This window comes from Amphiura filiformis, unplaced genomic scaffold (assembly GCF_039555335.1).
Source record: "Amphiura filiformis unplaced genomic scaffold, Afil_fr2py scaffold_22, whole genome shotgun sequence".
NCBI classification, from domain to species: domain Eukaryota; kingdom Metazoa; phylum Echinodermata; class Ophiuroidea; order Amphilepidida; family Amphiuridae; genus Amphiura; species Amphiura filiformis.
In genome coordinates, this window is record NW_027305486.1 from 1,426,860 (window position 1) to 1,498,948 (window position 72,089).

Genomic DNA, 72,089 nt, shown 5'->3' on the forward strand with positions numbered 1-72,089 from the left:
CCACAATTAATTTGGAAAGTGGTCAAATAAGTAAAGTCAACAAATTTGAGATATATTTTGACATTTTTAGATAATCATTTCACATTTTACAATTGGACTGGACTCGGACCGGACTCGGCTTCGAGTCCGAGTCCTTTTGTATCCGAGTCCGAGCCGAGCCGAGTCTTTTTGTGTCCGAGTCCGAGCCAAGTCCGAGTCCAACAAAAGTGGACTCGAGTCTGACTCGAGTCCGAGTCCGACTCGAACGATACATCACTGGTATCTTGTGTACATTTCAGTGTTTTGCCAATACATTTCTAAATTGTCTAAACCACCACCACAATAATAATTGAGATTTATGATCCCGCAATAAGTGTGAATACCAGAGACTACAATCCGAAAAATTACTCACCCAACGATAAGTAAATATTTTCCTTGGTTCGATTGATACCAAATGCGTTGAGTTGTTTATAATTGAACAACAATCAACAAGTTAATGCAACCAAGTTATTTACGGTTTATCGAAATGGCAAAGGGCAAGATACGGTATAGACTACTATTCCCAGTTAGCTCAAGTTAGCTCAATCGATAAGGCGTTCGACTATGGTGCGAGAGGTTGCGGGTTCGAACCCCCTGGCCGTGCCTAGTATGCTCTCGTGGAAAACTGAGTTAGCTTGAAATTCCCCTGGACAAGGAACTAACTGCTAATTGTCTCGTTGTAACCCGTACGAAACTCGGGGAGCTGATCCTGGTTGCGATGGTTATTTGGGGAATGTCTAGGGTGTGCGCTCGAGTGAAGCAGCAAAGTCCCTGATTTGTTGTTAAAATGGTTTATGGAATTATGTGGGCCGTAGTGGTCAGCGACAACCTGTAAAGTGTGCTGAGGCTTGTGGCTCAACGTCTAGGCGTTGTGCCTGTGCGTAGCGCACTATAAATCACTTCGCTTTTTTTATTATTTATTTATTTCGACGTTGAATCAACGTTGATACAACGTCGAAGTTTCAACCTAACCTGATTTCAACCTGATTTCAACCAAGAGGTTAGTTGAAATCAGGTTTAAATTTCAACGTTGATTTGCAAATACAACGAGGTTTCAACCTGATTTCAACGTCGAAATTGATTTTGATGTCGAAATTTCAACATGATGTAAGCCTACCCAGAGTTAGGACCGCCTCCGAGTATTCGACGTAGAATATGCGATGTAACATGTCTTCGTTATTTAATCTATTCCCATTCTATTATATCTCCAGTAATATTTGAATTCTAACGAATGTTTGATGACGTAAACTCGATAATATGTTATGTAGAAATTTCTGGTGGAAATATATTACTGAACTTTTTCATTAAATAGATTATTCTCCTTAGATGATTTGGTTCATTAAATCATTTAATATAATTCTTTTAAATAGCTCTAAACAGAACAAAACGCGTAATTTGTAATACATATTCTGTGCCTGAAAAATCCCAATACCAGAATTTTAACACCACAGAATGTATGTTCGTACTTTTTTGATGGTAGGCTATATATATCGAACTCAGACAAGTTATTAGTTATGTGAAAGTAGTATTTCTAGTATTTGAGCGTATATTTACTACTGCCCCCCCCTTCGATTCTCCCGTGCGAGCATTATCTAAAATCTATTGTTGAGCGTGCATATTTCAGATAATGCATTGTTTAGTGTGCATGTTTATATGATGTGCTATGAAGGGTAGTTGCAAAATATAACACACGGGAGAAGAATACATAACGGTGAATAGAAATGGGCAATCCTCAAGATTGGAAGTTTCAACGGGTTCACCGTTGACCAAATAATACTGTCAAGCTTTCGTCAGGATTAGATCTGACTTCTTCAGGACAAAATTAATAGGAGTGCTGCATGTAGACTAGATATGTAAGTAAAAATATCTACTTCAGAGATAGCGACTCTGTAAAGAGCTTTTCCTCTTTCCATTTGGTGGTTCTGAAAAGAGCCGTTCAAGCTGATTTTCCCCTAGCCTATGATTCTACGAAAGTTGTTGATATTTGATGCCCTTTCATACTGAAGATTTGGTAGGATTTTATCATGTTCATCAGTCGATAATCAAAAGTGATAAACCCTCAATCAAATATGTGCCCGTACACCACGAATCAGTCGTTATTGTTTTATTTCGTATCAAACAGTCATAAGTGGCGGTCATTTCAAATCAATCCCCAAGTTAACGAGGTTCAGGAATGACCTCTTATTGTTCTTTGTTAGTTATACATACCTAGACAAAATACAATGCTTTGTAACCCGCCACTTGAACTGTAAGATTTAGCCAAAGCAAACATAGACTAGAGCTTTTTAAGGATTATATAGAAATAGGTAGAAGACTATTATCCTCTTCAGCAATAGAATTATGTATTGGTTTAAACGGTGTTTGACTCGCGCTATCAAATGAGAAACATGTCGGACCAAATTGAGGTACCTATAAATACGACCTTCACGCACATTTTACACTGTAACTCAGAATACAATAATTTGCCGACTTTACGGCTCATTCATAGTGTACTACCACATATCAGGTCTGTCCAATGGAAGTAATGTCGTTGCATATCGTCACCCTGCTACGATAATTTCCCAAGTCATTTTTTTTGTAATTTTGGGAACAATGAACAAAATATGGTTTAAGCATGCATTTAAACATATTTATTCACTAATCTTTACACCAGAACATATGATAGTGAGACAAACTAAAGAGAAAAATCCGAAGTAATTAGTGTGATTACGATGCATGCTTGAACCATATTTTGTACTTTGTTCTCAAAATTAAAAAAAAATGACTTAGGCAATTATCGAAACAAGGTGACGATACGGATATGAAAGTTTTATCCATAAACCACTGAAATTTCATCTAAACACATTATTTCGTGGGCATAACCTCAATTGATATATTATGACGAATACAGCGCACTCATCAGTAGATTCAACAATGTTCAATAACACTAATGGTGTCTAATCCTGTGTTCACGGTGTTCGTCACACATGACTGTCTTTGGGTTCAAAAGTTACTAACATAACATATTGTCAATACCAACACGAAGTTGGAATTAATATTTTTCATACAATTAAAAATAGTACAAATCCTTTTCAAAACATTGTGTCCAACACTGTAAAAGAATCCGCAGGCTTCGTAATATTGCTTAATGCCGCCTTCAAGGAAGTAACTATAATATTTAGTGCCTGCGTCGGTTTTCAAGTACATGTACATACACGAAGTTAAGGACAAGATTGCCAGTTTGGAGAAGAAACGATTCTCATTTGCGGGAATGTATCGCGGCGACGAACCTCATTATTGGATACCTTAATTATTGGATACCTAGAGCATTTACTGTAGACCGGCTAGATACATTTATATGTACCTTCCTCATATTAACCAGAACACTTGCCTCGTATTTTACATCGGACTATTAAAGTAAGCATATTGGATACCTTAATACCTTAAACCTGGAGCATTTACTGTAGACCGACTAGATATATTTATATGTACCTTCCTCATATTAACGAGAACACTTGCCAGACTTTTCTATTTTACATCGGATTAAGTAAACATGGAGTTCAAGTTGTTTCTTGTTCTTTTCTTTGTTGCAATCATGAGAATGACCGACGCGTCTAAAAACATCTTGATTGAAGTGAAGATTAACGATATAAAAGGAACTGCTACCATTGCATGTACTGTAACACCCTTTGTTAAAGACATTGACAATCTGGTGATCACTAAACGTCATGCATACTGTCCTAATATGCAGGACTATTATCCAAGTGGATATGTTTGTAGTATTGACAATGAGAAGAATATCCACCCTTTGAAATTTACAGAATTAATGGTTTGGGATGCGAAACTGACACACCCGTATTTGACGGAAAGATCTGCTGGTTTAGACACGCAACCATTACTTGATGGCGATAAACTTGTATTAGAGGTGACAATTCGTGATGTCAAAATATTTGATGCCGGACTTTATACTTGTCTCGTTATTCCCAATCGCGATAATAGTACTGCTGTCATATCCGCATATGAAGGGGAATCTACAGTGCTGCCGATAGAAGCGATTAATCGTACTCTACCACGATGTTCGACAAATATGACGCGTCTGCACGGTAATGCGGGGATGAAAGTGCAAATAGGATGCTCTCAGTTTGGAATGTCGAACCTGAAGTTCCAGTGGCTTCGGAGTGACCAGGTACCGGTTACTGAAAATCAACAGTTTTATCTGGGAGAAGATGTGAATAATTTGGTTTATTCGAGCTTTGTTCACACTCTCAGCGAAACAGATGACAATGTTACATTTACTTGCATCACAGGTGAGAACATTGGTATAAACACCACTGGATATGGATCGGCACCAACGTGCTCCATTGGTCCTTTCAAAATTACCGCCATAGAAAATGGCATATTAGGCTTGAGTGTAACGGTATGGATGAGTATTCAAATATCAACAGGGGTTATACTGATTATCTCAATTGTCATCAACATTTTGTTTATCGCACAAAGATGCCGCAAGAAGACTCCCAGCCCACATGTGACATATGAAGTCAATGGTGGTAGGGTGAGCTTTCCTACTTCTGATCCGCCGAAAGGTACTCATCCAGAGGAAAACTATGATAATCCAGCACCAGACGATGACCCGTCAACTGGAGAGCCTTACTATGATAATACGGCGGGAATGAACGTTGCCAAAAATGCTGGATACCGTCCGCATGGCGCTATACCAATATTTCGTTAAAATCAATGCTGAGACTATTGATTGGGGCAGATGAAGGGTGGCATGCAGTCCATCTTCAGATCACCGATAGGCTGCTTAATTTGTGTTAGGGTTGCATGCAGAGTAATGGATATCCAGAAGCCCCAGATAAGAATGAACCGCTTACCGATCAAATGCAGAGCAGCAATCTTGATAAATTAAGAAGCGACAGTTCAAAGGGTACGTACGGTCGCACATACGACTCAATATTGCAAGATTTTGGGATCGAACATTCACTCTTGCTACTCTCCGTTCAGAAGGTGTGGGGCGCCGTCCAGATCTTCAGATACACTGAGAGTCGAAAGAGACAATTCCTGCTCCGACCTAAATGAGAACACAGGCATGATAAACTGGTACCGAGAATTAAAAATCGTATTCTATGCATGTCAATTTGACGTAGAATAACAGCGACCGTTTTTGAAACATTAAAGGATCCCGTGACGTGCCTTACGCAATTCGCCGAGCGCGAATAACCATTTATGTCGAAAGAGGCTTTACATGAAGTTTGCACTGCAAACAAATCGATAACCTCGCCCTCTATAGTCGTTGAAATAAAAAAAAAACGGTTTATAATTATTAGGGGTTCGTCAGTATGCGTGACTCATGACGAATTATTCTGGTAGCCAAACAGTTAAAGGTGAGGGTGATTCCTTCATTATTGTACATCTCTTAAAAATATGTGGTCAAATATACACCGAATAAAAAACGGGGTCAAACGATGCCCCGTTTTTTCAGTCGGTGCATTTCAAGTGACCACGTATTTTTATAGAATGTAATAATGCGTGTATGTACAAGAATACTCATTTCTTATTATATTCAGATTAAGCAAGGGGCATAAATACTCATGAAACGTTCACCCACGAATTTCGGGAACCGAACTTTCATCAAGTGATTTCATATACTTTCTATCTTAGAGACATTGTTTTAAGATTTTCTAATTCAAAAATGGGTCTGTCATTTTCAAGTATCATGAAAAAAACCCATCATTTTATCTGAAGAGAAAACAAATCTTATAATGGGTTCATAATGCCATGCCACTTGCCGCTCTGTGGTAAAGATTTTTACGCAAACAGCCTATAGTAACGCCAGCGGTGACCAGCGGCAAGCCGATATTGATCACTCCACCGCTTTGCCCAAATCGACAGATCCCTATAGGGGTTGAATTCAAGTCAACTCAGGGGCGATGCCGCTCTGATGTATGAGAACAGGGTACAATTTTGGCCAATGAGCACAGAGCGGCAACGTTGGCTTTCAGAGTCATGCCGCAACCGCTCCGCGCGGCGTGCTGCTCGGTGGTTACCGCTTGCAGAAACGTGCAAGCGGCACGATGAAGTGTTAAGCTGGTTTCATACTACCCTGCCGCTTGCCGCTGAGCGGCGTGGCGCACGCGCATTGCAGACAAACGGGCACAATCAAGGCTTGTCATTGGTGGAAACGCCCTGCCGCTTGCCGCAGCGGCAAGCGGCAGGAAAGTATGCTGGCGGCATTACGCAGCTCAGGGGCAAAGCGGCATGCAGTATGAAACCAGCATTATAGGCCTAGTCTGAGGCTATATGGGCTGCTCTTGTACGGTGATCTTGATGAAAGTGCAAGGGCTGGTAACTTCTTCTCTCTGGGTTAATACCTTTTAATGTGCTGGTATATTGCTTTTATTATATTTTATATTCAGTTGTACTATTTTGGAAAAGTATCATCATCATGCATATTTTGGAAGAAATGTATTTGATATTCAGTTGTGTTATTTGATTTTGATAAATTTGATAAATGTATATTTCTTATAATAATATTGTTAATTTAGGTTGTGTACAAGTTGTAACAAAAAATTATATAATCACATTGTTATTTCAAAGTAAGGAACAAAAATAGTTCCTCTATTTGATAAGTAATTATTGCTTTCAATAATACTCAAGTTCAAATATTATGTACGAGCCGATTTCTAAGCTTATTTCCCTGTGAAACAGTATATAATGTTTGCTCTCGAGATTACAAAAGAATAGACACTGGAGTGATTTATTATACAACATCTATTCATGTGCTTATCTCATGTAGGAGGATTGATAGAAAGCTATTATATAAGCTACCAGAGGGTTTTAGTTGGTTGCATTATAGACCACTTGACATGTGACGTCATTGCCCGGCAGTATGCGCACGCATTATGGTACTTTCCATTGTTATTTGCCCTGCAGTGTGCGTGCGCATCGTAGTCTGCTCAGGGCATGTGTATTTTAAATCTCCCACCACATTTCATATAGTACAAGAAAGCCATGGAACAGTGAAGCGGTTCGTTCGGGCATATCGACAGACCAATCCCTCGCCTTTGTTGATAAACAATGATGTAAAGTGGTCTATACTTTGATCAGCTCGTAGTCGGCAGGCCTTATAACATCGCGGATTAATATCAAAATATTTTATTTTGAGAATTGTCTTGTGACATTTTCAAAGAATTGGCATACGTGAAGACCTGGATCGTAATTCTATGTAATTTTCACATTATGCAGAGTCAATGTACGTTTCACTCGGACCTGTACTGTCTTTGAAAAGACCGGTATAGTGTATTCAATCTATGATTGCACACAGACATGACAGGTGATGAGTGCAGCCTATTTCTAGTGCAGGGCAATAAATTCAAAATTGTTTCACTTATCGCCACATTAATTAACCCTGTTACATCGAGGATATCAAGCTTCTTCTTCTTGTACCGTGTAAAATCGTGTGATATTGGTATATCGTGCAGTGCGCATCAAGGAAAACAAAAGAAAAACAATTACACCGTTTCTTATGCGCATTTGAGCGGGTAACAACTCTCTATAAGAAATCCGAAGATTCCCTAGTCCGAAGGCTCCTTAGTCCGAAGGTTCGCTAGTCCGGACACGTAATTTACCATTCGCTAAGTCTGAATATCGGGTTCTCTAGTACGAAGGTTCGCTAGTCCGAATAACAAAAATAAGGTTCTCTAGTCCGAATATAGAATAAGGCTCGCTAACCCTAACCCTAAACCCTAACCCTAAACCTAAAGCCTAAACCCTAACACTAACCCGTATTCTATATTTGGACTAGAGAACCTTCGGATTAACGAACTTAATTTGGTTTTCGGACTGGCGACCCTTCGGACTAGAGAACCTTCGGACGAGCGACCCTTCGGACCAGAGAGAAGTCACGTTTGAGCGCACCTATTTTGTTAATACTGTTAAAACGGTTGTGTAAAACACTACACAGCAAAATTTACACATTAACCAATATCAACTATTGTTTACAAAATACAAAACTTGTGCAAACGTTTACCTAACCTTTTCATGGCTCAGAAAAAGTTGGATAACATTTTACACAACAGAAACTAAGCCGTGCAAGTAAACAATGTTGTTTATTTTTTACATAACCCCTTGAATGTATAATTAAAATAATGTATGGTAAATTGCGTGGATGTCTGTAAACATATTTATTTCCGTGTCAATGAACTTTGCGAATTAAAAAGTATTGTTGTGCTGGGTGGTTTGAGAATCTGTCTAATATGACCGCGCTGTTGACTATTATAAATCTAAATGACACTCAAGATTCACCACTAAATTACAGAAATCTCTTATCGTCGAGTGCAATCATATTTTTTGCCGGTTCGCGCGAGGTATTGGTGTTTACTTTTGAATCGAACATGGGGAAATGGAGAAAAGCCTGAATAAAGTAAAATATATTTATTTTAATTTAACTATAGGTTTTCCCAGAGTATTTCGCACTTGTGTCATTGATTTTCGTACATAAGACATTTTAATTTCGTCCCAAAAAATCTTCAAGCCAGTAACTCCAGTTCAATTTCACTATTGTGCCATTCGATTTCAATATTGTAGCATTATATTTCGTGTTTGTGTCATTGATTTTCGTCAAACTGCAGGTCAAATTCGTCTGAAAATACGTAGCGACCCCTTTCGCAAAAGCAAATTCGTCATTTGTCATTGAAATTCATTATCGTTTCATTCAATTTCGTCTCATATAGACCTATAAGCAATATTAATCGTGCGTTCATTCTTGGGGTTTCTTTTTGATCTGTTTTTGTTTTAAATGTTTTTGTTTTTGTTTTAAATCTTTTACTTATGCTTATGAGCTCATATGTAGGCTTAAATTTGTTTTTACTTTTTTAATCCAATATTTTTTTACAAAAATTAAACATGTTAAAGATTATTCTTGAAATTGATATAGGCCCTAAGTCCAAAACATTTTTGAGCAACCTCATTTTTGTTGCGGTATTATTCTGGATTGCATTATCATGTAAGTCTGTTTTGTCGTTCTTTCTTTCTTTAGTACACTGTAAATCCAAGTGTTTAGGGTTTCTGTGACACTTTTTAAACACTGCAAGGTGTTTAATTTTTCATTTACACAGTAAAGGTATAGGACACATAAACAACTAAACACCAAAGTAAACACAAAAGTAAACACATAAACACAAAGAGAGTATTTAGATTCTAAACATTCAACGCGTTTACTTTCCGAACGATATGAAAGTAAAAATGTTGAATGTTTAGAATCTAAATACTCTCATGTGTTTACTCTATTCTTTATATACTTCTTATAATCTTAAATGCCAAGAAGACTAAAGTAATGGTTATTGATAGAAATGGAACTGGAGAGGACTTTGTGATAGATGGTCAAAAGATCGAGGAGGTTAAACAATTTGAATACCTGGGTTCAATGATAGACAACAAAGGTGATAGCACATCTGAGATCAAAAGAAGATTAGCTATGGCAAGGACAACAACTCAGAGTATGTCAAAGATCTGGAAGAGTCGTGGTTTATCAATCAACCTCAAGGTACGGTTACAGTCGGGTTACTCCGCGGCCCTGATTTGGTAAAACGATCTAACTTGAAATTGGAACATTTTGAGATAAATCCATATCATGGGTAATGTGAGGGCGCTCTTTCCATTGGTGACATCCTATAATCACCACCATGTCACCAAATAATGAGATTTTTATATTTTCTAAGACATTAGATCTGTTTAATAATTTATTTTATTCAAAAAGAAAAACGTCAAGTGTTCAAACTTTAAAGCTCTTTTTCTCGAAAGAGTGATTTTAATTTCAAGTTAGATCATTTTACCAAATCAGGGCCGTCCGTGTAACAGTCTTCTCAATTGCTACATACGGGTGCGAATCCTGGGCAATGACAAAGAATGACAGGAAGAAGATAGATGCATTTGAGATGTGGTGCTATATAGGAGGCTGTTGGGAGTATCTTGGAAAGACAAGAAGACAATCTGGGTCCTGAATAAGATTGGCACAGACTTAATCATCAGAAAGTCCATCATTGAGAGGAAATTGCGCTACTTTGGCCACATTGTAAGAAAGGATGGTGGAGTTGAGAAGCAGATTCTTCAGGGAGCTGTGGAAGGCCATCGTGGAAGGGGACGTCCATCAACATCTTGGGCAAATGATGTGAAGAATGTTTCATCACACGGAATGTATGGTGCAACACGTTTGGCTTTTGATAGAAGTAGATGGCGTACTCTTGTGAAGACCACAGCAGCGCAATCCTGCGCCATCTGACCCAGAGAGAGAGAGAGAGAGAGATAATCTTTATGTGTTTTCTTTCATTTTTATATATGGCCTATATATAATTTTATGAGTTTTCGCCAGCCCATTCGGGGCTGGTACCTGTTTCAGGTTTGGGGTCAGTTTACTCAAGAGATTATATTTTAGTGGTATTGGAATGATTTTTTTTTTTACTTTTTGTGGTTAAATTTTAAAAAAAATATTTTAATTCGATTTGTTAGGAAAAGTAAGTATGTTTTGCCGTTTCAACGAACGAAGACGAGTGAGTATTACCAAAGTTATGTTTGAACTAATTAATTATGACTTTAAAAGTTTAAAGGCCTAAATGTAACAATAATAGTTAATATATATAGCATCATATGGTCAGCAGAAGAAAATCTGACATCACCTATGATGTCATATCAGTGTCCTTGACCGGGGGTCCTTACTCCTTGACCACTGAACAGCGTGATATCATGTTGATAACAGATCTATAGAATCAAAATCTTCATCATATCCTCGGATCATATCACAGATTCTCAACAATCTGTGATCATATGGACCATATTGATGTGAAAGTAGTTATCTATCATATCCTGTGTCGTTTTATGGATAAAAATGACTCAACTCAAAATGTTATTGATGAAATGGTTGCTATCATAAACATCAGTTTTGTCTTTTCAACGGAAAAATCCGATGCAAAATAAAGTTTTTAGGGCCTAGCTATAATATGGGCATAATTTATGCATATAGTATTGAACAATGTACCCCATTTGACATGCACTTATAGATAAATAAATTGTCTTACTTTATTAATTTAATAACTTCTTTATTATAAATAAAATGACACATAACTATTTGATTCATAAAATTACATTCAACAAAATGATTGAAGAGAAAACACACAAGGCACTAGGCAGACTGTTATAGAATGGAGTATGTAAGATGCCATGTCCATAGCTTCGCAGGAGTTTCCGACTAGCAATCAACATGATCAGCACATTCAGAAAAACACAGTTTAAGAGTGAAGATTGTAGTGAGTAACCAGTCCTTTATAAATGTGCTGGCCACTATGTATTATAATATAGTAGGCTTAAACTATACATTGCGAATTAATTAAGTTATTTTAAAATAAAATGTACATGTAAGTTAACTCAAACCGGCAGTGTATATATCGAAAGCAGTGAAATCGGACATTCCTAAGCGAAGATATTGAGTTCGTAAGTTCTGGTATTACAAAATTGGAAATTGAGATATCGTGGGTAAAAAGCTGAAAAGACAAAAAAACCAACGACAACAACAACAACAACAACAACAAAACAAACAGACCAGAACAATTTGGAGTACATGTAATGAATTAAAAGAGTTGACATGAGATTAGGAATTAATGTTTTCTGCTGTTTCAGTGTGCATGTTCTCATCGTTGATGGTTTGGTGGACTGTCATGTAGATGTAAGCGTGATCCTAAAAATGCCTTTCACATTGACCAAAACTAATTACAAGACCTCTTCTACATTGAGGCTGGCTTTCCCTTTTAAAGGGAATTTTTATTAAGGTTTTCCTTTGAATAAGAACTTCAAAATAAACTAAAACGAACGAACACTGATCTAGGCATATTATACATCCATTAAGCACATCATGACGAATATAAATGGCATAATGAATGACACAAGACGAAATTGCTTTTACGATTCACTAAACCATCGCCATGCTAGACGAAATTGACCACAGATTTGACGAATATCAATGATACAAACATGAAATATACTGATATAAATATGAAATTCAATGACCGAATAAAGAAATTGCTGTTCAGTTTGTTCGACTTTGATTTTTTAGGACGAATTTAAACTGTCCTTTTTTTAAAAAAAAAACACTCGCCCTCATTTTGGTATGAGTCAGTTAACAAAATCTGGGGGCGCAAGAGACAATCAAACTTTCAATCAATGGTATTATCTAGAGAACGTGTTAAATACAGGTATAGGATTATCAAAAGTAAAAAGGTTTTTCTTCATTTAGGCTTTCTTGTTCTTGAAAAGGCCTGGCGTACTAACCTCGAAATTTACCAAACCAGATCAGTGCCTGTTTCTATCTTTCTCACGGTCTGTTTTCATGCTTTCGGACTAGCGAACATATTTTCGGACTAGCGAACATATTTTCGGACTAACGAATATATTTTCGGACTAACGAATATATTTTCGGACTAACGAATATATTTTCGGACTAGCGAACAAATTTTCGGACTAGCGAACAAATTTTCGGACTAGCGAACATATTTTTGGACAAGCGAACATATTTTCGGACTAGCGAACATATTTTCGGACTAGCGAACATTTTCGGATAGCGAACATATTTTCGGACTAGCGAACAAATTTTCGGACTAGCGAACATATTTTCGGACTAGCGAACATATTTTCGGACTAGCGAATATATTTTCGGACTAGCAAAAATTTGACTTTTTTTTTGCTCGCTACGCTCGCAAATTCTGAAATTTTGGGACTTTTTGTATACTTTTACAAATTGGGAGAGGTGCGGCCGCACCCCTCGCATGGATAAACATCTTTTTAGGGGATACGCAATAATTATGAGCCCTAGCGGGAGGGTAGAATTGGGGCTAGAAATTTTGGCGAGCCGGAGGGGGTGAGCAATTTTTGGCAAACCGAGAGGGGAATCACTCATTCATGGGGTGCCTTAAATAAAACGCTCTGAGGGAGTGTTCATAAATACTTTGGTGGGGGTGGAAAATATTGGGGGGGTCAAAAAAATTTGGGTCCTAAAAAGGGGGATCAAAAAAAAATTCAGTCCTTAATAGGGGGGATCAAAAAAAATTTGAGGGTAAAATGTACAAGAAGGTATGTACATTCCAAAATTTTTGCTCGCTCCGCGCGCATGAATGTTAAGTATTCAATTTTGTAATCTCAAGCTACAAATCAACGCACGTAACACTATGAATCCAATGATTAATAACTCCAAACGGTAATTTTTAGCTAATGAGTTATTAATGATCATAGGGGTAGATCCTGGGGGATGCGGATAAATCCTCCAATGTTTTGATAGGGGATGGTCCATACAATCACCCCCCCAATGTTGACGCCTGTATATGGGTTTCTAACCAAAATTAACCCCATATTTAGTCATTTTAAACTAAAAAGTGCCATTTTGTTGGCGCTTCGCGCAAATTAGTTTCAGTTTTGTACTATATTTCACCAGTTTAGCTTCAATATGGCAAATTTCTTTTGCGCGCTTCGCGCGCATTTGTACCATTGACTTATTTTGTTGGCAAAAGGTGCTGGATTCACTCGACTTCCAAGAAATTGTCTCCAATCCCAATGTCAAAAAGAAATCTATGCCACTGTTAATGATGTATATTTTTGGATTCTTTTTTAGGACATGAAGGGGGGGATCAAAAAAATTTTAGACCATAAAAAGGGGGGATCGAAAAAAATCCACCATAGGGGGGATCAAAATATTTTTGACGTCCGAGGTTCCAACTTTTCCACCCCCACCAATGAACACTCCCTAAAAAGGTTTAGGAAAACAGTACGGAAACACTTAAATATGCAAATTTCCCTGCTCGCTACACTTGCAACATGTATTAAGGGGAGGGGAAAATGATTTATGGCAGGTCGAGAGGGGTAATCAATTTTAGGCACGCCATTTGGATTTTGGGGGGGGGGGGCTCAGCCCCTTAGTCAAAGAATGAATTAATTCAACAATACTAATGGGAAAGTAATTATTGTGTTCAATATTTAAAAACAGTGGCCCAGAGATTTTCATTAACATGGGGGGGGCTGACAAACCAAAATTTGTCGGTGACCTGTTCTGGGGGTGCCCGAGAGGACAGTGTCCCTGGGAGTCAGAAAATTGGGCAAAATGGATCAAACAAGGTCATGTTCCGGTATCTGATAATAGTTTACTTCACTTGGAATAATTGGGGCCTGACTAGCCCCCGCACCTACTGGTTCCGGAGCCTATGAAAAATATGATAAAAACAAAATTATGTTATGCGGGTAGTTGAGACGAATTGTTTCATTTGTTAAGGCTACACATAAACAGTAAAAGATAATTTTAATTAAAAAATATGGGTGGTAAAACCTTTTCATGGCACCAGAAATTTGTATTTTAACATAATAAATGTTGTCTTTGAAGGGCCGACAGCAAAAAGTAGACAGTTCATCAATTTCACTTCGTTAAAGTTTGCATTTCTTTCAATGTCTCTCTTCTTCATTCTTTAAGTTCTTTTTTCTTGCTTTCTGAAGATATCATTTTCTTTTTCCTGTCATTTATTTTTCGTTCTCTTCAATCTTCCTTTCCCAATTTTTGTTCCAATTTCCACTTTCGTTTTCTCTTTCTTTTTCTGCGTTTTTATTAAATTATTCATCGCAGCTATAGGAAGTCCGTTTATAATAGCTCGTTTCGTGTAATAAATTCTAATCAGCTCTAATTCTAATCCTAACTCTAAATTTCGTATAATTACAATGACTAATTTAAAAGTCTAGTACATTATACATGTAGGCCACAAAATTTACAAAAATTTTACAAAAAAAAACGTTGTCGCAATAAAGCCCTTTTCATCTAGATCATGGGCAAAAATAGCAAAAATAGTATAAAATACATCGTCCATCAGTAGAGCCTTTTTGGAAGCTCAAAGACATGTGTATGGTCTCTTTAAGAAACAAAACCAGTATAATGTTAATCAACTGCAATTGTTTTTCGTCTGTACCCCCGAAATTTTATTTTGCCCCCATGACCAAGAAAGCTGGCTACGCCCCTGATACATCCCTGAAATAACTTGTTACAAGACCTGGATTGAAAGCAATTCTATGATGTCATGAACTTTTGGACAATTTAAAAAAAGGCCTATTATAGACATAAGGCCTGTAAGAGTGACACTGATAAATGATAAGTGTATTGCAGATCTTTTAAATTTATAACAAGGTTGAAACTGCTTCTGTATTAAAGTAAGTTTAATCCACTAGTAAAATAAAGCATTACCTATATAGTGGAAACAAGAGCAGAGCATTTTAAGTATACCTTCATTATGTGTGCAGGGTGTGGGGGTGTGGGGTACATAAGTTTGGGTGTATATACTAAAGGGGGGTCAAAAAAGTTTTGAGTCCATAAAGAGTGGGGGGTCAAAAAGTTTTGACATACCAAAATCAAAATTTTCCCGCCCCCCCCCCTATCCCTAACAAAGTATTTGATGCATTTTGGTGCGGGGGCTGGAATACCTTTCAGCCCCCCATATTCCCTTGAGCACCCCAGCCTACCAAAATCTTTTCAACTTTTCAAGTTTCAGCCCCCCCCCATGTGAAAATCTTCCTATCTAATGTAGGCTACATCCGATGGATCTTAATTTTTCTCTGGATTAACTCTCGAATGACGTAGGCTAAGCTTAAGACCTCCTCAATCAATTTGTTCAAAAAAACCAAAACATGACTGATTTTTTACTTCCTGTTACATTTATTTGGCAGCATTTTGGTGCGGAGGCTGGAATACCTTTCAGCCCCCCATAATCCCTTGGGCACCCCCAGCCTACCAAAATCTTTTCAACTTTTCAAGTTTCAGCCCCCCCCCCGGGACGTAGGCTAAGCTTAAGACTCCTGGACTTCCTCAATCAATTTGTTCAAAAAAACAAACAAAAAAACATGTTACATTTATTTGGCAGCATAGATTATTTTTCATAAATTTTGTCATGCATGATGTTATTTATTCCACGGTTCAATTGAACTGTTCAATGCAAAAACAGCGATCGCATAAATTATTGCACTTATACCTAAGAATACTTTTCAACAAATCGCTCTTTTGACCTTTCCATACGAATGAATAAATTCCACATAACAAAGCTATACACATGTACAAGTCAGTATTATTTAGCTATCAGACGACTTCACCATCACAATTTCAGTAATTTTTGTTCCGGATTTCATGGACTAGACAAGAAGTAGGTACATTTTGCAGAAGCAATGACAGCGCTGTGTAGCACCTGCAATCTAATCGTGGTTATTTTGCTTTAATTTCTCCACTTTCTGTCACCAAAACGTTATATAATGTTTGCAGGTTGTTCCAGAAGTTGACAGAACGAACGGCGTGGTGAAAAAACACCGCGTTTTATAGTTTCACCCACGTACTTGAACTACACGTATTTGTTTTTATATGGGCTAGTGTTCTTATTCAGCTTGGTGGCCCACCTGACTTCATATATTTCAACATGGCGAGTGGAGTTAAATACAACGAACTGAATTATACTACCACCGAAAGCTCGGAAATAATTCAAGAACAGCAAGAACCATCAGATGGTTCTACATCTTGGATCGTCCTCTTCGTTCTTGCTTTTATCGCATTCTTAATATCACTAGCTATAAACATCTATTTTTGCCGTGGAAGATGTCTGCAAGTTTTCCAGGATATCTGGTCGTTTTGTCGTGAACATTGTCATCTCAGAAAAAGTACTTCGGATCCGATATATAAAGCTGTACCCGGTCGTGTTCCTTCGGAAAAGTTGCCTTCTGTACCACAGAGTGACTATGAGTCACCAATGAGGCTAAACGCACAGATTGCTAAAGCAAACACCTTCCCTCTCCCTAAAACAGGTGATGAAGAAAAAGATGCAGATGTGGATGGCGATGATGATGAGACAAAAAGACCATCTGTGAAAACGAAGCGGGAAATCTTTGAAGAAGGAAACGGGAGTGGGAAGAGGCCTGTATCAGGTACTTATGCTAAACCATCGCCTCGAAGCAAGAGAGGCATAGCTCTTAAAAATGTATCGAGTGACTTCAATGAATCTCTAGATCGTTTTTCAAATTACACGATCATTCCAAAAGAAATAGAAGCTGTTTCTACTAACTCTGTTGCTGATACAGATTCGGCACCGGAAGATCTTGCCCCAGATGCTCCAGCAGATCCGTATGAGAAAGTTAGTTTTGGAAGAAAAAAGAGCCGAAAACGATCAGCTGATCAACAAAAAGCGCATTCACTCGCGTCTTCAAAACCATCTTCACAACCCGATAAAGTGACTGTTATTATTCAAAAAGACGGTGCCATGGAGATAGCTGATGAGGATGGTGATAATAAAAGTCACACTTCGATGCCAGATGATCTGCCACCCGCAGCACCTTATGAACGGATCACTTATGACAAAAAGGGTGACAAGAATGGGGGAAAACAATGCAGCATTATGTAATTGTGTGGGAGACGGTGAATTGACTAATTGAAACGGTTGATTAATGAATCGTGTAATTTGCTGTGTTTTAATGGATGGTTAGGCCAAGTAAAAATAAAAATATGTTTCTCGTCCGGGTTTTTATTTTCTATCTTTTTATTGGGAAAACGACGCTAAATACCTGTATTTGGCACCATATTTTGGGTATTTGACATACAGATTGTTATCTGAGAAAAAGGAGGAGGCCCTTTTTATTTCATTGTTTTGAGAGGTTGGCCCCTCTAGTGATCACAAAACTCTTCTGAAATGATGTATTATGCATTAACAAAGCCGTAAAATAAGTTTCAACTTCTGAAACATCTTTTTCAACAAGTTATAACTGAAAGTTTAGGCCTACAAAATAAAAAGAAATAAAAAGAAAATCTTCAAATAAGGAGGAGGGCGCGGACGAGAAACATGTATTTTTTTAACCCGGCCTTATAATTTCAGTTTAGCCTATATGTGGCAATATAGCTTCGAAGCAAAGCAGTTAATGGAGTATTCAACAAAAGAAGTACACACCCCTAGCTTATAAGAAGTAAAAGAAATGTCTGGATTTCGAGATTCTTTCTTAAAACAACTGCAAAATTTTCCATGGCCATGCAATGTTACTGGAAAAAGCTTGGAAATGCAATTAAACGAATGATACATCACGGATTTGTCCAAAATGAGGCTCTCAAATTGAGGATTTCTGATTTTGAACTATTTTTTGCTGTTTATCAGTGTGAGCTGCAGGTGGCCTAATGGATAAGGCGTCGTCTAGTGATCGGAAGGTCGTGGGTTCGAACCCCATGCCGGCAATTTTTTTTTCAAGTTGGGTTGTGTGCCGGGCGGGTTTTGTGTTTATTTGTTGTCTTTGTTTAATTGTAACACTTTGGGTTGGTAAACTGTTCTTTCTTTCTTACTTTTTGCTGGTATTTTGGACACTTTAAAAGTCTGGATTTTCAACAATCATGATTGGACAAAAAGTAAGGAAATCCGAACTCATCAATATCATTGAGGTGTGCATCTATTTTCTAAATAGCCCAATATTTGAAGCTTTTGACAAGGAAGAAGATCACCTGCTTATATATATAGTAACCCTGCAAACACACAACGTTTTACAGAAAAATTTAATGTCGGTTGTCGGGTTATATAAAGAGTATAAAAACGGTTTAATAACATTTCATAAAACATTTTTGAAAGCGTGACGCAAAACATTCTAGCAGAATGTTACCGGACTATTGACAAAATATTTAGCAAAAATGTTTGCCTAAAATATTTTACAATAACGTTCTAAAAACGTATTCATGATCTTTATATAACCCGACAGTTAAACGTTATTAAAAATGTTTGAATTATAAACGTTCCACGAACATTTTGTGTTTGCTGGGAAACCACTTCCTGGGACATCAAGCATGACAAGAGAAACGCTCTTAAAAATGGAGAGAATGAGTTCAACGCCTATTATTAGATCATTTTTCAAACTTATTATCATTCCTATAAATTTCTAAATCTGAGAAAGTTAGTTTGTTTGTTCTTTTGTTTGTTTGGTTTTTTTTTTGGGGGGCGAAAGCACTATGCTGGTCAGCGAAGGGGCGCTCACTGGCGTCTTTAAAACCATCTTCACATAATAACAAAGTTACTGTGGTCATACATAATGATAAGGGTGGTGCCCAGAGGATGATTTAAGCACTTCCCAGCAAGTCTTGCGGTTAGCACAGCTGTGTGAGTGAACATGACACCACTGCCCGCCCACTGCATACACACGTGCATGGTTAAATTTGAATTTGGACTGATATATTTACAATAAATACACATTCAAAATGCCAGTCGATTTCACATTTTATGTTATCTACAGAAGGTGTGAATTATCCTTCATGCATACATCACTTTAGATCTGAAATCGACCAAGTAATAATGACACACGGGCAATTCTTAAACAACATCTTTTGCACAGAGTTCAATGGGATTTGAAAAGTAAAGTGGCAGTTGAAACTCTAGTGATAACACTTTTACAGTGCATGATGGGGCTTCCTTAAATCATCCTCTGGGTGGTGCCCTGGACATGCTGGAGAAAGATGGGAAATATGCCGCAGATTGGGGATGGTGATCAAAATACCGGATGATCTTGCCCCCCCCCCCGGGGGGGAGGGCGGGGCACTCAACACAAATGACCATACGGGGTATTCTCCCCCAGAAAGACCCCCCCTTTTTGGATTTCGCAGCTCCGGAAGACCCCCTATATTTGACCAAAATAGAACCCTTGATTTTGATCATTTCAGCTCTGAAAGGTTTTTTCAGGCGATTTTCAACCAGAAAGCCTAGCAAGACCCTTGATTTGGACTGTTCGCAGCTCCAAAAGTCCCCATTTTACTTGTTCGCAGCTCCAAAAGACCCCCTTTTATCGATACGCCGTCAGCTCCCAAAGACCCACCCCTCAAAATTCCGGGGGAGCATACCCACCAAAATTTGTCGATGTGCCCCCCGGGATCTTGCACCACAGCACCTTATGATGTTATGAAAGGACAAAGGAGAAAATGGAAAACAATGCAGCATTATATAATTGTGTGGGAGACGATGAATTGACTAATTGAAACGGTTGATTAATGAATCGTGTGTTTTGCTATCCTTAATTGGGGTTTTAAGGAAACACTTAAAATTGTGCTATTTATTTATAACAATTGCGGTCAGGACCGGGCAGTATCAACGTCAATTGGTGCATAAAATTGAAAACATAGTTCTTAAAAACAAATCACAAACAAGTCACAATTTTTTTCATTACACGTTTAAAAAGGCTTGAAGTTTTGAACTCAATTTGAAATATTTCATAAATTATAAGTTTTTAAATTTTCCTCTATAATACTAGTTCCACGCTAAAAGATCTTTGTGTCGCCAATTGACATGAAAACTGTATTTAGAAATTACACAATTTTTCTTACACTTACAAAATGGGCCGTTCCATTTAAAATCCACACTACCCCTGTGGAAGATTTTGGAAATATCTTCCACAGGGGGAGTATGTTTTTGAAATATAATTAGACAGGGCTAATCATTTTGAAACCCATACTCCCTCTGTATTATGACTTTACCTCTATCTTCCACAACTGGAGTGAGTATTTCAAATGGGAGTTATTCAACTGTCTATTCTTTTTGAAACTCATACTCCCTCTGTGGAAAGTATTTCCAAAATCTTCCACAGGGGTAGTGTGGATTTTAAATGGAACAGCCCAATGTGTCTCTGAAAGAACTGATCCAAGCAAGATTGAATAATACCGTAAAACACCGTCTACAAGCATATATAGTGTTTTTTTTATAAAAGCTTAATTAATTCAAAGCAAGCGTTAATATACCAATACAATAGATCGGTCTTAAAATAATACTTGTTTGTATATGCTTGGATCCGTAATTTATTTGCTCAAACTCCATAATGGCGACTGGATTAATGTATAGCTTTCATCAGAAGCACACTATATGCTTGTAGACGGGGTTTTACGGTACACTCTAAATTACAAGGATTTAAAAATAAATCCTTAAGACTGTAGTTAGGGACCAATAAATTTTAGATTTAAAATTAATCTTATAGATTTGAATTTTAAATCTTAAAGATTTAATTCTAAATCTTAAAGATTTAATTTTAAATCTAACACTTGATTGGTCCCTAACTACAGTCCCTTGGGATTTACTTTAAATCCTTGAAATTTAGAGTGTATATGCAATTGTATAATAAGTCAGCTTTCATCCCTTTTTACATTTTGAAAATTGACTATACGTCGTTCTTGAAATAACCTTCTGCATGACAGTTCCTTTTGAATCCTCGGCCATCAATGACAATGAGCTACACCCGGGGAGCTACAATGAGCTTTATTTTTTATTTATACCCAGCAAGCACAAAAATTTTCTTATCTAAATGTCGAGTTATAAGATCATGATTACGTATTTAAGATCATGCACATTCGCATGAATGTGTCAATGCACATTACTCATGGTGAACTGGATTGCATTAAAGGGGCATTTCGTGATCCACAGCCTCATCTCCCCACTTTTCTCAAAAAAAGTTGAGATTTTTATATCACTGGAAACCTCTGGCTACATAATGTTTATGTACAAAATATTTCTTGCAGATTATTTCGTTTTGCAAAGATATCGTGAAATTTGAATTTCGTTCTGGTGCACCAGATATGTACTGAATGGATATGTACTGAAAAATGTCATAAAAAGACGATGCTAGGATCACGAAATACTCCTTTAAGAATGAGGTGTGGTTTTCAAACTGCTAATTCAAGAACGAAGGGGTCAATTTTCAAAATAAATTTTAAAAAAAATGTGGTGTATAGTTGCCTCATGTCACCGTCGTCACGCAATATTATAAACATTCACTATGGCCGTTCCCACAAATGTGAGACTACTTTCAGCGATTTTTGTTTATCGATTGGTTGGTTTTCAGTGGAGATCAATGCGCGGTTATTGGACAAAAGTGCCTTTAAAAGGGCTCAATTAGGGCACATGGGTGCTTTTTGTTTAAAATTGGTATACTGATGGGTTGCGACAACAGCAAAAAGTTGGTATGTAGAGAAAGTCACAGCATCCAAAAGTCTGTGTGGCACATTCCCGTACAAATGTGTTCGAAGATCCCCCCCCCCCTCGCGGATTCCGTTCTGTTTCGTTGTGGTATTAAAATACTCAAACTTTAAATTAACTTTTCTGACGGTACAGTTTTTTCAGGGACACTCTGTATCTTAATCTTTGTATGTATATGTACGTTTTGTAACAGTGCCTTTTAGCATGTTTAGAAATATATGCTTAGGCCTACACTGCTAAATAATTTTCAGACGAAGACGTCATTCGCTGTCCGCGCAGCTTTTCCTTTCATTTTCGAGCAAGGACGCTAATAAATTTGAATTTTGAAGCATTACAAACAAGTTAAACTTGGGTTGAAGTGAAAGTGATAATAATGCTTAAACACGGGTACCTGTGAAATATACTTCATTTTTCACAGGCCCTATGTCGTAAATGTCGACATAACCATAAATTTTACTTTTTAATATTATCAGCTGATTAGGCCAAGTAAAAGATAAAACATGTTTCACGTCCGGGTTTTCAAAAAAAGGAGGAAGAGGGGCTTTTTATTTTCTATTTTTATCGCAAAATTGGTGTAAATACCCATACTTAGAGCTGTTTTAGCGTATACAATAATGCCTGGAAAAAGGAGGAGGCCCTTTTTTATTTGTTGTTCTGAGAGTTACACCCCCTCTTATGATCACAAAACCTTCCTAAAGTGTTTCTTGTATCTTAACAAGGCAATAGAATGCATCCCAACTTCCTAAACATATTTTTTGAAAAGTTATAACTGAATTTCAAAAAATAAATATATATTTTAGGAAACCTCAAAAAATGAAGCGGGAGGGACGTGAAACATGTTTATTTTTTTATTTGGCCAGTATATGTGTATTGCATTTTCATGAGAAAGGAGGTATAATTATTATATAGATATTGATATTTTTTGACTTTGAGTAGTTTCTTTCAAGCCCTTTCCTGTTTAACTGTTAATTCCAAATGAAATATACTAACATGGTTTACCAAAGATTTACAAAAGTACTATATCTTTTAAGATAAGATATATATATACCATGTTCTTTAAAACTATACGCGCTGTTTTATTGTTTATGTATTTTTATCAGAACTTTTTTCATATACTCGCAAAGGGTGATATTGGATATTGATATTTTTTGACACGGAGTGTACATCTTTCACAAGATTTATGAAAGTTATTAGTTTTTAGAGTTTAAATAAACAATAATCATAATTTTATTGTTAGAACTACTACAATCAGCATTAATATCTTTGTATTCGTGTTTATTTGTTTGCTTGTTTATGTTTATTTGTTTGTTTCAAACCCTGGTCTGTTTATGCCATATGAAATACGGTATATACTGACATGGTAGGCCTATTTGCCGAAAAAAACAAAGGAAAAAAAAACAATTTTTACCTAGGCCTTTAGCATATGTCAAAGCATGTTTCAAATAGATGTAAGGAATATACTACAGCAAAGCATATTTCAATATTTAAACTGATAATTAACCCAAGTTTAATGATAAGCAGAAAAGATTACCGATAGACACGATTTTTGGCCCTAATATCTGTGTATAATACCAGGAATACGCTGAAGTCTTTTTGACCACTTTATATGCGAACTATTTAGATGTATTATGTAAGTATAATATAGCAATATTTTATCCGTGACTTTCAAAATCAATAAAGTTAAAATAAGTAAGTCTTTCTCAATGCTATAATAATGCATGTGATTCTCATTCAGTAAAACGTAATTAAAACTTAAAATATAAAAGAACAAACAAAAGTTTTCTTGTTTCTTTTTGTAAGTTCGAGTCATTTCCCATAACTTCACAAAACGTTATTGAGAAAACGTTTAAACATGTTAAATGTCGGGTTATATATGTTAATATCATTCAAACAAACATTTTTCAAACTTGCTGGAAAACATTCTCACATAATGTTTTTTAAGTGTTGACAAAATATTTTGAAAAATGTTTGCAAAATAATATTTACGATAGCATTTTTACAGTTTTAATATGTTGTTGTAGTGTTTTTATACACGTTGACCTTTATATAACCCGACATTTCAATGTTATTTTTAAAACGTTTTGACCCAAACTAAAACATGTTGTAAGACTCAATGTTTTTTACAGATACAGACTTGACATTGAGTATGGAATATTTCTTCGCGAAGTGCCAAGACTACAATGTAGTCTAAAAGGGGTCTGCATGAACCGCACGGGCTAAATATTGATTGGGGTGTGTCGGGATGTCAATTACTTTTGACATGATGTGCTTTCCATGAGTTCACATTATCATGATTAGGGGCCTATGGTGCTTATAATGTAGTGAATTAGCCTAAAATGGTGGATTTAAGGAGACAGAATTTGAGTTTTGTGGGGGGTTAAATTTCTGAATTTCTGAACATTGTTCTGATATTATCAAATTTATTAAAGTTTGAGGTGATATGTACTGAACCTAAATACCAATAGGTGTTGATCAGAAATGAAATGCACTTGTAATGTATACCAGTTTTGAATGTCCGAGGAGATTTTGAAAAAAAAGGATCTTAAAAGTGATTGTTTTTGTATAGGTAGTTTATATCATTTGACCCCAACATTCAAACTTTCTGAGTAGGCCTACTTACCACTTTTAAGAGCCATATTTTAAACTCCTCCCATTTTCAAAAAATTGGTACATGCATTTCAGCTCTGACGAATACCTGTTTCTGACGAAGTTTTACCTCAAACCCCAATAAATTTGATAATAACAGAACAATGTTGCATAAAGTCCGAAACTGTGTCCCCCACAAAGCTCAAATTCAACCTCCTTAAATCTGCCATTTTAAGCAAATACACAACATTATGAGCACCATAATGTAAACTCACGGAAAGCACATTTTCTATCAAACAATTATTTTACACCATGCATCTCCCGACACACCCCAATTAATATTTAGCCCGTGCTGTTGATGCAGACCCCTTCTAGATTACTCTTGGCACTTCATGAAGAAACACTCCATATTAAATGGCAAGTCTGTACAACAGGTATTTTATTTTCTATATAGTCAGTCTATAGCACCACTCTGTTCAGTTATTGTGGGAAGTGTTTTTGTCATGTTATATTATGTAAATTATGTAAATCAAGTTACACCGCTCAGTGCACAAGCATGACGAAAAAGGCAAATTTACAGACCGTTTTCTTAACATGATTACTGAACTTGAAAAATTAACCCTCTCAACAAAAGGTATACAATTATCATTAATTTACACGGTTCATTGAGGTATTTAAATAGTCAACTTGACCCGAACTTGAAGGCTAATGTATTTTGGTGACTTTCATGCTTTCAGTTAATATCGAAATCTGTGGCGACTGTCATATCAGGAAGTATACCGAAAACTATAATATTGGGAAAATAAATGATTTGTCATCAAAATATCTCAGTTGCTCGGTAATACGAACCGAGTTTCTCTCTTGGACTATCCTGTTTCAGGTTTGCAATATGGTACTTTTGCTTTAATATTTGCCAATTGACACTGGTGTGTTTAGTATCCTCTAATGCGTCGATGTCTTAAGAGTAAATTTAAGACATACACCGACTACCATGCACTCATTGCGGGCAGAGCTATACGGCGAGTAACAGTGACTGATTGAGAAATGTACTATTATATTGGAATTTTGTCTACCAGTTAGCTAAGAACGGTTGAGAATGGCGAACAGCAAGTTTATTACCACTTGCATTATTTTGCCGATTTTATTAAACTTCAACATCAACTATGCAAACGCTCAAACACCGGACACACCCACATGTTCTCCACCAACAACATGGATCATCCTGTTCGCAATTGCTGTTGTGGCTTTCTTAATTTCACTAGCTGCGCACATTGTCTTATGCTACCAACGGAGAAAACTTGCAAGAGAAAAAGACATGGGTGATTATGTTATTCAGAATATCAATCCAACCCAGCCACAAGTTATTGGAAGTCCTCCGACTGATGATTATGAAAAACCAATGCCGAGTGCAACCCTTAAACAAGCTGCATCATCGGCAGCTAGTCAGTCTGCTGCAAGTGCCTCTGCGGGATCGTCCAATACATATAAAGAGATGACCGTAATTGGGGGGTCTGTTACTGTTTCAGATCGAAGGAGTATGTTTGAAGATCCCAATGCAGCCGCAACGATGAACAGCCGAACTGAATCCAACTATGAAGTTGAAACGGATATCGATAGCACTCGGGTGCAACTCAATTCAAGGAATGAAGGTACAGGGACCCAAGATGGTCGGACTGAATTTAACAGTCCTACTCTTCAAGGATCTGCAGCGGGCACATTCAATCCATCTGTAGACAACACCAACAGACTTAGAAGGTTGAATTCGTTACCAGATGGCGATGCACCAACGCCGTATGAGAAAGTTAACTATAAAGGTCACATGTGCACCATTTTGTGAATACACTTTATTTTATAAAACAATCATGAATATGCATTATGCAATGTAAGCGCCATTACCAAAGACCAAATGTCGGAAGATGATAATGGACACATGAAGATTGCAGTATACAGAAAAGGCAGGACGATAATCTGTTAATCTAAACTTCGAAACTCTGCATACCGAGTTGACAGAATCTGAAATCTGAAGACAAAACCCGAGGAAGTTTGCAGAAAAAGGGAGACTTCGTGATCCGCAGCCTCATCCATTCTCCCATTTACTCCCAAGACGAGATTTTTGTACCATCAGAAACCTAGGGCTATAATGTTTGTGTATAATAACCTTTCATTCAAATTTGGTCGTTTAACAAAGACCAACAATGTCCGAATTAACAGAAATTCTGGAATTTAGCTTTTTTCGTGGCTTTCTAGATTCATACCCGTAGGGGTAGCCTGTATTCTTCGTTGGGGATATTTTAATACGACACAAATACAAATGTTCAATTATAATGCTTACTTGTTTTACTAGGCATGGCAAATAAAATGTTAAGTCATTTCCACGAAGTTTTAATTTTGTTATTCTTTACTCTATCTGGCTATCTTGGTCAAAGTGTTTTCAATCTGTTCTAATGTATTTGTCTAACCGCCCTCTAATTTACATAATTGCATAATTAATGAGTTAATTTGCATTAATGTTAATTAATTATGCAAATTCGCGGGCTGCTAGACTAGACCCCCAATTCCTGGGGGTGATTACTGTCATTTGAAGGGCTTGTGCAGGGTCGCGATATCAAAAGTACACTCTTTGGGCCTAAGGGTTGATTTAGTCAGTGCTGTTTTTAATTAATAATTCTTGTTTTTGAAAGCTAGGGCATTAACATGCAGGCATGCATGTAAACAAACTACGCCTACACACTTGTAGGCCTATAGTGGTGTTCAACAAATAAAATTTCAGACATAAATTACCAATTGACATTTAACATGTTTAGCCTACACAGAAGCGATGAAGGAAAACTGAATGTAGCACTGAAAAGGGCAAAAATATTGCGTTCAGATCAGTTTCATAAAAACCGCACTGTCTATTATTTTGCAAACACAATAACACGTTAATATTTCGTTGAAATTCAGAAATACATGACCTCTGCTATACAGGGACCAAACAAAGATTTTTTAACTTTAACAGAACTTGATAAGCAACACGGAAGCTTGCATGTTTAACAAAATTCAAAATGTAACAAAAGGTATCCAGATGCATTATCACAGCAAACAAAAACATTTTTAATACGTTTTATACGGGTTATATTTTTGGATTTTGGTTTCGGTAAAAACTTTTTAATAACTTTAAAATGTCGCGTTATATAAAGGTCATGAAAACGTTTTTTAAACGTTTTTAAACGTTTTTAATGAAAACACACTACAATAACATTTTTAAAATGTTGTCCGAATGTTATTGCAAAATATTTTTTGCAAACATTTATTGCCAAATATTTTGTCAACGTCATGTTAGAATGTTTTGCTGTAAGTGTAAGTGTTCAAAACTGTTTTTGATTGTTATGAAAACGTTTTATACCCGGACACGACATTTAAACGTTTTCTCGCAACCTTTTCCAGCCTTTTGTAAATGTCGAAAACGTTTTGTGTTTGCTGGGATATTGAGCGTATTAAACCAGGCGACTATATAAATCGGAAAATGAACGAAGTCAAATGCTTCATAGACCTAATGCCCGTTTCACTTTTTCGAATGTTTCTTGTTTTCAAGATACGCTCACGTATCAATTGATCAGGGACATGACTTATTCTACTTTCTTGATCCTATTTCTTAATCGAGCTGAACACAAATTTTTACGAACAACTATTCAGTTGTGAGTTGTTTGTATAATTTCATAAAATAGAGATAGGCCTATTAATGAAGTTTTAATGTTCACATTTTGGTAAAAAGAGCATATGTTTTGTCCAATTCACACATAGGTATTTATGGCCTACAAGCGACATAATTAGATTGCAAGCAAGGCATTATTGGTGATTTTTGTGAAAGCATGTACATATTACATAGTTTAGCCAAAGAGCATAAAATTCTGAACGTGTATATTTTTAATATGAAAAATATACAAGGCAGAAAACATCAACGTTGCAATAGATGTGATGCTCCTTTCAAGTGTCTCGAACGTAGTATGGTCTTTGTAAAATGGGGGGGCACATACGTGTTTCATAGGGTACCAGCATTTTATACATTAGGTGATATTTTGTGTTTACGGGCCAATTTACAATTTTACACTATTTGGTAGGTGGTGAAATTTTCTTTGGTGGAGACTGATTTTATGAGGGATGTGAAGTTTTTAATTTGGGGTTGAGTTAGCAAACAAAATTATTTGAGGTTTACCCCCCCTCTCAAATTCTCCAATCCCCTAACCCTCTGCCCATACGGACAGTAATCTCCAGTTTCAACAAAATATCATATCTTAAACTTGTTAGGTTGCTTTTGGTCGAATTCGAGTCTACTTCAAAATTATTGTAGGGTTACTCAGGGTATCAATTTCACATTGCAAGTCCAAATCACAAGTTAAGCTAACCCTAAGTGCTATGAAATTAGGCTACCTTCTTTAATTAAACAGTAATATTGATATCGCTTGGAAATCACAAGACATAGAACATATTATACAAAACATACAGGTCCGTATGCACAAACAAGTTAGACTGGGTCTAAAGTTAGACCTGGTCTAAGTGGAATTTAGTCCCAGGAGAAAGGATATTTTCCTTTACATTGGTTATTTTGTATTATTTTTGAGCATTGCATTTTAATGCAAGATTTTCAAAAAATCTTTAGAATTTGCTAGCTACTCTTGGAAGGAAATAACAGTTCCAGTTAGACCAGGTCTAACTCTTTTGTGCATACGGACCATAGGAGTTAAAAAAACATTCGAATGCTTTGATCTCGAAGTTTCTTCCATGTTCATAGTCATCTATAAAATCAAATTAAATACTTTTGACAACTGTTCACTTTGTATATAGCGTTTCTTTTTAATATGACTTTCATACATGGAAAGCTATGTTCAATTAACATTTTAGCATTATATTGTAATAAAATGCAATATCTCTTTATTTACCAATTTTACATTATTTAAGTTATTGATGCAAACTTTGCAACAAAGATATCAGTGAACACATTCACATCACAATTATTGTATACTCATAGAAAAAGAATTTAATTGACATAATTCAAGATTCTATTAACCATAAAAGTGCGGCAAAAAATAAAGAAGGAAAAAAAAGAAGTTTTTTCAGGAGCCTGCACGTATAGCTTTTAAAATTTTGACGCATTTTTTTTTTATGTATTGGGTTTTTCTTTGTTTAGTCTTCAGCAGTCCTATATTCCTTATTTATAAATAGCAATAAATAAATTCTCCATGGGGGTACCTGGGCGCAGCCATTACACAACATCGTATCAGCAAATAGTACCTAGATAAGCATTCATTCCATACAAATGAATAGGAAAACAAGATGTCAGTATTCATGAATTTTCACAACAATGACTACTGCAAAAAATCTGAAGATTGGGGATCCTGTAACTTACATATGTTATGACAAACTGATTTTAGAGAAATGTTACCGAAAGCGTTCAAAAAGTTACCGAGCGCCATTCATTTTATGTTTTTTTCCGGCAAAACACACCAATTTTGACTGCCTTACCATTGAAAAGTACAGGAAGACCACCCACTGTGCTAGAGGTCAACTCTCCAGACATACTGGCACCCAGCCATAATGGCAACCTCCAGTTCTGCCTATCAAGAATTTATAAATAGGGAATACAGGACTGTTCAGAGAAAAATAAAGAAATTGAACCAAAAAAGTGGCCCAAAAAAGGAACTGAAAAAATATGCATTTCGCATAATAGCCCTAAAACTTTTAAAAAAATTTACCTTTTAGTTAATTTTCTCCTGAAACAACCCCTTTCCCCCTTCAGCTGACAAACCCTTAATTCCCTTCATACGAAACAGCATGCAATCGACAGCATATCGCCATAAACTAAATATTGCCATCCACAGGGCTGTATAATGTGCATGCAGTAAACCTCAGAGGAACCAGCAAAGAACAATACATAGAATGTTTTAGCCCTAACACCCCTGAATCCCATAAAACCCACCACCCTGTATATGTTCTCTGGAGTGGGGGTAGGGAGCAGGTACCACATACCTGCATACAGCACCTCCACCCAAACAACTTAATGTTAGGTGAAGGGTTATATATATATTATAGTACTTCTGTTGGAAAATTCATAGAGATATTTAATACACTCTATTTGAGCATCTGCATATCGTCAGCCTGCTACGCTAATGGCCTAAGTAATTTTTACACGTTTCTCATTTGCAATTTTGATTTTCTGAGTTTCCAGCCGCATTTTTCATTAACTTGTGGAATACATCTCTTTTTGTAATTATTGGTTTATTACTCAGAAAATCAAAATTTCAAATGAGAAACATGTAAAAATTACTTAGGCAATTAGTGTAGCAGGCTGACGATATCAATTTTTATTCACCCCAAAGTCACGAAAGTCCGGGCCCAAAGTAGTATGTTTTTACCAACAATTAATGATCATCTAATTCTCTATAAACTCTTCTCAGCTTTTCTTTGCTCTTCTTGTTATTGTGTTTCTTCCACGGCTTTTGACCTCCTACCATACTGATCTCAGAAGGCATGCCATATGCATGATGTGCTGTGTAGTTGTGGACACGACTAAAGCCTTTGACACCTTGGACTCCTTTGGTGTGAGGCAGGTGCGACTGCTCCCGAAAAAAGGATTCGTCAAGCTTCTTGCCGGCATTAGCTTTTACCTGAAATTGAAATGAGTGAAGTATTAAAAATCATTTAGCAGAAGAATCTTTATGCTGGTTCATACTTTCTGCCGCTTGCCGCTGAGCGGCGTGACACTTCATCATGCCGCTTTCACTTGTCGGCAAGCAGAGCGGCACACCACTGAGCAGCAGCGGCACGATTCTGAAAGCTACTCTTGCCGCTCAGCACGGCTCCAAAATCGTAGTTTGTTCTCATACGTCAGAGCAGCACCGCTCGGAGTTGACTTGAATTCAACTCCCAGCGGTGCTGCCGTCGTGGCAAGGGGTGGAGTGATCGATATATCGGCTTGCCGCTGGTCACCGCTAGCGTTTCTGGTGCAACTACGCAGTGAAGCAAAATCATCTTTAGAGCGGCAAAGCGACAGGCGGTAGGAAAGTATGAAACCAGCATTAGACTTCAATTAAGGTATTTGTCCATTGTGTTTTCTATCTTATACGGGCCGTATCAAAATGATTGGTACCAATCAGCTTACATGTTTATTGACAAGCCTGCTGCTTCCAAATGCAGCATTGGATCATATTGAAATGGCCATAATTTATTATAGTTTACAACCTTTCACAACATTTATATACAAATTAGGTGCATGGTATGTTGCATTTTAATGTGGCAGTCCTGTCCATAATCACTGGAAACTGATAGGTATCAATCATTTTGATTCAGCCTGTATTGAGGCCTATAATAACAACACTTTTTTCAATTTTTATGGGATATTCGTCAGGCTGTTTTATATTTTTTTTATAGAAGCAAATACATGTAACAACCTTATGCCCGATAGAAGAGTACATTGAAATTTGAATTGAATTTTGAATTGAATTGAAATTAATTTTGGGTGACTTTTATTTCAATGCATTGGAATTTTTTTGGAATAAAAATGAATGGGCTTGGGCATGAATTTTTTTGGATTGGAATTGAAATAATTGTGAGCATTGAAGAAATTAAGGTTACACGAAGAAACGTATAAAAAACGTATAAAGTTGTTCTCTAAAACCGCGTTTTCTCAGCAATCAAATATCGCAGTGAGTCAAATGTTGGTGCATGGATGTATCTTAACATTATTTTTGTGTGTTTATACAAATTTTTAGAATCTGTTTGAAAATCCTTCGTTTAAATCATTTTTACGCACCATGTTCACAAGATCAAAAACTCGTTCCATGCAGTTTTTTTCAAATATTCGCTCCGTATAAAACTACGCCGAGTGATTGTTTTCTCCTTTTTTGTATTGCACTACAAATCGACCAAAGAAATAATGTTGCCATGGGGAAGAACCAAAAACAGTACCGATTAAATTTTATTAGCCCGTTTTTGGGAACAATTTTTGAGAATCTTGTACCACAAAACACTGTTATGTTACGATATCTGGATTGTGGAACATTAATTTTGATTTCTAACTGCCTACATTATTTCTCAAAAGTATGTCGATTCCTTTACCATTTGAATTTCACTCCAAATTTAAGCTACTTTTGCAAAAATCGAGGTTTTTCGCCATCGATACCTCCGACATTTACAGCGGTGATGAGATTGTTTATCATAAGAGCCTGGTATACACTATTCCATATAATAGTCAGTTTGAGATCAATCGATTTCACAGGTCACTCAGTAGCTCAATCGGTTAGCGCGCTGGACTTACGTTCGACTATATAATACTATAGTTTTGAGCTGGAAAAATTTGGTACGTGTTCGAGTCCCTATGTGGTCCATTCCATTCCATCTATTTTATTTTATTTTCTCTCACTTTTTTTCTTTTTTTTCTTGTTCGCTTTTTCTTTCTGACTGCAGCGATTGATTGTTTTTACCCGCTTTTTTTCATTATATAATTCAGGAATTTTTAGGCTATACAAGTCTAATAGGCGCGGCCTATGAATATATTTTTACAAATTAGATTAACAAAATATTGGTTGTTGGTTTTGTTACTGTTGTTGTAGTTATTGTTGCAGGCCTATATATTGCATAATCAGGGTATAAATAGGCATACTAGGCCTATTATAGCCTATAGAAGCATTGATTTATTTCACGACAGATATCATCCAGGATAATTTTAAAAATTGAAACTTTAGAAAATCCAAAGGAAAATTGCCGAAAACGGCTGCCCACAATCACCCCCCATCAGCCCATATGGTCCTATCATGGTCACCCCTTCCTATCCCTGCAACATATAGGATGACTCACGAGCCAAGCGGTTGCCCTAGTTCAGATTGATACACTATTGTACGCGTGAGTTCATTCTTTTCTGCATGGCTGTTTCCATTATTAACTTACGCCCCTCTGGAATCAAGCCTTGAAAATCAATTGTATTTAACCTTAATTGGTTTGGAATTGAAATCATTTGAGTAATGCTAATTTAATGCATTGAAATTTGAAATCTAAACGAAACATATCTAAGGTGTTATATTTCATTCTCCTGATATTAAAACTTCGATGAGGTTACCTAAGTGTGGGGGGATGAGGCTGATGATCTGGTCACACACCTTTAATATTTCCTGACTATTTTCTTAGATTACCTTCTCTGAAGAAATAAGCCAGCCAGCCAGCCACCTTAATTCAGTAATGAAAATAAGTGTTCTATCAGAAAATACCTAAGGCAGCAATACATAATTTTGTTTTGTGTTTGTGTCAAAATGTTAAATTTGAATCACAATTGAACCAAGACAGCTTTACTTATACCCATTTGCAAAGACCTTTCGCAGTGCTTCATTTGGCGCAATTTACGGCATAAATATAAAGTCGGGTTCTAATTGGCTAATTGAATGTCATCATCACCTCATTTGCAGATCTATCTGCAAAGCATTGCATGACACAGGCATGCCCCAGCTCTTTTTGCGTGATCGGTAGCTATCGGTCAGCAGCTGTGTGAAGGGTCTTTGCAAAACCCTGTAATCATGAACCAAAATGAACCAAACCTCACCTTAGTGCCTTCAGCTGTTATCAGCGGTCTGGATGCGTATTTCCTGTCGTCTCCAGTAGCGTGAGGTTTGCTTTCTTCCGGTGTCTGAACTGGCATGAAAACGTCTGCATCTACACCAGGTGGGCAATTGCAGTACAATAGTTTTCCCTGAAAAATTGAAATCAGTTATCATGTTAACCCCAATGGCACTACCAGCTGAGTTATCGATTAAGATTGGTTACAAAGAGAGCCTTATCATGTATTGAGCGGGTGTTTATATCCAACTGCTACTGTTTTGACCTTGTGTTCATTTGGGAGCAATGTGGCATACTGATTAAGGTCTTTGCCTTTGGTGCGAGAGGTCCTGGATTCAATTCCCATAGAACCCCCCTCCAAAAAAAAATATCTAATTCCGCTCTCCCTGTGGCTCATATGGTAAAGGTGGGGCAGATGACCCATGATAAAAGACCTCATTATAGTAAGTTCCGATCAGGATAATAAGCCCAATTGTTGGCTACACTTGCCTGTCCTCTAAAAATACCCCGACCAGCTTTCTATGGCGACCCCTTCACCAGGTCGATTGTGCCTGGCGTTCCATCAGCGTTATAATGCCTAAATATGCTCGACATTAAAAAAAATTGCAGATAGTCATCACTCAAAGTTTTCTGTTTTCTATTCAAATTTGCAATGATCACATCCACTAGTAAAACACAATTTTCCACCAAAAAATTGCTATATTGTACTGACTTTGCACAATTGTTAAGTTGGCACTATAGGTGTGACAAACTTTTGCTTCACACACTGATTTAGTGGTATAAACTCTAAAGCAGCATAGTGTACGTGCTTCTGCCATGCATAAATAATCATGTATGGACCTACCTTGACATAGTCTTTCAACACTACCCTAGCTGACTTTGGGCCATCTGGCAAACCCTTGTGTGTCATGTATCCTCGCATGTCTGTAATTTAAAAAAAACACAATTAAATACATGTAAGAACATATATTTGAGCGGAACATCAAAGAACACCGCCAACCCGATATATTTTCATATCTAGTTAGTGAGTCAGTTAGAGCGTATTACACGCATACGGCAAGATAAGTGTATAAAGGCGATTCATGCATACCGGGCCTCATCCAATTTTTGTAATGTTTTTCCTTTTTTTAACAATGAGAATGCTTAAAAAACCTAGTTATTTCAAATTTTATAATGACTTGGTGCTATGATAAATTAATTATTTATTTAGGTTCAGCGTCAGTATGGTCAGGCAATCAGAGTCATACTGGGTTCAGCCTTCGCTTCACCCAGTATGACACTTCATGCCGATAATTTCCCATACCATACCTCTGGTTTGCCTAATAACTAATAATACAAGTGCTGCAGATTCAAAGAAAAAAAATAAACAAAACAAAGAACAAAACAAACCCAAATAACACTTAAGTAAACTAAAAACAAAACAGCCGAGGAATTAAGATTTTACTACTTTCAAATATTTATTTTGAAAAAAAAAACATGAATGGTTTCTAGCTGCATGTTTACGTGTATTTCAATACTTTTTAAGGCCTTGAGTTTAGCAGTGATATCATTAATACCTAAATCATGCCAACAAGCCGCCCTTGTATGTGTTTGTATATGTGTTTGTGATACTTACACCAGCGAAATTTACACCAACATCTCTACCAACTAGGTACATATCATAATGTACCTAATAATTTGCTATTCCCACTATACTTACATCCATATGCATTGATGAACTCCATAGCTGTTGGGGATCTGTTGGGGTCTTCACCCTCCTTGGGTTTCACTATGTTGATGCCATAGATGGTCTCTAACACCTGCCTTGGTATACGATGACATATGTAAACATGTTAGTTAAGGATAAATACTTAAGGCTATCATAAAAGTTCACTTTTTGCCCACTTTTGTCAAATCTCCTCCCCCTTTGCAAGTTGCCCCCCCCCCCTTTCCCCTCCTCTAGCAAAACCCTAGTTATGCACAGCACCATTTTGACTCTGCTGATAATTATTCAACAGCTTTCTAAATCCATAATCAATCATCTAATTGGGCTCTGATAACAGTTGAAATCCATTACACCCTATGTGACCTGTTCTCACAAAACCAAGAACAAGTCGCATTTTTGATATTTCATGATTTGAATAAAAATGTAAGCACAGGACAATAAGCTTCAAAATGATACCAAGATTATATACATAGCATCAATACTTTGCAAGATATGGATAATTTTGTAAATGATACCTTGATATTTTTGCCAAACGGCTGTTCTGAGTAAATGGGCTAATTAGTTTCCTGCTTTACACAGGATTGAATACATGTAGGGTTTATCATAGTTTAACTGTCAATTATTGAATAAATAATCCTCTGTTTAATAAGTACTTTCAATGATTTGAAAGTCCACTCAGTCCCAAGGTCAAATACCATGAAATTAAGAATTCCAAAATTAGATTTTTTTATGGGAATGTCATCTTTAAAAGCCTATAACTAAAAAACATGCCTGGCGACTTGTTCCGGGTTTTGTCGGAGCTGGTCACATATGGAAGACACAACCTTAATCTTCCACACAGGGTGTGTGGATTTCCAATGCGGGTTACCTGAATGGGTGAAAATCTACACTCCTGTGAGGAAGATAAAGGTCATGTTTTCCATAGGGGGTGTATGGATATCAACAGGAATAGCCAAATGAATCAAAACATTGCACTTGTTCTTGTACCTTGAACAATAGCAGCCCTTCAAAATTGATCACAGCAAAATTGATTGTTCACCATAATTCCGTACTAATGCATTAAGGGCTCGGATCGCAATGTTTGCACAGTATTTTTTCTGGGACATGAGAGCACATCAGACATATCAAATTGCATTCTCAAATAATTTTGATTTTTTTGAAATTTGTGATATAGTACAAATTTTATGGCAAATTTTTAAAATTTGATATATTTTTATATTTTTTATATTTAACAGTCCTCAAAGTAAACTTAATTAATCTAATGATATGTACTCAAAGTGTATGTATATAGCTGGGAGGAAAACAAAAACGATCATATGAAAATTTTGACCTTCAGTATTGAAGATCTATATGAAATTTCCCAAAAGATCTAAATTTTTAGGTCTTTTATGAAACTTAATGTATATCTTCAATACTTTAATATCAGAAGGACATTCCTCATATTCAGAACGCAATTTGGTGTGTCTAATGTACTCTCAGGTCCACAATAAATACTGTTCAAAGGTGAGTGACCGAGCCCTTGAAAAAGCAGATGTATCTATCCTTTAAAAGTAGATAAGATTTCAAAAAGGATATGAGAGATATCGGCGGAATAAAGTCCCTCAACTGGTCAATTGGCAAGATTCCATTGACGACCATCTCAGCCTTAGTGGACACAAATGATGGCATGGTCAGACCTGGGCAATCACATAGGCACATCGTAGGCTCTACAAATAATGTCTGCAATGAGAACAAAAATGAAGAAATAATTATATATATTTGTGTATATTCTCAGTCACCCAGGTATATAAAATATCAAGTTTGATAATTAAAATCTAGACCAATTGCCGCCGAGAAATGCAGTTTTCTCAGCTATTACGTGAATTGTTGCTTTAAATCTGCAGTTTTGTGGAAAATTAAGTTGCAAGTTTTCCATTAAAAAAATCATGGCATTGGGAGTAGAAAATGGAGAAAATGGAAAATGCAATTTCCTTCCACCTAAAATACTGGCTATTTTGAATGTACATTCAACAAAAGGCCAAACAATACCTTTATTTACTTGCCCATAGAGCCAATTAGTGGCTGTTATATTTTTTTAATTTGTAGGCCTTAGCTTACTGACCTGGAAATGTTTGGTCCTTCCTGGAGTAGCTGATACTGGTACTTTTTTCTGCTGTAGTAACGCATTGATGGTAGAACTTTTACCTACGTTAGGATAGCCAACCTGCATCAAAAATAAATTATGCAATACCATGAGTTACACATACATTCTGCTGTCAGACTTGTGTCAGCAAAAGTACAACAACCAAAGCACATATTCACAGCCTCTATGTGCCTCTTGCAGCAATTGAGCTGTAGGTTCTCATTGAAATCTACACAGAATGAGATACTTGCTGCATCAGATGTGGACGTGTTCTCACATGTAAACGTGGTGCGGGTATGTACGACAGTCAAGGGTCCCCTTCTAACTTCTCAGGCTCTCTGGTAGTTCCTTAAGACCCACATTTGGATCATGCTCCAGTTCTTTAGCCTCAAACTTTGACAAATGTAGCTCTTTAGCTCAAATTTGGAAAAAAATGGAATATTTTAGGTCTACAGCCTATAATTTGGCCCAATTTTAGTTCACCAGACCCCCAAAATTGTTGTAATTTCAGTTCGCACACCCTACCAATTTAAGTTGAGTACCCGCAACCTGCTGCTTCATCAATGATGAAATTCTTTAAAACTTGATTGTGTTTGCTTATATTCAAAAACCAACAAGCTCCAACTGTTTTAGTCAAAATCAGATCATGAAAGTTGGTATAAAATGGGAACCAGCCATGTTTTTCTCTGTATACTTTCATACAGTAAACCATAGAGTGAACATTGCCCCCTCTGAGTAAACTATATAGCAACTGGGTAACCTGAGGTGTTCACTCAGACTGATAATGGTCACATTGGATAATTTGCTATGTGCAGTCCGTAATGTATGGTGGGATGTTGTAACAATCTTCTTTGCTCCTTACCATTCCAACAGTTGTAATTCCTTCTTGAACTTTCTCCTTCCCATCATGCATTGCATAAAACAGCGCTATCAGTTCCTCACCATTCACCAATCTCGGATCATTATAAACTTTTCTAGCCCCACAAGAATCAACATCTTCTGATTCATTACGATCACAATCTCCTCCACGCTCATCTAATTCTTCAGGATTGACTAAATCTGTTCTTTCATTATCATTTGCACTTTCACCATGAGTTCTTTGTGACTCTGATTCTTCTGTAGATTGTGCAATTGGCTCAGTATTTCTAGAATCAGTATCTTCAGCATTACTAGTTCTTTGTACTTCATCAGATTGTTTTTCATGACTGGCATGTCCTTGATGGGGATGACCACCAGATGCTACAGCAGCATATGCACTGCCTTCTGGTGTTGAAAGTTGATCAGTTTGTGTACTGGAGGACTCTTGGAGGGAGAGTTGTTGAGTTTGAGCTGCTAGGTCATCTCCTGCCAATTCATCTGGATTCACTTCATCACTCGGTAACTCATCTGGAATAAAATAAAGTGAACACAGAAATTAGCTGAAGGAAAATCCCAAAACAGTGCCAAATCAGTCCAATTAATTATGCACACCTTACAAAACTAAAAACTAACAGAAGCACATTACAATATGTCCCAAGACCTGAGTTGGAAGTTTGGAGGACACTCAGACGGAAGTTGGAAGTGTTGAAACTCAGGGTATACTATTACCCTCACTAAGTTGCTCAGTACCTACTCAGTAGCAATTTTCTTATGTTATTTTAACATTTTTTGATCCATATTATCACCTTTTTCAATTTTTTATTGCTGACTTTAGTCTGACTGGTATTACTCTCTATTCCAGTAAAATACAGCACTATTTATTTGTCAAATGAAACATAGCTAAATCCTAATCCTTTATTTAGTTCTAACTAGCAATAAAAGTCAAATTGTAATAATTGGTCAATTGGAAATAAGGGCCAAAATCATAAGTTTTTAAGGTGTTTTTATATTCTGTGACAATCAAGTCCAAAGACTTGAACAAAGACTAATTTCAAGTTATGCATTCAGCATTCTAATTTTTGGAAAACACATTTTCTAATCTTTTTTTCATAACCAATCATCGAAAATAACATTTAATATTATGAGCTGACTCTTTGCCTATACCTATACTCAAGATTTTGATTCCTTACGACTTGTGGCAAGTCTTAGAATATTGTGACTGCAATTGCAAGAAAACATGCAAAAATGCATGTTTTTGGCCTATTTTCCCTCAAATTGCAAAAATATTAAAATTTGACTTTTATTGCCAGTTAGAACTAGCTAAAGGATTAGGATTTAACTTTTTCACTTGGAAAAACAGGATACTATTTTATAATCCCAAAATATTAGTGCTGTATTTTTCTGACATCATGAAGCCTATTACGTGCGGGAAAAGGGAGCATGCAGGACATCTTGGGCAATTCCAGTTCAAATCAATACACCCCCTATGGAAGACATGACCTTAATCGTCTACAGTGAATTTCAAATGCGGGTTACCTGAATGGGTGACTCCATTAGAAATATATGTACACCTTTTTTGTGAGAGATTAAGGATACGTCTTCCATAGGGTGTATTTTAAATGGAATAACCCAATTACATGATCAGATGGACCACATGACGATAAAAAGATAACTATACCTTGTAATACAGCAGCTGGATTAGACACCTCTACCTCACTATCCTTCAAATCCTCTTCTCCCTCATCTTGTCCTCCCTCTTCCTCCTCCTCCTCTTCTTCCTCTGATCCTTCTTCCTGGAGGCTTTTTATTCGTTCCATTTCCAACACAGCTGACCAGAAAGCAACTTTCACGCCACGTTGGGAGAAATAATCAGCCCACAGCTTCCTTTGTGTTGGTGTGAGTAGATCTGCCTTACTGATCAATATCATATTCTCCTTAATCTTATTCACCTCTTTAACATATCTTTCCTGAAAATCAAATGAAATTACAAAAGCGTGAAAATGTGTTAATTAATTCACTCTGGACTACGAAATGTTGTATGCCATCTGTATTTCTAACAGTAGAATTCATTTGATCTGCATAGTTCGGCCTGCAATGCCTGTGGTTGCAGCCTGCATGTCATGGGTTCACTATGTTGAAGGTCCACTATGTCAAATATGAAATATGGTTCACTATATCGAAGGTCTGTATCTCCAATATGAATGAGGTTCGCTATGTCAAAGATCTGGTATGTCAAATATGAAATAGGGATCGCTATGTCAAATATGAAGTATGATTCACTACCATAACCTTATCCCTTGCCCTAATGCTAGCCCTAGTCCTAATCCTAAACCCAGCCCTATCCTAGATGACCCTATTCTTAGTCAGTGGGAGTGGTCTAGTTCGTAGACACATTTTTGATTGGACAATCGCAAGATTTCGGTGCCGCTTATCAGGCCGTAGACGCGACCCCACGCCATCATGCGCCTTGATAATGCCTTACACGCTTGTAGAGGTGCGCGTATGTATGGCGCTGTAATGCGTAGAATAGTGCGGAATACGCGACGCGCTAGCAGTACGCGCAACAGAATACGTGAAGTTGTAAACAAGTTTAGTTCATTTTATAATGAGGGGAGTTTTTATGACGGTAACTTAGTTTTTGCTTTAAAAAAATTGTTTACAGTTATTAAAATAATATTTAACTGATTAAGAATGAGAATAAGCGATAGGAATTTTTTTTGCTTATCCTCTACCTATGATAGATTTGTTAGGCAGGTCCAATATTTTTATCGTAGTGGATACCGCTGCGCCGGCATCCACTACTCAAAATATTGGACCTGCCTGTCGCCTATCACACGGTAGAGGATAGGCAAAATAAAAATTCCTATCGCTTATTCTCTAATTATAGCAAACCATGTTTCACATTAAAGTGAACCATATTTAATTATTCACCATAGCAAACCTTACTTTTTGACATAGCGAACCTTACTTCATATCCGACATAGCAAGCCTTTAACATAGCCAACCTTAGGCATGCTTACAGTGGTATGACCAGAAATATAGGGAACTTCAGCAACTCCTCCATGAACTTTTAATAAATCAGTCTCCTATAGCCCTATACCACAGCTTTATTGACTTCTGCTGCCCCACATTTATAAAAGTTTAGTAACACCACTGAAAGCTTACCAGGTCTTCACATCTGAATAGCAATGGATTCCTTGAATCCACTATCTGAATGATGATGTCACTCCTCTCTATCACTCTCCAGAGCTGACGCCAAAACTCAAGATTTCTTTCAAATGGGGTGATGACCAGATGCTCCTTCTCCTGGAGACTGAAACAAAGATTACATCATATTTCTATATTTAGCTTATCAGTAAATAGGCTTTGAGGGCCACTTACTTTAAATAGCGGACTGGCAAAAATCAAGTTGTTTATAGCCAGATTTATACTTTTCTTTATTATTCTTTCAGTTATGTGCATTTAAAGCTTCAGTACTTAAAGACCCATTCAGCCTCCCAGCGCAAGTGTAAAAAAATTAAAATTGTTTATAAATTGCTTAAAAGTGAAGGATAAGTCATTCAAATTGTCATTTAGTATTTTTGAAATGACAAATTTGGCAAAAAAACGAAGAAAACAGCAGTACTGACGAAGTTGAAGCCCCATTCAATTACATGTTGCTAATTTAGATATACTGTCAGTATCTAAATTACAGATTTTTGTAAAATGTCTTATTTTGTCTTAAATACACGGCTTTCGGCTGAACCATTCGCAGGCTATGTTAGCACATCTATGACAATGACAAAGGTACCAAAAGCGGAATTTTGATGATTTTTATGATCGTCCAGATGAGCAAATCACTGAAATGGCCTTTAAACAAACCTCGTACTACCTGTAATGGGATGCCATATGCAGGAGAGAGTTAAATTAGCTTTCCATCTGCACTATCATTACTTCATGTGCGGGCAACTTGTAAGGGATTTTAGTTGCTTGTAAGATGGATTAAAATTTTAATTCTTTTTTTCTTTTTAAAGCAATATTGGCTTGTCATGTATACTTACTGTATAGTTATGCATATACTGTAAAGGTTCTCCTAATGGCGCTGTGGGCTCCCTTGACATTGGTGGAATTTTAGGCACAACCTGAAAGTGCCCTACCATAAAATTCCCACCAACAAATATGGGCACGGAACCTTAATTCTTGTTGGGATTTCAGAGAAGGGAGCTCTCTCTATTTGCACAGGAAATTTACCCCAAGGCAAGGGAGCCCAAGTGTGCTATTAGGCGAATCTTAATGGTATGTAACAACTTTAATGGCGTTAAAAATATTGGAGTTATATGCACACCCGCTAAAATACATGTATACTTTGAATCCAATTATGTGTGATTTATCATGATGAATGATTGATATTGGACCTGAAAAGTCCTTGGCTAACACCCTGCCAAACAATGCATGTAAAGCGGCATTTAAAAGGTTTGAATATGTAGCGTCATGTAGGCACTTTTGAGCTATTATTTTGTCTTGACAGATACCAACCAGTATGGTTTTACTTACAGTGCCAGTTGTCTTCGCCATTCCAAGAATGAATCTCTCTCACTTTGGTCAAGCTCTTCTGCTGTAGTGTCTGCATCCCACTTGGGTCTGTTAACAGAAGGCAAAACATATAATCAAACAATGGAATCATCTAGATGTAATCTTTGTTTCCTACTCAGGCAAACATTACAAGCTCGGCTTCCAAACAATGTCACAGATCATACATATACGTACAAGGTGTGTCTACACCAGAATCTGTGCATACACCAAGATAGTCTTGATTCAAGCCTATCCATCCGAAGCAACATATGTTACTGCCCCAGTTATTGTGGTGCTGTGCTGAGCATAAGTTATTGTGTGGAAGTAACATCCATCAACGGTGACAGATTCTTTAGCAATGGTCATGCTCTGTAAAACTAACAGTGCCAATGGCCTTGTGTGCTCGCTTCACTCGCACTATACTAGTTACGTGAAAGTGCTCGCTTTGCTCGTGCTAACGTTGGCAGTATAAGAAGCTGGCGCTGGGGGCTATGGAGATCAGCTAGCCATTTATAAGAGATCAGCTTAATTGAACAAGACTAACACAAAGACTTTTAAATCCTGCCATTTCATGCAGACCAAATTGGAGTGATGACACAAACTCAATAAGCAAATTGTAATATTTATAAAGATCTATTTTTTTACCTTCTTGGTATTTTCAGCAAGTCTTTGTTGAGTTCTTGTGCTTCCTCTATGGCTCTCACATCCTCTGCTGATGGTAGGCCAGTGTGCTGCTGTGGGTCTATCACTTTGATATTCAACTTCTCTGTCAACCAAAATAAAACCATACAAACTTGTAATTAATGTAAAACCCAAACTACACAGTGCACTACAAAATACTACAGCTGAAAGTCACTGCGCATGCATGCATCTGACGTGATAAATGCAATCATCTCAAGTCAAATACCAACCGATTCATTGGCCGGGCCAGGGCCAGCGAAACACCAATAGCAACTGGTGGGTGACCTAGTGTGTGGCATACGAGGGGTCTTGGGTTCAAATGCCACTCCAAACAAACAACTTCTTTGATCATCTTCTCTTTATTCACCCCATATTTCCTTCCATTTGCACAGCACTTGAGATTTCACTTTTCCTCCATCCTCTTCAGGGTCTTAGCTAGAAATTGTGGTTTTCCTGTCATTTGAATAAAATTTGACCTTTAAAACATTTAAAAGACTTCTACAGCCCATTGGGGGTCCAAAGAGTTCAAAATAATATGTTAACTTACAATGGCCTTGTTTTGCAAATCTGGTCTACTACCGTACTAAAAAGGTCAAAAGTTTTTATCAACACCTACAATTATGTAGCATCTGTCAAAGGCAGTAGGCCTAATTTTGCCCGTCCCATGAGCAAACTCCTTGTCTAAAATGACAGGGCAGACAGGTGACTAGCTAAGACACTGACCCCCCCCACACACACACACAAACCAAATTCCTGTTGCTGCCACTGGGCTTACTTACCTGCCGTGAATTCTGTGCCAGCAAGCTGGGCAGTAGTAAGGAACTCATCTAGAGCACTCTGTTCTGTGATTGATGTCAAGTTGAGTCTCCCCCAGTCGTAGCCATCATTTAATTCACTTGTGTGCCTCTGAAATCAATAATAAAACAATCAGAATTAAGCCAAATAAAAATACTCCCACCTCAAATTCTGCGATTAATACCTGTACTCTTTTTTTTAGGTTTTTTTTTCCTTAGCTAAATACTGCAGAATACTGGCAGTGAAAGCCAGTATTCCAATGCTAATCAAACATGGTGGATAATCATGGCCAATTGGCCATGTTTCACTTCAAGATCGTGAACTGCGAGCAAAGTCACTGGTCATCAAATTCCATGGTCAGATGGCTGAAACCACAACCACAGACCATTAACAGTCAAAGTCCATACATGTGCATTGTATGCTGTGAATTCTTGCATTATTCATGAGGGCCGATTGTTCCATTGGCCATTGTGCTGTGTCTAGCAATCACGCCAGCACTGTGTGCCTTCGCGTACATGTATACGCGATAGAGCGTTACGTCAACTTTATTATTATTCAAGGTTTATTACAACAATGCATATATATGGCAGCCAAAAGGCTGAATTACATACATGCTACAAAGAAATTGGCAACAACAAAGTTACACAAAATATATATCTTACATCAGCATGAAATCCAAAACAAAATCACATACAAACTAAATATAACTGCAAACAAGCTAGCAAGAAATTATTGACCTGCTCCTGAAGCATCCTTGTTCCACAGCTGAACCATGTATGGGATGGGACTACGCGCGTATCTTTGAGTGCGCACCTTGGGTAAAGACAGGTGGTTAGCGTTTAGCAGGTTCCTACCAGTCTCCTTCCTGTAACCTGGAAGCCAGCTACGAAGTCAGGATGCTCCAGAAGTTTGTTGGCAAACTTAAGACAGATTTGATCGCGACGTGATCTCAGCTCAGTCAATTTGCAACGTTCTAGAGCATCTTGATAAGATGTGTATTTGTAGCCTAGCATGATTTTGCATGCCCGCTTTTGGACGCGCCCAGGGCGTAATGCTGCTGCTCGGTCAAACCTGGATGCCACGCTGGAACAGCATACTCAACAAGCGGTCTTATAAAGCCTATGTAGATGGTTTTAAGGTCATCCAGATCTAGACCGAACCGTTTCAGTGTGGTGAGCATGAACAAACGCCCTGTAGCTCGTTTGATGACATCTGTAGTGTGTACATCCCATTTAAGATCATGAGTTATCTTCACACCCAAAATTTTGACACAATCAGTATTGCAATTCGACACCAGCAAGTGTCAGTGGTTGATGATCTGATTGAGTATGACAAAAATTAATATCCATGAACATGCACTTACATGTATGTGCCTTCGCGTAGTCTGTAAAAATATGCGGCAGGTGTGTAGCAATTTTGCCTGTTGAATTTCACGGAACAATCATCCCTCATCAGGTGATACTCAGACTTGTACGCGGTCTGTTACATTCAATGGTTATCTTTTTGTTCATGGTTGAAACACACTTTTATTTTAGCTATGGTGGCAGTGCGTTTGCATTACAAATACTTCCGAGGACACGGACATATAAACAACACACCGACACACCGTGGACTTTTTTTTACCGAGGACCTACATTGTAAACACGCGTCCTCGCTACACAAACCTTGTTAAACGATGAAAAATGAGGTTTTATACCCTACTACCCCCGGGTACTACCCCCTCTATAGCTTTATAATGTCCTCTCAGCGACAGCGTTAACCGGAATTGAATTTATTTGGTATTACCGACCTCTTGAGCACTTGACATACATTGTAACAACCCACCGCCACACCGAGGACACACACACGTTTGGACTTGTAAAAATTTGGTCTTTTTTTTCAGGTCCTCGGAAGTATATGTAATGCACGGGGACCGTGCGTGTAAACTGTGCAGTGTGCATAAATTTGTCAATTTCTATTTTAAACAAAAATGCAAATTTACTCTGAAATTAACATATCAATGGGACAACTTACAAATGCACGAGTCTCGGGATATGAGTTCCTCATACCGTCAAAAATCATATCTTATCATGAAAATACATGTCATGAAAGTTGAAACATGAAATAAGCTTACATGACACATGGACAAGATTTAATACATTTTGATTAATTCATGAATTTAAGCTTACTCACCCATGAATCGCCATCAATGGCAAGACGATTTGTATTGCCACGAGCACGACGAGTTTTGATGATACTCTTCCCTAAACTGGCATTGCTGTTCTTCTTCTTCCCCATATTACAGTTTAAAGAACGTTTTCATAAAGTTTCAACAATATTTTGGACAGTCAGTGCGTAAAATGTAAACACGATCTGATGCGTGGTCAGTCACGTTGTGCAATATTGTTGTTACATGAAAACTATTTTGGAAACGTTAAATGGTTAAATTACCTTTGGAGCTTTAATAGACTTGACCAAAGTCTGCAACCTGAGCTCGCACTTCAAACAAAAATAAAATGTAAGGGTGAGATGGGGTAAGTGGGTATATAAAACTCATGTAAGTGAATCAAGATTGTTTTTATAATTCAAGTATAATCCTAGGACAATGTCTGGTGTTAGTTTTGGGGCGATTCAGTACAGAAGAGCGGGGCCAATTATTATGTAATGACTCAACTGTACCACTTTGGGGTATTTTAAAAAAGTGGGACACATTCTGGGGTAGGGGTAACTTTGACACATATATTTTATTTTAAAAAGTGGGACACATTCTGGGGTAGGGGTAACTTTGACACATATATTTATGATATTTTACAGCAATGCATTTTTATTGGAACATTTGGGTATTATTAACACAATTATACAAAAATAGTAATACTATACTATCATTAAGACCCATCCAGTGATCCCAGTGCAAGACTAGTGTAAAAAAAAAAAAAAAAATTGTTTATAAATTGCTTAAAAATGAAGGATAAGTCATTCTAATTGTCATTTGATATTTTTGAAATAAAATATTTGGCAAAAAATTAAGAAAACAGCAATATTGACGAAGGTGAAGCCCCATTCAAATACATGTAGCTAATTTACATACCGACAGTATATAAATTACAGATTCATGTAAAATTTCTTATTTTGTCTTAAATACACATGCACCTTTTGGCTGAACCACTTTTTAGAACATTTATGCGGGCATCTATGACAATGACGAAGGTACCAAAATCTGAATTTTGATGATTTTTACGATCACCCGGATGTGCAAATCACTGAATGGGCCTTTATGTTTATTAATTATTTCATCTGAATACATGAGGCAGATTTATTTCTTGGTTTTTAGTGACAAAACCCCAAAAAACCCACGATTTGCGATTTTCAGCCACAAAATCAATAATCAAGTCATTCAATAGGAGTGTTTAGTATTAATTTATTTTTTGAGCTTGTTGGCGACATTAGGCCTATATGCAATTAACTTAGTAATTTTGTTATTTTTGGTATCAGAAATTAATTTCAAGAATCACTGTCCCACCTACCCCAAGTGGATGGGGTAAGTGGGACACCATACTAAATAGCTTACACTAATTTCATCATGATTGTCTGCTATCGGGCTTGTTAAAAGCATTCTTTTTTATGGTAAACGAAATATACTATCTCTCAATTTGCCCATAATTCTCAGCAAGATATTTGATAATAAATAAGTGTAATTCCTCAAAGTTGGCCGCCACATTAAGGTACTGGTGTTGGTCTCAAGCATCTCCCGCAGCTCAAATACCAAATAAACTCCAATATTTGCAATGGGGTAACCCAGCAAACTCAAAAACGTTTTTAAAACGTTTTAAATAAGTTATATTTTGGGTTTTGGTTTAGGTAAAAACGTTTTAATAACATTAAAATGTAGGGTTAGGCCTATATAAAGGTCATGAAATCGTTTTAAAACGTTTTGTATGAAAACACACTACAACAATATTTTAAAAATGTTTTCGAAATGTCATTGTAAACTATTTTTGCAAACATTTTTAGCCAAATATTTTGTCAACACTAAAATAACATTATGTTAAAATATTTGCACCCAGCAACACAAAAATGTTCTTAATTTTTTTTTTTACAAAACGTTTTAATAACATTTCAATGTCGGGTTATATAAAGGTCGTGAAAACATTTTAAAAATGTTATTGTAAATATTTTGGGCAAACATTTTTTGCAAAATATATTTTCAACCCCAAAATAACATTCTGTTTAGAATGATTTGTACCAAGTTTTCAAAAATGTTTTTGGAATGTTATTAAAACGTTTTTATAGGGGTAACTTGGGGCAAATTGGGACACAGGGTAATTTGGGACAGTGATTTCGGAAATACTTTTATACCTTAAAATGAGTCACATTTTGCCCATTTTTGCAACAAAATAACTTTGATATAATGTCTATTTATATTTCAAACCGTTTAAAAGTACCATTCTTCATTAAACAGGAACTTCTGAGGGCCGTAAGCTTAACACATCAAAATAAGTATTCCATTTTTTTTGTCATGTCTAAGCAGAGGTCACGACTTGTGGCTCAATATCTGAATCAATGGTCCGGATTAGTGTTTCTCAAATTAAAAAATAACTTCTAAGCTACCCTTTCAATTAAATAAGACAAAAATTGTAACTTTTTTCTTCGAAAATTATAAGAAAAGCTTTCTTTTAGAAATATGCCAAATTTGGCTAAAATGGGACCCCATTGATTTACTGTGTGCTAACTCAAACTGTCCCATTTTGCCCCAACAAAAAAGTCCCATAGTAAATCAATGGCGTCCCATTTTACCCCAGCTGTCCCATTTTACCCCAGCCTCTGTTACAGAAAAATCTTGCAGTGGGGTAAAATGGGACGCCTTAAAGACACCTTAATAAAATAATGAAGCCGGAAGCCGACCGGCACCAATTTTTGTGAAACGTAAGTCTACTAGACTCTTGGCGATGTACATTTTGTTTTGTAGTGGTCACTTGTCGCAAGTTGCCGGGTATTAGTATTATAGCCGAGTAAAATCTGGTGGGGCAAAATGGGACATTAGGTGGACCAATTTGCCCCACTTCCCCCTACCCTTTATTTAATACCCGACATTTAAATGTTTTCTGTAAAACATTTGTGTTTGCTGTGCAGTAAATTACCAACAAATGTTATTTAATGTTATGAAAAGGTGTTATACCATTACTGAACCCTTTATATAACCCGACATTTAAACGTTTTCTGACAACCTTTTATAACCTTTTGCGAATGATGTCGAAACGTTTTGTGTTTGCTGGGAAGTCACCATTCGGTATATCGTATTGGTGGAATTAATGCTGCAATAGGACTTGCAATGATCATGATGATGATGTAGTATAGTAGGACCTAAGTGTCCAACTTACCCAACTGCACTGAAAACAAAAGCTTGTTTTTCGTTGTGTTCTACTAATTTAAATTAGTAAAATAAACTGCTTGAGCGCATTCTACCAATTTTTACGATGTCTTACGATATATGTAACTAAGCGGACGTATGCAAGACTCGTAAATGAAGGAATAATAGTTGTTGAGTGGGTCCTACCAATTGGATTTGGAAGTTCTACGACAATGCAACATTTAGTACAGCATCGATAATTCGTAAACCCTGTCATCGCAGCATTTACGAACTCGTTGTACCATTTGGTTTTACAAAGCTCTGGTGGTTTTACGATGTTTTAAACATTCCCGCTGTTTCGATCATGTGTTCTGCACTCGACCACGCTTGCAGACGACTGACCGAGTAGCGGTTGTGCAGCGATAAACTTGAAGGTGAAAAACTATGCTAACAGGTAATATTTCAAGGTATTTCTTTCAAAATGAGCACTAGATATTGTATTGATGGTGTAAGCTTCTTTTCTGTATGATCAGGAATGCTGTGCCACATGTACATTGTGGTCGTAAAGACTAAAAGTCACGATGCTGTGTCACATCGCATGTAAGCTTAAAGCTAGGCCTACATGTATAAGCTTAAACATGCGATGTGACGCAGTTATGACTTTTAGTCTCTACGACCACAATGTACATGTGCACAGCATTTCTGATCATACAGAAAAGAAGCTTACACCATCAATACAATATCTAGTGCTCATTTTGAGAGAAATAACTTGAAATATTACCTGTATGCATACTTTTCCACCTTCACAACCATCGTACATCACATTTGTACAACTGATTCGTTCCGCCAGTCAAACGAGTTCTAATCTTTGTTGAGCCTGTCCAACTAACCAATATTAGTTAGTTGAGCCTGTCCAACTAACCAATATTAGTAGGATGAGACATCGTTTTTACGATCCTATAGGTTAGTACGGCAGGTTTGAAATTCGTAAAACCCATGCCGTACTAATCATTTCGTTGGTAAGGCACGTTAGTTAAGCATGCCTAACCAATATATAGCATCGCTTGTCATGCCGTACAAATCATTGATTAGTAGAACGAGACATCGTTTTTACTAACTTTTACTTAGTAGAACTTACGACATTATGTTTTCAGTGTGTCCCACTTACCCCATCATACTAAATAGGCCCTAATTGGCTCATTTGCATAATTCCATCATGAAATATATACCGTACTATCTCAATGCATGGTATTTTCTTCTATACTTTTCATTTTTCATATTTAACCTATTCTGCATTAATTTGACAATAAATAATGTGATTTGAGGCACAATGATACCTACACTCTGGAAAATATTTTTTTTAAACCTCATTTTGCATTAAGGTTTTTAAGCCTGGCCTGTTTTTATGCCTATTTTTATACAGCATCAGCAGAAAAGATGAGAAGAAATGTGTTATTTTGCTTTTTTAAATCTTTCACTGAACTTGATTGTGCAGAAGTACATTCTAGGCACAGTCCGGGGGCACATTAGGCGTATTATGCAAGAGCAATATTAACCTGTTGCAACTAGGCCTAGCCTTCAAACCAAATAAGATTTCTAAAGAAATATCCGGAGAAATATCACTTATCGTATTCAATTATAGGCCTACCATGCAGATAAGGCCTTGATAAGATGCTTAGTATTATAGACTCTTAGTCATGGACACTTATTTTAGTAGGCATATTTCACAAACCCGCCTCCGAGAGTAACTTGCCCAAACGTGTCAGGGCTCCAGTAATGACAGAAAATATGAGCAAGTATTTGTAGGCCTATATAAATAGTTAATGAAGAATGACGGTTAGGCCGTATAAAATTAATATTTTGGTTCTCGTCCAGAGGATTTTCATGAATTGATGAGGAGGGAGGTGTTTTTTTTTTTCAGTGTAAAATCAGCATTGTCTGTAGTTTTCGGTCTTTTCCAACAGTGCTCGAGGAAACGATGAGGCACTTTTTTTTTTTCAAATGTGAGATTCTGAGGTATAAACCCCCTAGAGTACCAAAAAAAGACTTGGAAATGGTCCTTGTTCTCTAATAAACTTATTTATGTATGAAAAATTCATAAATCATTCCAAAGTCTAAAATAATTGAAAAATCTATAAAAAAAATCAAAAAAATCTGACAAATCCCAGAAATTGAGGAGGGAGGGACGAGAACCAAAACATTAATTTTATACGGCCTTAATTCCAAGAAGTTCTACAATTTTTGTAGACAAGAAGTTCTAGTTCTAATTCCAAGAAGTGGATTCCAAAAAGTTCTGGCCAATGATTAGACTTCTCCGTAGTCCACTTGCCCAGGCTCGTAACCAGGATGTTTTTTTTTGGGGGGGGGGGGGCTGATTTTGAAAACGTGGACCTTTTTTACCAAATTTGAACTTTTTTTGACTATATAGGGAGCGGATTTTGAAAAAGTGGACTTTTTTTCCAAAATTTTGACCCTTTTTTTTTTAACCAAAAGCCCTATTTTTTTCGATCGCTACGCTCGCAAATGGGATTTTTTGGATTCAAAAAAGGGAGTTTTGGGTACTATTTGGGGATCCGCCCAGCCCCCCCCCTCAGCGTAATAGTCATATCGTCATTTTAGGACTGGATGGCTACGTTCAACGTTGGCATTATCATAAGGTTGACACAAACAACGTTGCCCAACATCGGTGAACCGACCATCATTAAGGTTGGCTGGCTACGATGGCTCGACGTTGGCATATCGACCATCATTTAAGGTTGGCACAATAACGTTGGCCCAACGTTGGCATGCCGACTGTCATTTTAAGGTCAAGTTGGCTTGCTACGTTGGCTTGAAGTTGGCATACCGACCATAATATAATGTTGACATAACAACGTTGACTCAACGTTCCAATGCCAACCATGATAATTTAAGGTTGACATGTCAACGTTGATCCAACGTTGCATGGCTTAGTGTCGGCTTACTGACCGACCATTGCCAAGGTTGTCTTGCTATCTGGGTGATTTAGTTTGTCTCCACATCAACTCACATCAAGCCATATTGTAACATTTGCTGCAATATATTTCAAAGTTTTTACCCGAATGTTATGAACTTTATTCAACTATAACATAGGCCTACCCTACCAAAATCAAGACTTTAAGGGTAGACGAGGTATTGTTGGTCGAAGCAGCCAAAAAAAAACAATCGATTTTCATTATCTAAATCAATATAGGCCTATTTATGAAAATCTGCAAATCATATAGGCCTACTTGCTTGATTTATTGTTCTTAATGAGTAATTATAAAGTGTTGTTGTTTCAGCCCTCTTTACAACATAACACAAGAACCGCAGGACCTACAAAAGTATATATCTGTGATATTTGAATTCTTGTACCCACTCACTACCATTCGCAAGATGCTGTGAACTACCAACTCACTATAGGTGTTGTAGTTTTATAGGCTATTAGGGAGTGTTCATAAATACTTTGGTGGGGGGTTGGATAAGTTGGAACCTCGGATATGAAAAAATTTGATCCCCCCTAAAAAAGGTGGATTTTTTTATCCCCCTTTTATGGTCTAAAAGTTTTTGATTCCCCCCATGTCCTAAAACAGAAACCAAAAATATAATCTTAACCTATGGAAACTTTTGGGCCTCACAACTGCTAAATTGTTGTGATTTTTGGCCAAAAATGAGCCCAAATTTGACCTCACAGATGAATTTACAAAGTCTTTGCCATTTTAAATATGTATACTTTTATATACTTTAGACCACCGTTTTATAAGTTATGAGGCCCGAAAGTTTCCATAATTCCAGGGTATAGATTTCTTTTTGACATTGGGGTTGGAGAAAAAAAATTGCTATATTGAAGCTATAACTGGTGAAATATGGTGCAAAACTGGAATGAATAAAAAAATTGGCACTTTTTAGTTTAAAATGGCCAAATATGGGGTTAATTTTGGTCAGAACCCCATAAACAGACATCAACATCGGGGAAGATCAGTTTTCCGGATGATTGTATGGTAGGGGGGTTATCCACTCATCCCCTGGGATTTTCGCCAATGGTCATCTCATTAGCTAAAAATTACCGTTTAGAGTTATTACTCATTGGAGTCATAGTGTTATCCACCCAAATTGTAAAGTGCGCACATGTTGTTAATTTGAAGCTTGAGAGTACACAATTGAATATTTAACATTCAAAAATTGGAATGTGCATGCCTTCTCGTACATTTTACCCGGCACTTTTACCCTAAAATCCTTTTGATCGCCCCCCCCCCCCCTATTAAGGACTGAATTTTTTTGATCCCCCTTTTTTGGACCCACCACCATTGACAAAGACGTATTTTACTTTCTTGTTTATAGACCTTACCCTTCGTCTGTTAATGGTCTGAAAACTTCGCAATTCCTCATTGAGTTTGATAACTTTATCGAATGCATAAACACCATGACTAGTAAAATCATCATACTTGGTGATTTTAATCTGCATGTTAACACTCCTTCCAAATATGGAGTATCGCATTTTCTCACATCACTGGACAGTGCTGGTTTACACCAACACGTTGTTGGTCCCACACATAAAGACGGGAATACTTTAGATCTGATAATGTCTCGTCCCGAAGAAGATCTTGCAGCTTGTTATCAATTGCACTGTGGACTTGCGACTAGGTTAAGACCATCATGTTGTTCTGTTCAATGTAAATCAACAGAAATGCAAACCGTCCAAGATCCAGGTTTCTTCGCGACTTTTAAATTCAGTTAATAGAGAGATTTTCCAAGAGACTGCTGTCACATTGACCTTGGACAAGCATGCTCCAGTCAAAACTTCCTCACGCAGCTGTCGACGTAGACAACCATGGTGCAACTGCAATGATGAGATACATCAGGCTCGTCGTTTGCGTCGAAAACTAGAGCGTCGATGGCGAAAGTCACAGCTTGAAATAGATCGTCAAGCTTATGTTGAGCAGCGGAATGCCACAAACTTGTTGATTGAACATTCCAAGCAGGTGTACTATAAGCATGAATTTCAGAACGCAGACTGTAAAGCTATTTTCAAGAAGGTTGATGGCTTACTAAATAGAACTACAAAACAGCTTCCAGTCCATGATTCGGCAAAGGATCTCAGCAATGACTTTGCAACTTACTTCAATGATAAGATCAAAGCTATTTATCTCTCGCTTGAAGATGGGCTGACAGATCCTAACTCTGAAGGGTCTGTACCTAGCTCTCCTTCTCTTTCTATAAAGTTTGATCTGTTAAGTGAGACGGACGTTCGCCAGATGATAAACAAAGCTGCTAAGAAGTCATGTTCGCTGGATCCTGTGCCTACATGGTTCCTTCATGAAAATATTGACTCTTTTGTACCAATCATAACTCAAATCATCAATGGTTCTCTCTATCGACAGGTATTTTTCCAATTAGTTTAAAACATTCTATTGTTACCCCACTCATCAAAAAACCATCTCTTGACCAAAATGATTTCAAAAACTATAGACCGGTATCAAACCTCTCCTTTGTATCCAAACTGATCGAAAAACAAGCTTGTACCACTATAACCAACTATATTGATAACCATCATCTGAAGAATTTCAATCAGCGTACAGGAAGGCACATAGCACTGAGACGGCACTCATGAGAGTTAAGGATGACATCATGAAAAATCTTGCTCAGCGCCAAGGTGTTACTAGACTTAAGCAGTGCCTTCGACACTGTCAGACATGAAATCCTCATTAACAGGCTTGAATTTGATCTTGGTATAAAGGGTACTGTTCTTCAGTGGGTCAGGTCATACCTTTCAAATAGATCAAGCAGTGTGTTAATCAATAGTGTGCTTTCAGACCCTATATCTTTAGAGTTTGGTTTACTTGGCTTTACTTTGTATGTTCTGCCACTTGGTCGAATTGTTAGATCTTTTGATTTGAATTTTCACATGTATGCAGATGACATACAATTGTACACAAATTTTAACCCCAAGGACCCTTCTTCCATTGTGGTTGCTCTGAATAACCTGTCTTGCTGTGTTGATGCGCTCAGAAAATGGATGCGGAAGAATATGCTTAAGCTCAATGACAGCAAGACAGAGTTCTTTGTAGCCACTCCGTCCCACCTGAAACATATTATGGGTCCTGTGTCATTGTGTGTTGGTGATATGTTAATCAATCCATCTGATAACATCCGCAATTTAGGTATTATATTTGATTCTTCCATGTCATTGTCTGCTCATATTACAAACCTTTGCTGTAGCTTGACATATCATCTTCGAAACCTTTCTAGGATTCATAGGTATCTTGATCGTGATACTTGCCATCTTGTCATCCGTGCCCTCATCTTGTCTAAAATCGACTATGGCAATGGTCTGCTCCTTGGGTCTAACAAAACTGACATTCAGCGTATTCAACGCATCCAGAACTGGGCTGCGAAGATGATATGTCAAGTCCGTAAACAAGATCATGCAACTCCATGTTTGGAAGAACTGCATTGGTTGCCTCTGGAAAAAAGAATTGTGTTTAAAGTACTTTTATTTGTTTACAAATGCCTGAATCATATGGCTCCCAATTACATCTCCTCGACCCCTTGTATCACTCTCAATCAACCTGGTAGAGCTGGACTGCGCTCAGAATCTGACACCACACGACTGACAGAGCACAATACATCTAAATTACTGAAGTCTGCTGAGCGTGGGGCCTTCTACTATATAATGCTCCCAGAATGTGGAATCTTTTACCCATCAATATCCGTGAATCTACATCACTTGCTGTTTTTAAGAAGTCTCTTAAGACACATTTGTATAATTCTTCCTAATTGTTCTGTTGCTCTGTATATATTTTGCTTTTGTATATAGTATGGCCTTTTGCCACCTTCAATTTTGTATGTAGCGCTACGCTCTTAATGTAGCAGCGCTTTATAAATGCTCAATGTATGTATTGTGGCGTTTAAGCGTTTGAAACCACAAGGGAAGAATTAAGCTCAAATGGATGACTCAGCAACTCGCTTCAGATTCCCATCAGGAGCACAATTTATTCGTGTTTCACATTTTAGACAAGAAGAAGAACTCTCTCGATGATCCCTTTTTCCCAGGGAGCACCGTACAAATGCCAAACTTTTGAACATGGAAGACTATCCTTGCGCTGCCTACTTCTGTAGCATATCATACAAAGATTTTAGACACAATTTTTGACATTTCATTGCGGTTACAACTTTGTAATCTCGTACAACGAACATATGCTTATACCTGGCATCAAATACCCATGATGTACAAGCTTTTTGTTTCACAACGGACTGGACAAGAAAAAAAAATATCTCCACCGACCCAGCGGGAGTTTTCACATCACTCCAAAACTTTTCAAAATGCCTTTTTCGCACTGGCCAAAAAATCCTACAATTGCAGCGCGCGTTCCCGTGCCTTAAAACTACATCTTAAAATTACGGCTTAATTTACTACTCCTTAGCTTACATTTTTGAAACTTAGAACTTTAAGTGCTTTAATTGACTACAACATACATGATGATATAAAACAAGTTCAACTTGCCAATGTCTATTTTCATCAGTTCACATTTTGTAAAAGGCGTTATTACTGTCCGTATTTTTACATAATGTCCAAAGCTTCAGTATTGTTCATAGATCCGCTAACACAAAATTTTCGGGATTTCTTGTTCCCTTGCAAAATGTAAAAAAAAAGATCATGTTCATATTAAAAGGTCATGTTGTCCATACAAACAATCATATATCATTTATTTACTCAAGTTCACTTCATCCATTTCTTGATCTTCTGGCGGTATATCACGTCTTTACCTGTTGACTGTTCCAAAATGGTATTGGTCAGAACTTTCACTTTGAGTACGTTGCCAAGTTAATTTTTGAGAACGTTGCCAAGATGATTTTGAGAACGGTGCAAACTTTTCATGATGATTTTGTTTTGAAAAATCTTATGTCAGGCTCTGCAGGCTGTGAAGTTTGACGCGATGACTTCCCGTGAAAATCTTGAAGAGCACTCCGTCTCTGCTGGCCCCCATGTCACCAGTCACTGACGAGCTCGATTCGAAACTGTGTACGGAAGAAGTCATTTTAGTCAATCAATGCCAGGCGAGCTTGGACAAACCATGCAAACGTTCTGTGTGTTCATTATGCAATTTCTCTGCTGGCAAACCGTTGATCTTGAAGTTCTAGTCCGGCATCAATACAAAAGTCTCGGTACAACAGGGTTAAAAATCCAATTTAAAGCTGGTTACTTTTCCATTATCCTTTAATTTAAGATAAAACATGACCACGCTTCGTCCTTTGCACAAGTGAATGTCTTCATTGTCCTGCTATTATACCGCTACGCCCATAGCAGCTCGCCGGAGTGCACAGTCAAATGCACCGCGCGGCGGGCTGGATGCAAACTCTTGAAAAGTTACATTTTCATCAAAATATCGTCCTCCAATATCACTGGCAGCAAGAGGTACATTACCAGGATCTTAGCCGGATTCACTCCATCATATGTGGCGTTTAAGCGTTTGAAACCACAAGGGAAGAATTAAGCTCAAATGGATGACTCAGCAACTCGCTTCAGATTCCCATCAGGAGCACAATTTATTCGTGTTTCACATTTTAGACAAGAAGAAGAACTCTCTCGATGATCCCTTTTTCCCAGGGAGCACCGCTCAGGAAGGGAGGGGGCGTAAGACCGTATCTCCACAGTATGTATGTATGTATGAGAAAATTGGGAAAACAAGGGGGAACGCGAAAATTTTGAGCGGACGCGATGGGGGAACGCGATATTTTTTGTCGATATATTTTCCAAAACGCCCATTCCCCCTGCCATAAATAACGATCGGTCCCTTAGTAAGAATGTTCGTGCTTCGTATCAATAAATCAATAAATTTATTAAGACTCACTCACCTTTTACCATGAACTCTCTCAAACTTTAGTCAATCGCGATTATAACCTTTCCCTTGGTAATGTTCGGGCTCCAGTCGTATCACCTTTTCCCATGAACTTGAATAAATAAATAAATAAATGTAGATATTTATATAGCGCTTTATGCCGTAAACAGCCTCAAAGCGCTTTACATTTATTCCGCCGTTATTAGAATATGTCGGAACCACGTTTGCTGCCTACAAATGGCGCAGGGTTCATCAGTACAACGACTGTGAATACCCCTAACAGCTTCCCATTGCACCTGGGTGGGGTGAGGCAAGCGAGACAAAGCGCCTTGCCCAAGGGCGCAACACGGTGGCGGGACGGGGACTCGAACCCACGCACGTCAAGCAAGCTCTCAGATTATGAGTCCAAGGCCGTAACCACTGAGCCACCGTGCCCTCAATATACCGTGCCCTCAACTGAATGAGGCTACTGATTATCAATGAGTCCATTTGAATTATGTGAATATGCATTAATTACGATTATTGACAATTCACGAGGCTCATAAATAGTCATGAGGCTATTGAATATTTATGAGACTACTTGTATATTCGTTATAGGCTATTGAATATTTATGAATCTATTTGAATATTCATGATACAATTCGGATATTCATTAATTAATAAGCTATTGGAAATTCACGAATCCACTTGGATATTTATTAGGCTATTGGACATTCATGAGTCGACTTGAATATTTTAAAAAAGTATTGCACATTAATGGATCCACTTGCATATTCATTAGGCTATTGAATATTCACGAGGATATTGAACAATCAGATTCAGATTTTATTTTCCATGACGAAATCAATGTACGCAGGCCTACTGTAAAATAAATTGATCAATAAAATGGAAGGAATTCATTAGGCTATTGAATATTCACGTCCAATTAGTCCAATTGAATATTGACGAGGAAATTGAAAATTCACGAGTCCACTTGAATACTACTATTAGAAATTCACGAGGCTCGTGAATTCACGAGGCTATTGAATATTCATTATTCACGAGGCTCATAAGGTCGCATGTCATGAATTGGTCATCTTTTGTGTAACATGATGTAAAATGAGAAAAATATCACCAATTGTGATTCAATTCAACACAACTTTTAATGAATACATTTTAGACCATTATAAGTATATATTTCTTGAAAGCTTATATTACAAGGATGCCAAATCAACAAACCATAACGTCATAATACAGGGTGGGTGAGAAATATACAGGGTGGAACAACAACAAAATAATCATCTTTCTTGTCACGGTGAACCCCATATTTTTCCTTTTCTGAAAGCTATGTAGTTCAAAATAAATATGGATTCAGAAAGACATTGCATGGGTCCTTCAAACAAATTAGGAAGAAAGAGTTTAGTATCCCTTGCGTTAAACATAGAGGGTGGTCAAAAATTGTAAAATAATTTCACAATTTTTATGATATTTTTCAATCAAAACTTTTTTCCTCCATTTCTGGCACTAAAACTAATAGCATAATTGAATTCCTCATCAAATTTCCTTAAACATATGTGTTCTTTTGAATAAGCAGGGTGACTCGGGCAAGAGATAGTCCATTTAGAAATGTTGGAGCATAGTATGCACACTTTGTACAGTAACATATAGGGAAAACTGTCTTAATTAGCATTTAATTAGGCAATTAATTGGTTACATCTTTTGTTACAGTTGATGTACTATGAGGTAGATCTACAATCCAGGATGATATATGTGCAATTTGAGGTCCATGCTAGTTGTACTTTTCAAGATACAAAGGTTTGAAGTTTGCCATATTTTCACAATTTTGTGTATAACCCTATGGGGCTCCCCCGTCCCAGCTCCCCCGACCCGGCTGCTCCATTGGCACATCTTACATATTGAGGTATAAATCTCAAAGCACTTGTCCAATTGACTTGGGGTCTTTTGTATTTGAAAAAGAACATAATTATCTACAAAATGACACCAAACTTTCTACAATAGGTATTATACTTTTAGAATAAACCTAACTTGAAGTGTGAAGAAAGCGTTTTCATGTTACGGCTGCTCCATTTTTGGGTGACCTATTTGTGACATGCGACCATAATCATGAGGCTATTGACAATAATATATAAGTCCACTTGAATGTTGATGAGGCTATTGGATATTCATGAGTCCAATTGAATATTCATTATGTTTACTGAATGTTCACGAGATACATGTGAAATTTACGTGTCCATTTGAATATTCATGAGGCTATTAAATACTCATGGGGCTATTGAATATTCGAGAGTCCACTTGGATTATTATCATTAGGCTATTGAATATTCACGAGTACACTTAAACATGAGGCTATATTGAATATTCATGAGTGCATTGAATAATTAATCGGGCTTTTGAATATTCATAAATGCATTGGATATTCACGATAGTTGAATATCCATGAGGCTCTACAATATTCATGAGGCTTTTGAATATTCACGACTCGATGTTGTAGTTTGATCGCCATCCTTTAGGCATTCACAGCTTGTTATGACATACAAAGGAAAGATAAATGTATAATTATCATCCTAACTTACGGTATGAGTCATACTGATTCAGAAAAATTCTTCAAGAGACATCCTACTTTTTTTATAATATTTAATAACAACATCAACAACAATATAACAATAAGGGAATTATGAGCTATCATGTCTAATCGGCGTTAAGGTAGTGTCCATAAAATACTTTGGTGGAGGTGGTTGGAAAAGTTGGCTATAAGACAAAAAAATAAATCTAATCTAAATTTACTTTTATTCTAAATTAGTCATTTTAATCCCCCCCCGATACTGAGAGCTACTGAGTGAATTTTCAATTCTGTTGATTTGAAACTTGGGAGTAGGCCTACACAATTTGAAAACGTAACATAAATTTGTTTGATCCCCCTATTAACGACTGAATTTTTTTGATCCCTTTACAAATCCCAAAAATTTGTAATGTAATCCCCCATATTTTCCACCCCCACCAAAGGATTTTGCATTATGAACACCCCCTACGTTTGACACGCATAAGACATTTTTTCAATACAATCTGTCATTATTTTACATCTGTAGTCTGTGCATAAATGAAAGGAAAAGATGGTAACATAAACGTTTTTGTGTCCATAGCTCGATAATGCATTTTACGGTGACTATAACCCGATGCCTTTGCTATACCATTTGTACAGTGACCATAGCCTGATGCCATTTAGCTCAAGATGTAGAAGCTTTAAGACTCAGCGATTTTTGTGGTGAAACTCATGGCACGACCAAGACCAACTTAATAGGATGAGTAAAACTAACTCTCTGTTACGAATACTCTTGAAAGCAAAAAAATAAGTTTGAATTTTGACAGAAAATGATATAATTGCCCGATTTTGTTTAAACAAGGACCGTTCGGTAGGCCTAATGCATCTCGGAATAGCATATGATGTTGTGGTGCACGGTGGCATAAGGTGCAACAAAGCTGAACAATTTAGGGTTCCTGAAATTACTGTGTATTTTATTTAAGTTGAGGTGTTTTGGGATCTTGAGGACGCGCATATTAAATGAAATTTTAAATGTGAATAAAATGTGAGGAGCTTTGGGTGAGAGCAGCATGTAAAGAAATGGGTGGGATCAACCGCCTTAAATGTAAGTGTACCCTGAAAATAAGCCCTTAGATGAATACAACTTAATTGCAATGGGCATTAAAACAGTCACAATATTGATGTTTAAAAATATGACTTAACCGAAATGTTTAAAAATTAAGAACTTTGATCCCAGCCCGTTAAGCAAGTTGAAGGCCCTTATAATTAATACAACCAATAAGATCACGTATAGCCAGGTGAGAGGCAGAAAATGAGATGGATCGATTATCTCAGATTGGCTGATCACCTAGCGAGACAACAAGATGAGACTGAGTCGATGGAATCGTAAACTTACAGACTGGACCATAAGATCACAGATCACCAGGTGACAGGTAGGTAATGAGGTGGGTTGATAACCTCAGATTGGCTGGTCACCTAGCGAGACAACAAGATGATACTGAGTCGATGGAATCGTGAACTTACAGACTGGACCATAAGATCACAGATCACCAGGTGACAGGTAGGTAATGAGGTGGGTTGATAACCTCAGATTGGCTGGTCACCTAGCGAGACAACAAGATGATACTGAGTCGATGGAATCGTAAACTTACATACTGGACCATAAGATCACAGATCACCAGGTGAGAGGCAGGTAATGAGGTGGGTTGATTACCTCAGATTGGCTGGTCACCTAGCGAGACAACAAGATGATACTGAGTCGATGGAGTCGTAAACTTACAGACTAGCCCATAAGAGCACACATCACCAGGTGACAGGTAGGTCAAGAGGTGGGTTGATAACCTCAGATTGGCTGGTCACCTAGCGAGACAACAAGATGATACTGAGTCGATGGAATCGTAAACTTACAGACTGGACCATAAGATCACAGATCACCAGGTGACAGGTAGGTAATGAGGTGGGTTGATAACCTCAGATTGGCTGGTCACCTAGCGAGACAACAAGATGATACTGAGTCGATGGAATCGTAAACTTACAGACTGGACCATAAGAGCACATATCACCAGGTGAGAGGCAGGTAATGAGGTGGGTTGATTACCTCAGATTGGCTGGTCACCTAGCGAGACAACAAGATGATACTGAGTCGATGGAATCGTAAACTTACAGACTAGACCATAAGAATACATATCACCAGGTGACAGGTAGGTAATGAGGTGGGTTGATAACCTCAGATTGGCTGGTCACCTAGCGAGACAACAAGATGATACTGAGTCGATGGAGTCGTAAACTTACAGACTGGACCATAAGAGCACATATCACCAGGTGACAGGTAGGTAATGAGGTGGGTTGATAACCTCAGATTGGCTGGTCACCTAGCGAGACAACAAGATGATACTGAGTCAATGGAATCGTAAACTTACAGACTGGACCATAAGAGCACATATCACCAGGTGACAGGTAGGTAATGAGGTGGGTTGATAACCTCAGATTGGCTGGTCACCTAGCGAGACAACAAGATGATACTGAGTCGATGGAGTCGTAAACTTACAGACTAGCCCATAAGAGCACACATCACCAGGTGACAGGCAGGTAATGAGATGGACCGATTACCTCAGATTGGCTGGTCACCTAGCGAGACAACAAGATGATACTGAGTCGATGGAATCGTAAACTTACAGACTGGAACATAAGAGCACATATCACCAGGTGAGAGACAGGTATAAGATGGATCGAATATCTCAGATTGGCTGGTCACCTAGCGAGACAACAAGATGATACTGAGTCGATGGAATCGTAAACTTACAGACTGGACTATAAGAGCACATATCACCAGGTGAGAGACAGGTATAAGATGGATCGAATATCTCAGATTGGCTGGTCACCTAGCGAGACAACAAGATGATACTCAGTCGATGGAATCGTAAACTTACAGACTAGACCATAAGAGCACACATCACCAGGTGACAGGCAGGTAATGAGATGGACCGATTACCTCAGATTGGCTGGTCACCTAGCGAGACAACAAGATGATACTGAGTCGATGGAATCGTAAACTTACAGACTGGAACATAAGAGCACATATCACCAGGTGAGAGACAGGTATAAGATGGATCGAATATCTCTGATTGGCTGGTCACCTAGCGAGACAACAAGATGATACTGAGGCGATGGAATCGTAAACTTACAGACTGGACCATAAGAGCACATATCACCAGGTGACAGGTAGGTAATGAGGTGGGTTGATAACCTCAGATTGGCTGGTCACCTAGCGAGACAACAAGCTGATACAGAGTCGATAGAATCGTAAACTTACAGACTGGACCATAAGAGCACACATCACCAGGTGACAGGCAGGTAATGAGATGGACCGATTACCTCAGATTGGCTGGTCACCTAGCGAGACAACAAGATGATACTGAGTCGATGGAATCGTAAACTTACAGACTGGAACATAAGAGCACATATCACCAGGTGAGAGACAGGTATAAGATGGATCGAATATCTCAGATTGGCTGGTCACCTAGCGAGACAACAAGATGATACTGAGTAGATGGAATCGTAAACTTACAGACTGGACCATAAGATCACATATCACTAGGTGAGAGGCAGGTAATGAGATGGATTGATAACCTCAGATTGGCTGGTCACCTAGCGAGACAACAAGATGATACTGAGTCGATGGAATCGTAAACTTACAGACTGGAACATAAGAGCACATATCACCAGGTGAGAGACAGGTATAAGATGGATCGAATATCTCAGATTGGCTGGTCACCTAGCGAGACAACAAGATGATACTGAGTCGATAGAATCGTAAACTTACAGACTGGACCATAAGATCACACATCACCAGGTGAGGGCAGATAATGAGATGGATTGATTACCTCAGATTGGCTGGTCACCTAGCGAGACAACAAGATGATACTGAGTCGACGGAATCGTGAACTTACAGACTGGACCATAAGATCACACATCACCAGGTGAGAGCAGGTAATGAGATGGATAGAATATCTCAGATTGGCAGGTCACCTAGCGAGACAACAAGATGATACTGAGTCGATGGAATCGTAAACTTACAGACTGGACCATAAGATCACATATCACCAGGTGAGAGGCAGGTAATGAGATTGATCTATTACCTCAGATTGGCAGGTCACCTAGCGAGACAACAAGATGAAACTGAGTCGATGGAATCGTAAACTTACAGACTGGACCATAAGATCACACATCACCAGGTGAGAGGCAGGTAGTGAGATGGATTGATTATCTCAGATTGGCTGGTCACCTAGCGAGACAACAAGATGATACTGAGTCGATGGAATCGTAAGCTTACAGACTGGACCATAAGATCACACATCACCAGGTGAGAGGCAGGTAGTGAGATGGATTGATTATCTCAGATTGGCTGGTCACCTAGCGAGACAACAAGATGATACTGAGTCGATGGAATCGTAAACTCACAGACTGGATCATAAGATCACACATCACCAGGTGAGAGGCAGGTAATGAGATGGATTGATTATCTCAGATTGGCTGGTCACCTAGTGAGACAACAAGATTATACTGAGTCGATGGAATCGTAAACTTACAGACTGGACCATAAGATCACACATCACCAGGTGAGAGGCAGGTAGTGAGATGGATTGATGGATTGATTACCTTAGATTGGCTGGTCACCTAGCGAGACAACAAGATGATACTGAGTCGATGGAATCATAAACTTACAGACTGGACCAAAAGATCACATATCACCAGGTGAGAGACAGGTAATGAGATGGATCGAAAATCTCAGATTGGCCGGTCACCTAGCGAGAGAACAAGATGATACTGAGTCGATGGAATCGTAAACTTACAGACTAGACCATAAGATCGCATATCACCAGGTGAGAGGCAGTTAATGAGATGGATCGAATATCTCAGATTGGCTGGTCACCTAGCGAGACAACAAGATGATACTGAGTCGATGGAATCATAAACTTACAGACTGGACCAAAAGATCACATATCACCAGGTGAGAGACAGGTAATGAGATGGATCGAATATCTCAGATTGGCCGGTCACCTAGCGAGACAACAAGATGATACTGAGTCGATGGAATCGTAAACTTACAGACTAGACCATAAGATCGCATATCACCAGGTGAGAGGCAGTTAATGAGATGGATCGAATATCTCAGATTGGCTGGTCACCTAGCGAGACAACAAGATGATACAAAGTCGATGGAATCGTAAACTTACAGACTGGACCATAAGATCACATATCACCAGGTGAGAGGCAGGTAATGAGATGGATCGATTACCTCAGATTGGCTGGTCACCTAGCGAGACAACAAGATGAAACTGAGTCGATGGAATCGTAAACTTACAGACTAGACCAGAAGATCACATATCACCAGGTGAGAGACAGGTAATGAGATGGATCGATTACCTTAGAAATCAGAGGATGTGATATAGTTATGTGTAAGAGGGCAGTGTATGAAAATAGAGTGAAATGGGAAATTAGGTGAGGAAGCAGTAGAGTGAAATGAGCTAGATGGGAAGATAGATAGAGGTACATAGTAAGATAGTACTACCAGGGACGCCGCGATGGCATGGGTCTGCATAGAGATATAGAAAGATAGTACGATCAGAGAGAAATGAGAGAAAACAATAGAGAGAAATGACTTTAGGAGAGGTAGTTGCACAACAGACAATTTCGAACTCACATTAACAGCAACAATAAACGTAAAGAATGCAGAAACAAAACAAAACAATGATCAAACAGATACAAATATAAATCAGTAAAGAAACAGCAGAACAGGGTGAAACTCAAGTGGCCTCGTTACCCTGAACTGCTGCAACTTTAAAGATATAATAATTGTATCAACACAAAACAAAACAATGAACAAAGATACAAATATAAATCAGTAAAGAAACAGCAGAACAGGGTGAAACACAAGTGGCCTCGTTACCCTGAACTGCTGCAACTTTAAAGATATTATAATTGTATCAACATAAAACAATGAACAAAGATGCAAATATAAATCAGTTAAGAAACAGCAGAACAGGGTGAAACACAGGTGGTCTCGTTACCCTGAACTGCTGCAACTTTAAGGATATTATAATTGTATCAACATAAAACAAAACAATGAACAAAGATACAAATATAAATCAGTAAAGAAACAGCAGAACAGGGTGAAACACAGGTGGCCTCGTTACCCTGAACTGCTGCAACTTTAAAGATATTATAATTGTATCAACATAAAACAATGAACAAAGATGCAAATATAAATCAGTTAAGAAACAGCAGAACAGGGTGAAACACAGGTGGTCTCGTTACCCTGAACTGCTGCAACTTTAAGGATATTATAATTGTATCAACATAAAACAAAACAATGAACAAAGATACAAATATAAATCAGTAAAGAAACAGCAGAACAGGGTGAAACACAGGTGGCCTCGTTACCCTGAACTGCTGCAACTTTAAAGATATTATAATTGTATCGAAACAAGTAAACGAACAAAAGTCAAAATATTTAAAGAAACCAACAATAACACGCCAACAAAGGCAAAACCAATATAACAAAACAACAAACAGGTCACAGTGCAACTATCCCAAAGAAAGAAAGATATAGAGATAGAGAATAGAGATAGAAAGAACGCACAATCTGGGACACCGGATGGCCTGAATCCGCACCCAGGTCCGCATAGAGATAGAAAGATAGAATGATGTCCTGGGTCCGCATAATCCCAAATCCACCATTCAAAAGAGGGAAGAACACGATACTGATGCATGCCTCAATCAACCACCAAATACCCCCAGCAAACCACCTAATAAATCATTAAATAAATAATCTTGTATCTTGTAAACCAAGAAATACCTGAAAAACTCCAAGATATACCCCAACTATCCCAAAAAATAGACAGGTGAAATATAGCCTGGACTGGACCATAAGATCACATATCACCAGGTGAGAGGCAGGTAATGAGATGGATCGAATATCTCAGATTGGCTGGTCACCTAGCGAGACAACAAGATGATACTGAGTCGATGGAATCGTAAACTTACAAACTGGACCATAAGATGACATATCGCCAGGTGAGAGGCAGGTAATGAGATGGATCGAATATCTCAGATTAGTTAGTCACCTAGTGAGACAACAAGATGATACTGAGTCGATGGAATCGTAAACTTACAGACTGGACCATAAGATCACACATCACCAGGTGAGAGGCAGTTAATGAGATGGATTGAATATCTCAGATTGGCTGGTCACCTAGCGAGACAACAAGATGATACTGAGTCGATGGAATCGTAAACTTACAGACTGGACCATAAGATCACATATCACTAGGTGAGAGGCAGGTAATGAGATGGATCGAATATCTCAGTTTGGCTGGTCACCTAGCGAGACAACAAGATGATACTGAGTCGATGGAGTCGTAAACTTACAGACTGGACCATAAGATCACATATCACCAGGTAAGAGGCAGGTAATGAGATGGATCGAATATCTCAGATTAGTTGGTCACCTAGCGAGACAACAAGATGATACTGAGTCGATGGAATCGTTAACTTTAATACAGACAACAATAGACAGGTGAAATGGCCTAGGTCCGCATGGAGAAAGAAAGATAGTACGATCTGATGATTATGACGCCGCCGAGATGTCCTGGGCCCGCGTAGCATAATTATAATCCCAAATAATTATACAAAAGTGGGAATGAAATGATTCTGATGCCTCAATCAACCACCATGAAATATCTCAGTAACCACCAAATAAATTACAAAATGAATAATCTTGTATCTTGTGAACCAAGAAATACCTGAAAAAAAAACCACCAAGATTATACCTCATTAAAAACCAAGAATTACCTCAATACTTACAGTAGGTCGTGTTTTAAAGCGGATAAGATCCAATCCATTTTGATGCATGCTCTCACCCAAAACCCCCTTGGTTCTGAAACTAGATAATGCAAAGATTTCCAAAAGCAAGGTGGGGGTTGGGAAGCATTTTTGAATAGGTCGTCGAGGTCGAAAATTAGAGGGACAAGCGATTTTGGCAAGGGGCAATTAATTATGAAAACTGGTCTAATCCATATAATTATATCCATCCTAAAGATTTATGCAATGTTTTGATCACCCTTACTACTTTCCACAAGACCTTTCGAGATTTTATCTTTCTTTTTATACTTGCCGCCTGAGTTCCACACATCTGACTCGCTTCGTCGGTAGCATTTTGGCATCTTTTGCCATAGTCACGGTATACATTCAAATCTGAGCTCGATTCAATATTCATTACCCTGTCCGTTTCTTCAATCACTTCGCGGTCGTCTTGATCGTCCCCACTGGCACTGATAATGTTATGGTCACATTTGAAGGTAGATGGGCCTATACACCTGGATAAAATAGCTTGACATCCATTATAATATTGAGGTTTTTGATGGTTTAGTTGGTGCTGGTGCGATGCATGCGCTGGAACAACAAAGGAGAGCCACTTTTCTTTCTAGATGGTCGCTATACATAGCGTTTGATGAATACCCTTCCTAAAAGCGGCCGGAACCAGCATCTCGTACTATCAGTTGTGTCGTCAGCGAGTCCAGTAAGCCCAAGATTTACTTGCTCCTACTTCGTTCACCTTTCTTTGAGAAAAAGCCTATTGTTTTACGGTGAAAGCGCCTGCCATATCAGTCTGCGATTTTCCGACTCCGCTTCTCGCCAATGAGCCATACTGCAGGCAGACGTCAATGGCTGATTTGCTCCCATTATGCACCGCCGAGCTCGGACGGAAGTTGCGAGTAGAAGTTGCGATGTTGTATGCACCGCCGAGCTCGGGACGGAAGTTGCCATGTTGTTAAATGGCTGCTGTTCGTAAAAATCAATAGTTTATCGTTGTAACCGTGTGAACGTGAAAAAAGTAAGAGTAGGGCTAAGTGGTAATCTGAAAGAAAAAAAGGAAACAAAATGTTTGATAAAATACATGAGGCATAAAGGTATACACACTTGTACAACTGCTAACCGTTAAGGGGGTACTACACCCCTCGATAAATTTGTGTCCATTTTTGCATTTTTCTCAAAAACTAATAACACAGTGGTAACAAAAGTTACGTATATTATAGGGGCAAGGAATCCAATTAGTACACTGGAATTTCAGTGACCCAAAACAAGTGGTTTGTTATTTATGATAAAAAATAAGGTACCGCTAGCATGTACCTCGTTTCCTATCATATATACTGAACCGCTTGTCGTGAGTCACTGAAATTTCAGTGTAGTAATTGGATTCCTTGCCCCAATAATATACATAATTTTTATTACCAGTGTATTATTATTTTTTGAGAAAAATGCAAAAATAGACACAAATTTACCACAGGGGTGTAGTACCCCCTTAAACATGTTAAAAGATCTTGAACTTGATTTCACTAAGCTGGGTCGGGAACTGACAGGAGGGTGTTATGAAAACGTTTATACCCTTTATATAACTCAACATTTAAACGCTTTCTGACAATTTTTATAACCTTTTGGGAATGATGTCGAAAACGTTTTGTGTTTGCTGAGTAACACCCCTGCATGTGTATTTAATGTGATCAAAGGTAGTTAGACAGTAACTGTGCATATATTCAGAGGTAGTTCAACAGTAACTGTGATCAGAGGTGCGTAGTTCAACATTATGTGATCAGAGATAACTGTGATCAGAGGTAGTTTACAAGTAACTGTGATCAGAGCAGTGGCGTACTATTTTCAAGGGGAAAGTGGGACGAGGTTAATGGGGGGGGGGGGGACTTTAACGAAAATTGTTCAACAGTAACTATGATTAGAGATAGTTCAACAGTAACTGTGATCAGAGGTTGTTCAACAGTAACTGCTATAAGAGGTAGATCAACAGTAACTGTGATCACATGTATTTCAACAGTTACTGTGGTCACAGGTAGGCCTAGTTCAAGAATATTATAACTGTGATCAGAGGTAGCTCAACAGTTAATGTGATCAGAGGTAATGCAACATGCCAACAGTACAGTAACTGAGCTGTGATCAGAGGTTGTTCAACATTATGTGGTCAGAGATAGTTCAATAGTAGGCCTAACTGTGATCAGAGGTATTTCAACAGTAATTGTGATCAGAGGTAGTTCAACAGTAGGCCCTAACTGTGATCAGAGATAGTTCAATAGCAACTGTGATCAAAGGTAGCGCAACAGTATTTGTGATCAGAGGTAGTTCAACAGTAACTGATCAGAGGTAGTTCAACAGTAGGCCCTAACTGTGATCAGAGGTAGTTCAACAGTAACTGTGATCAGAGGTAGTTCAACAGTAACTGTGATCAGAGGTAGTTCAACAGTAACTGTGATCAGAGGTAGTTCAACAGTAACTGTGATCAGAGGTAGTTCAACAGTAACTGTGATCAGAGGGAGTTCAACAGTAACTGTGATCAAAGGTAGCGCAACAGTATTTGTGATCAGAGGTAGTTCAACAGTAACTGATCAGAGGTAGTTCAACAGTAGGCCCTAA

At 37.7% G+C, this 72,089-nt stretch overlaps 2 protein-coding genes across 3 annotated transcripts; one reads left to right on the forward strand and one right to left on the reverse strand.

Annotated features, from left to right (window-relative positions):
- Window positions 1–3,102: 3,102 nt before the first annotated feature.
- LOC140143493 (uncharacterized) lies at window positions 3,103–8,156 on the forward strand. Of its 2 annotated transcripts, none has more exons than XM_072165326.1 (2): window positions 3,103–6,087; window positions 6,239–8,156. In XM_072165326.1, the coding sequence occupies exon 1, from the start codon at window positions 3,551–3,553 to the stop codon at window positions 4,724–4,726; it is 1,176 nt and encodes a 391-aa protein (XP_072021427.1). In that variant the 5' UTR covers window positions 3,103–3,550; the 3' UTR covers window positions 4,727–6,087; window positions 6,239–8,156. The 2 variants fall into 2 exon arrangements, with proteins under 2 accessions (XP_072021427.1, XP_072021428.1); XM_072165327.1 differs by having other exon boundaries at window positions 3,103–5,004; window positions 5,085–8,156.
- A 21,259-nt stretch (window positions 8,157–29,415) lies between these two features.
- On the reverse strand, window positions 29,416–47,263 carry LOC140143485 (large subunit GTPase 1 homolog). Its single transcript, XM_072165318.1, has 13 exons — window positions 47,078–47,263; window positions 44,890–45,016; window positions 44,075–44,195; window positions 43,412–43,498; window positions 42,044–42,191; window positions 40,557–40,845; window positions 38,883–39,406; window positions 38,000–38,101; window positions 37,470–37,617; window positions 35,893–36,012; window positions 35,038–35,117; window positions 34,180–34,326; window positions 29,416–31,255 (listed from the first exon to the last, which is right to left on the reverse strand). The coding sequence occupies exons 1-13, from the start codon at window positions 47,180–47,182 to the stop codon at window positions 31,010–31,012; spliced, it is 2,244 nt and encodes a 747-aa protein (XP_072021419.1). The 5' UTR covers window positions 47,183–47,263; the 3' UTR covers window positions 29,416–31,009.
- Window positions 47,264–72,089: the final 24,826 nt, after the last annotated feature.

What these genes read in the sequence shown, in the direction of transcription:
- LOC140143493 (XM_072165326.1), top strand. Translation starts at nt 3,551, where the DNA reads ATGGAGTTCAAGTTGTTTCTTGTTCTTTTCTTTGTTGCAATCATGAGA.
- LOC140143485 (XM_072165318.1), bottom strand. Translation starts at nt 47,182, where the DNA reads ATGGGGAAGAAGAAGAACAGCAATGCCAGTTTAGGGAAGAGTATCATC. An exon ending in CCATTGATGGCGATTCATGG is followed by an intron (nt 45,017 to 47,077) that starts GTGAGTAAGCTT and finishes TATTGATTTCAG; the next exon opens with AGGCACACAAGTGAATTAAA. An exon ending in TTGCTGAAAATACCAAGAAG is followed by an intron (nt 43,499 to 44,074) that starts GTAAAAAAATAG and finishes TTCTGTTAACAG; the next exon opens with ACCCAAGTGGGATGCAGACA.